Raw genomic sequence first — 72089 nt, forward strand, 5'->3', positions numbered from 1 at the left:
CAACACTTCCCATCATGCCATTTGCTGTGATGTAAAGAACTCACTAAAGCTGATCCAGGTGCAATTTTAACTGAGAGGAGGCAAGCAAAACTTCCAGAGAGATTTATAAACTGCACCTAAACAGCAGCATTTCAGCTCTGAAAACTTTAGGAGCCACAGAGAAGCAGCTGAGCTTCTCATTATGTAAATACTCCTGTTTATATCTCGCAAGATAAATAATACACACTTTCTCAAGCATGAAGCAAAATGGCAGGAGAGATATTGGCTTGATTTCCTGGGTATAAAAATATGGATAGGAAGGTGATGAACAGATGAGCTAGTACAGAGGATGAGTAATTGATTATGTTAATATCCATAATTGTGAATATGGGTGGTAGACAAATTGAACTGTGGGAAAATTTAGGGACATTTTAAGTATTGCACAGAAGCTCTTTGAATAGTAGAAGTAATGAGCAATGATAAATAGGGAAAATGATAAATGGTCATATATTAACTTTAAGAAGTTGTTAGAATGCGTGTGTATGTGTTTATCTCAGCAAAAACTATACGGAAACTAAAAACTCACTTTGGGTAAGCTATCGTCAGTCTCTTCCAGATAACCTGTTTATTCAGCATCCATCCTGTTATTGTTAGTTTTAACAAAGCTTGTGCGATTTCATAATTCCATAAAATGTATATACTTCTTGATTAATAGAAAGGACAAGGTGGGAGCCCGTTGCCTCACTACCCTTCCTGTGTGATGGAGGGTGCTGTCTTGCAAGCAGCTTCCATGAAGAGAAGCCTTTTGCAAAAGGAATAGCATCAGTGCCTCTGCTGAGCAGTTGTTCAGCAGAAGCACTGCTACAGCCTCAGTGCCCTGCTTTGCAAGTGGCTTCTCTGCAGAGAAGCTGCTTGCAAAGAAGAACTATGCACCAGGCAGGATTGGTGTTTCTGCTGAACAGTCCTGGAAGTTGCCGTCAGGTTAGCTCATACTAGAATTCATAATGATAACATTCCTCAAGCACCTGTAAGCAGAAGTGGCAATCCCATAGTTGAATATTTGGACTATCCTTTGATTACTAGACATCAAAATTCACAGAAGAGAATTTGGGGGGAGAAATTGACTCCAGAAAATGCAATGCAATTACTGTATGTTTCCAAGATTTCTGAAACAATGAGAATCAGGACTGCAATTGTTTTTACCATTATTGAGATTTTATTGCAGCTGAGATCTGCCAGTATTCCTTTTGGTCATCGGGATATGCTTTAACACAAATAGGGAGCTGTTGCAAGGCTAAAACATGATGGCAGTCTACACAGAGTCCAGCAGAGGAAATGCTATGGGAAAATGTAAAGCACAATGCCATTCCCTTTCATTGTGTAGTGCGGCTGTAAACTGTCAATTGCAACACATCTCAGGCTTTATGTAACTAGTGGCTGCAAACCTCAAGCACAGGTAAGTGCTTCATGAAAGAAGGGTTCTCATTTATTCTCGGCTGCTTCTTGAGGTCTCAAAGGTTTGCCAGAACTATAAAGAGCTCTACAGATGTCCAACACACAGTGTGCCTGCTTTGATATAATGTCTATAGCTCCTTGCCAGCTACCAGTGTGATAGTAGCCAAGTAAGCTATTTTCACATGCCAATTTCAGGTAAAATGGGAATGACTAGAATGCACAATATCGCTCCTGTCTGCCTGGTAGTAATTCTGATTGATTGCTTTCTGCACGGTGAAAGTATAGGTTCTTGCTGCTTCTCAAATGACTTATTTTATTATAACTGTTTATTTATTTATTGAACTCATATCCCACCCTTTCTCCCAACGGCACCCAAGGTGAGAAACAACAAAATGATAAAGCAATACAATTAAAACTTAACTGTCATCGATCCACCTATCTTTCTATCATCTAAAAACATGTAAAACAATAACAGAATCCTCACAGCTGATCATTTGAAGGTCGCCAGAACAGTATATTTTAGCTACCCAGTGTCTGAGTAAAGAGGGATGTTTCAAAATTCCTTCTGAAATGGAATAATGAGGGAGACAGAAGGACCTAACCAAAGAGGGAAATTCACAAATTGGGTAGTGCCATGAAGAATGCCCTGTCATAAATCAATGCCAACTGGGCAGCATCCAATCAGTGGTCTTGAATGTCTTGCAGTGTTTCAACGCTGGTCAGACATGGTCCCGACAGACGGTCCCACTTACCAACCTAGCAGTCATCTTCAAGAGCAGCACCACATAGATTACATTACAGCAGAAGAGGCAGAAGGTCACCTCTTCTGGACAGCAAATGCTAGGCTATCCTGGCTCAGGAATGACTGTGGCTGGTAAAGCAGCCTAAAGGTGGGCATTAGCACTCCTAGCTACAGAAGCCACTTGAGACCGCTAGTAGTATTCCCAAATTGCAAATCTGTTCTTTCAGGGGGAGTGCAACCCCTCCCAGACCACAGGACATATTCCTTTGGTACTGATTTTAAATGGAGCATTAAAGACATACATGAATTAATATGAACATGCGTGCACACAACAATACAATCACCAATCCACACACTTCATTTAATTTCTCTTTTGAATCATTCTGTGACTTATAAAGTGAATTCTAATAGTGACAATGACTTAGTTTAGATATACACCAGTAGTTTCAGTATATGGGAGATTTCTGTGTGTAACATAATTGGGGAGTTGTGTGTGTGTGTGTGTGTGTGTCTGAGAACTGCATCACATCGTGCAGTATTTAGTTCTTGTCTGTATGTTTCACACAATTATTTCCTTTAAGGAGCTGCAAATTTTATTGCTGTGAGTCCCACACTGGACAAAAGTTTCCTGAATCCCTACACATTGTTCTACTATAATAAATCTATGGTGAGTATCTTGAAGTCAAGATAATTTATCCTACTTTAGGTAGTCTAAAAAGAAGGAGCAAATAATAATACCAATGTGTTTCGGTTTTATTTTCATTTTGCCTGACAATTCAGTTGATGAGCAGTCGCCTAAGACGATGTAAGTGACTGGGACAAAAACTCTTGCAGAATACACACTTAAATAGTACTCAATGTTAATTGACAGAATATTACGGGAGAGAGGAGCAGTTTCACCAAAACAAAGCCTGAAGTTCTTAATTGGAGGGTAGATTCCAAAACAGTGAACCACTCAAGTGGGCTGCAGAAACTTCAAAGAGATTTCAGTCCACACAAGTAAAAGACATCGATTTACATGCTGTAAAAATGAAGGCTACACTGCATCCTCTCTAACATGAAGAAACCTATGCTATGCAAAGTCATTCAAGTCCGGTCACATATTTTGCTGGCCTTGGGGAAACATGAAGGCAGAGGAAACAAGTGAGGAGGCTCACAGAGCAAGCAAGAGAGCTGGCAGTCCAGGCAGGCAGGTGGAGTGAGTCTGTGATGGCCTGGGAATCTGATTCAGAAGCTGAATCTGAGGAGTCCCAGCCTACACAGGAGTCCTCGCCTCCAGGGCCGGCTGAGCTGGGGCAGGGGCTTGAATCTGAAGGGCCTGCACCTGTGCCGGATCCTCAGGATCAGACACCAGATGCATCCACTCTGGCTCCGGAGGTGATTGAGGACACATTGCCTGCAGGTGCTCCTCTCCCAGCCCTGTCAGGGGAAGGTGATGCTGCTCCTGGGTCCAGTAACCCTCCAGCCTCTCCTGAGCTGCAGAGGCTCAGGGCAGAGAGGCGGAGGGAACTAAGTTCTCTCAGGAGGAGCGATCGCCTTAAGGCCAGCAGAGGCGAGTCACCTGTGGGCTGGGACCGCCCCTGGCCTCAGAGGAGATAAAGGCCAGTCAGCCCAGTCCCAGGTTGCGGGAGCAACAACATTGGAAACCTGTTTCTGCCAGCACCCAGACCTGTTTTTCCAGAGTTCCCGACCACACCTGGCTTCTTGCTTTGGACCCCACTTCCCCCTTGGTGGACAGTCTCCAGACCCTCGGCCCAGGACCGGAATCTGACCATGCCTCACGGTAACCCCCCTGGGACCAGCGCAGAGTCAGAGGCATGGGTGGCAAAAGAAAAAAGTCACTTCCCAATGCCCTAGGTTGCTACAGCTTTCCAAGACTGGAGGGGCGATCCACAGGAAGGATAACACATTGTATGGCAGCAGGGGCATCAGATCGCCTCTGCCACTGTATGCCACATTTCCCCGCCTCACTGCTGCACCTCTCGGTAAGTATCAGTGACCTAAGACAGTGGAAGAGCAACAGAGCCCCACTCAATCTGCCTTACCACTCGGTACTGTGGAGTTGAAGGACTTGAGCAGGAGAGTTGAGGGAGCTGAAGAATCTGTAAGAAGCGGAGTGTGGATGAGTGTGAGAATGAGAAAGGGGACAGGGATGGAAGAGAAAACTAAGCAAGGAAGCTGCCACAGTTGGGAGAGAAACACAGGGAGTGTCCATCCAGAGTTTCAGATGGTGATGTCTCCCATCCCTACATGGAGATGTGGGAGACAGAGCCTGGGACCTTCTTCATGCAGAGAAGATTAAACAGCAGCAACTCTCCAGGGTTTTTGATAGGGATATTTTCCAGCACAACCTAGAGACGCCAGAGATTGAACCTGAGTTCTCCACCACTGAGTTATACCCCTTACCCAGTACTAAGATTCATTTCATACATACATGCATGCACACACACACAAACATGCTTTGAAGACCCAGAAGGCATGCAGGGCAGACGGACACTTTACTGAAATTGCAAGTGCAATGGGTCTTGGAAGGAGATTCCCCTTCACTGCTAGAATCTATTCACTCACCTCAAGTTCCAACCTTGGCAGGAAGTGCCAGTTGCTTTGGGTTGATTGGCATTTAGTGTGCAATCACAACTGGGTCTAATTTGGCATTTGCAGTGATACATTAAAGTCCAATTTGGGTAGATGTCCATGTGCACTTGCAACCGTTACACAAATCTTTTAATATGCTTTGCTGCTACTAAAACTTTGTCGTCCAAGTATTGTCACACGATAGTTGGAGCAAGGGAAATCACTTCCTATCATTTTACTCTCCTGCCATCTCCCTCTCATAGTTTTAACTTCTCCATTTCATAGAATCGCAGAATTGCAGAGTTAGAATGGACCCCAAGGGTCATCTAATGGAATTCCCTGCAATGCAGGAATCAACTGAAGCACCCAAGACAAATGACCATCCAACTACTGCATTTAAACCTCCAGTGAAGGAGGTTTTTCAGATGATGTAGTACAGTCTAGCTCTGTTTGACTTGCTTTCAAAACATGGGTATGAAACTTGTGGCTTTTCAGATTGCTGGATGCCAACTCCTATTATTCCTGACCACTGACCATGCTGGCTGGTCTGATGAGAGTTGGAATCCATTTACATCTGGAGGATCACAGGTTACTAAGAATGGAGGAGATTTTTTTATTTTGTTTGCATTTTAATCAGAGACTATCTAATGCACACTTCTCACACAATACATAACATGAAACACAGCTATCCTTCAAAATTTACCCTTCTCTGGGTTTTTAGATGCAATTCTCTGTGCTGAAGAATGCACGCAAGCATATAATGTATCAGGGGAAAGTGCTTGAAATAGTCAAAATGTATTTCTTGGGAGAAGTTCACATTATAATGCTGCCAGATTTTCAAGAGCATTTTTTTTATTAAAAAAAACCAAATTTCTGCAGATATGTGCAGAACTGAATTTAAGATTTGGGGGGGGGGAGAGAAACTGAAAGAAACTGATAGTGAGAGATTTGACCATCCCTACAGGTTGCCCATCCTCATCCTTAAAGGTAAAGGTAAAGGGACCCCTGACCATTAGGTCCAGTCGTGACCGACTCTGGGGTTGCGGCGCTCATCTCGCTTTATTGGCCGAGGGAGCCGCGTACAGCTTCCGGGTCATGTAGCCAGCATGACTAAGCCGCTTCTGGTGAACCAGAACAGTGCACGGAAACACCGTTTACCTTCCCGCCGGAGTGGTACCTATTTATCTACTTGCACTTTGATGTGCTTTCAAACTGCTAGGTTGGCAGGAGCAGGGACCGAACAACGGGAGCTCACCCCATTGCGGGGATTCGAACCGCCAAACTTCTGATCAGCAAGTCCTAGGCTCTGTGGTTTAACCCACAGCGCCACCCACATCCCTTTCCTCATCCTTAATCATCTCAAAACACAAATAATTGCATATCCTCAAGGTGTGGTTCCATTAGCAACAACATTTGTACAAAAATTGTAACAACACTGGGAACATAGCACCATATCCTGTCCTCTCCAAACAGAGCACAGTTTCAGGCTATAAATGTACATGTTGTGTTGATAAAATCCTTTGATGAGATTAAAGTAATAATTGATGTGTTCCTGTTTAGGTAGCTTGCCATGATCCAGCAAGAGAGCTGCACAGCTAGATATACTTTCCATTTAAAAATTCTTTTGCTCAGAAGCAGCACACAGAGGTTGGATGTGAACGAGATTGTGTATCATGATGACACGTCCTCAGGCAATGCACCTGATGCATGCTCCATTCACACTATGTGGTGTCAAAAGTTGTATATTTTCATCAGTATTGCAGTGCACTTAGACATGTACTATGCTGGGATGTCTTCTTATATAAATAAAAATATAAGGTTGTCATCACACAGCCCCTATTGGAGGATTTGCAGTACCACAACACAATACTGGACTTGTGAGGGTGAGGGTGAAATAAGGAAACAAAAGAGAAGGCAGATTGAACAACACCAGTGGACACGCATGGTATGGGAGTAGGAAGGGATATGAACCACATTCATCAACTGAACTTCAACTTCTCTTGAGAGATACTTGCTCTTAAGATTCTATTAATCTTAAGGCACAGTGGCATATATCAGCATGGAGTGTATATACAAAGGGGGTTGCAGAATAGGAGATAGGAGAAGGCATACAAATTAGGGTAGTCTTGTGCAAGGGAGAGGTGAAAGAAGAAGGAAGAGGTAAAAAAATAAGGGAGCGATGGCGGACATGTGCAAGGGGGCTGCAGAATAGGAAAGAGGAGGAGACATGGAACTGGGGGGTGATGTGTGTGGAAAGGAAAGGAGAAAAGGAAGGAGGGTGGAGGGAGAAAGGGAGTGAAGGTGGAAATGTGAGTGCCAAGGGATGAAAAAAGGAGGGAGTGGGAAGCACGAGAATGGGGTTGAAGATGAAAGAAAGAGCATGAATGGTTCTGAAGAATAAGAGGGGATGGTGTCTTCGTAGTTGAGCAGAATGTGAAAAGGAGGCTTAGTAGTTTCAATGCGTAGGAGGAGGAAGATGCATCAAGTTACTACTAGTTTGTGCGCAAGGGGAAGCTGCACAAAAGGAAGGGGAGGTACGGACAATGGGGCGAAGGTGAAAACAGTGGTGTAAAGTGGGACTGCAGAATAGAAGAGAGAAGTTGCTTCAGAAACAAGGCTGGGAAGGTGAATAGCCGTCTCAGTATTTTCAAGGGGTGGAGAAAATGTAGGGGGTTAATGTGGGAGAATAGCAAGGGGGGTTTGGTAAGTGAAGCAAACAGGGGCTGAGCCCCCAGTATTGCATGAGACCATACACATGGTTGCCACCAGTACACCTGGGTTAGTGCCATTTTGTTTGGAAAAGACCAAAGGCCCCCATTAAGATGATGTCATTGTAAAGAATATGATGAGTGCTTTGCAACCCCGTAATTCAATCAAATGTCCGCAATATTAAATCACAAGTTTTTGGTTTTTTGCAAGTTCTAACTTAAAATGTAACGATTTACGACCGACATAAGTTGCAGAGCAATATAAACAACCTGACGATCCTTTCTTTACAAACAGCTTGGTGATAAATCAATTTTCCCTAACTTTTACAGGAACACAGTGCTGCTTACACATGAAAAATATGACTGGTATCTAGGAGTAATTCATGTCTGTGCCAAATGTTTTCCTTGTGATTTGTACCAGCACGTACTAGAAAGTTTTAAACAGCTGGGGTTCAAAGACCTGTTCCTGGCACACAATTTACCTACTTTCCTAGTGCAAAGGAACAGATGTCCCTTATATTCCTTTTTCAAATTTTCTATCATTTTAGTGCAATCCTATAGGATGGGCATTGAGTTACACTGAACATGTGACAACTACTGAGTATATATATCTGTAGGAATGAAAAACACGGCAGACGAGAGGTAGGTGTCACATGAGGCGTCTGACTGGGCAAGCCCCCGGCGTCTCACTTTTATTGAGTATTAACAAGCATTGCCACAGGTGTGCTTGTGGCTGATTGGTTGATACAAACACAAAGAAACTTGTTGCTGATTGGTTAACATAAGTACAAGGCGGGAATTACATGTGAGAGGTGGGAATTACATGTGAACATTAATAATCGATAGATTAAAGGCTGGGAAACGAGGTTGGGACTAGACAACCATGAAACCTCCTAATTAATTATAACTAAAGATTGATATAGCATAAAACAATTACTAATGATTGATCATAACATGAAAGAATATAATAATCAAGTTCTGTAGATGTGGTCAGCTATGCATTGAGAACAGGTCATCATGAACTTAACAAGAACTGAGCAAGGAAAGAATGTCTTGGTATTTGGGACAGGTTGGTACAGTGTGTGCAGAAACAGAGAAAAGATTATAAGCGAGACTTCCCAGAATGCCAGAGAAAAGAAGCAAGACTTCCCATAGCAAGACTTCCCATAATGCCACAGTTATGTGCAATAAAAGAACTTATGTGCAGAAAGAGAACTTCCCTTCATATATCATGTTGTCAGACTATCCTTCCTGCAACAACTCATCTGTTGACAATTCTCTTACACAACATTAGCCATGATATTCTCCACCCGCTTTCTCCCCCAAAGTCATCTTATGTTGGTGAGGGAGCATAGGGAGGACTGCATACCATAGAAAGACTCAGGACCAAAACTTTGACGATGCTATAACCATGTGTCTCATTTTGCCTGTTGTCCATGCTTCCGGAGGCAACTGTGCCTCAGTCCTGGTGCTTACAGTAACTCTGAACCCTCTTTACCACCCATGTCATCTGAGTCAATTTGTAAAAGGGGCAAAATGGGCAATAGAGAGTACTTGAGGTTAGGCAAAACAAGCCTATCTGATGTTGGCCCTGTCTTTGGAGGCGTGTGGTTCTGATTTGAAATAGACTTTGGGGTCTGGACCTATCAGTTGTGATACCCATTTCTCACTTCCTTTTTATTGGTAACTCATCACTGTTGGTTCTAGTGGGGTTAACACGATGATAAATATTGTGCCAACCCAAATACCTCTGTTTCCGCCTCTTTCCAGTGCATCAGATGTAAAGTGCCATGATTTCAGTTTCCATTGAGCTGCATACACTCCAATAGCACATTTGGGATCTTCTATGTCAGGGAATCAGTTATGGATGCTTATCATGTCCTGGTTTAGAAATAAGGGTGGTGCAATCTGAGGATTATGCTCAGATTTCTGTGTCCTCATCAGAGCCCCTGTTGGGTTCAGATGGTCTTCACTGTGGTATGAAACATTAATCCTTCCCTCCTGAAACCACTTTAAATCACGGTATCCATTTCCCCATCTCTCCCAGCCTGAAAATATTTCTAGGAAGCAAAGCAAGTCTGGAGGGTGACTGGGTGAGAACAACATCTTGAGCAATAATAAATATTATACAAATCACTGTTCTGTCATACAGATGGCATCTTTGTGGTGCGATGTCCTATGTGGGATTAAGCATTAATCATTCTTCCTCATGTGCTGCAGAAATTCTGAGCATCATCCCGGTCAGGAAGTCAACTCAAAAGCAAATGCAAAGGAAGCATGGAGATGAATCACAACTACGTTTTTATTGCCATGTTTTTCATGACTGGTCTTAAACTGCATAGCGCATATTTATATACATTTTTTAAAGAAAAGTGACTTTAGCAGATCTCTGTTTGCTCTTTCATTTTCAACCAACAGGCCAATGTGGAAGTTCATCTGAGGGTGGGGATGAGGCACTGAGGGTGCCTCCTTGCTGTCACTATTTTGGGACAGGATTCAATCAAATGTTAGCAAATTCGGGTTGCACAAATATAGTTGATTGAGAGGCCTTACGTAACTAACCTGCTTCCCCCAAAGATTGTGTTTTTTTTGTGATTAGGAAAAGTGATGGGGAAATGCACTGAAAATAAATCAGATTGAATGCTTCTTGGTTACTTAATGTTGACTGATCTCCTCACAAGCCAATCAGGATGAATTCTAAGTAGGCAGGACTTCTGGTAGTGCCCTGAGCTGCTGGCAGAGTTTCATCTATGCAGAAAGTGAGGGTCAGGGAGTGTTTCCGCAAAAATTGCAACATTTCTCCCTGAGCTTAAGACCAGGGTGATTAGGGAGAGATGAGTGGAATAGATTTGTGACTGACAGTTCAAACTTCCAACTAGGGAATGACTTTAGCTTGGCTCGTTTTTTTATTTCCAGTCACAGTGCTTGGGGGAGGGAGCTGTTTCTGTGTTTTCACTGTCTTTTCTGACTAGCCAAAGAAATTTTAAAACACATGCAAAGATTCTGCATGAATAGGCTTGTCTGAACTGGCTCGTCTAAACAAAAATGTTTTCAGCAGGCACTGAAAATAGTCCATTGAAGGTGTCTTATCTGATGTCAATAGGCAGGTAGTTCCAAAGTATGGGAGCTGCCACATTAAATGTAAAACAAGTATTATGTGGCTCTTGAAACAGCACCAGTTCCACATATCGAAGTGTTATAGTAGATACTTATAGGCTAAGGTGATCTCCCAGGTTTCACTTGTTATATCAAACAATATTATTTGGACACACATATGTTCAGATACATTTGGTCACTATTAAACAATATGGTGTTCCTTCTGCCATGGCCAAATATATATATAAATCTGCCCAGTTATTTGAAGTTTTCTCCTTTGCCTGGGACTTGCAGTGTAAAAAAAAAGTGTGTGAGAGAGTTTTGTTATTCTAGATAGCACAGCACTTGTAAGCACAGTAGTTCAAAAGCATCACAAATACAATTAAAGGATTGCAGCAGATATGTAGCCAATCTATTGTACATGGTGAAAGAGCCATCAATACATGGTTGTCAGAACATGTTCTTTTCCATGTGTATTGATTTTAAAAAAAAAATCCCGAACAAATGTTCTTAAGAAAGTATAAGGTGAAGAAAATAATAGAATGCTGCTTAGATACTAGGAACTGCTGGGAAGATAAAAACACAACAACAGGAGACATTGGTTGCACTGAATTCAGAATTGCAATAAGCTTGTTCCTTTGGTACAACTGGAACTGAAAATTAAATTGTCTCCCATCTAATATGCTTCACAAATGAATTAGCCAATTGGATACGGTGTTTCCCTTATTCTCCGACAAATGCAAGTCAGCCCGTTCCTTTTTTACAAAAAACAAAAAGAACACATACAAATTGTGACATTTGTAGTTCTTTCCATCAAAACGGGGGTCTCCAACAAAAGACATTTCCAAATGATTAAGCTACTCCCACACTAGCTTGGAAGTTGAAAATTGAAAATAAGTACATGTTGCCAATGATAATGTGATTATTTGGAAAGTTTTAAAGGGGAACATGTTTATTTCTCACCAAGGGATACAGTATGAATTTCCAAAGGGTACTACCAGGATGAAATTTGGAATGCACATATCCCAAGACATCATGGTTCCTAAGCTGCTAATGCTCTGGAACGAACGACTAGGATGAGCAATTTAGGATGCAGTGGATCACCAGCTCAGCTGAGCTCAGCCAAGCTCAGCCAGGTACAAAGATACAACAGTTTAATTTGCTTGTCCTGGCTTGGCTGGAGCTCAACTGAGTGAGCTGAGACAAGTGTATGGCCCCACAAACTGGGTTTTCTGGGAGCAGGGTCCCATGGACCCTTGTTGGGTGAATGTGCTGCAGGAACTCAGTCAAGCAATTAAGCTCACCACAGAAATTAGCCATTAAGCAGACCCTGTATCAGGAGATTTTTAAATGTTTGATATTTTACTATGTTTTATATATGCTGTAAGCCACCCAGAGTGGCTGGCGAAATCCAGACAGATAAGAGGGGTATAAATAATAAAATTGTTGTTGTTGTTGTTGTTGTTGTTGTTGTTGTTGTTGTTGTTGTTGTTGTCTTTACTGGGCCAGCACCAACATACACTGCTATACATACACACACTATTTACAAATGTTACAAGTCTTCTCTCTGAGCCCAGAGAAGGTTATTTGCTTCAAAGTCCTTGCAGTGTCAAAGTCCACAGCCAAGTCCCGAGTTTGGTTGCCTTCAAAGTCCTACAGCTCTTCACAAAGTCTTCAGTCTTGTCCACAGTCCCAGTTCTTCTCTTCAAACAAACAAATTCTTCTACAGTCCCACACACCAAATGCTATAACTGGAGCCCCTTAGTGTTATGTGCCAATTTTGCCCGGTAAAACTGATATTCATAAGATTCCTACATCTGCATTGTGGGGAATGAGCCATTTCTGCTTACTCATGGAAAATTAATCCTCCTCCTCCTCCTCCTCCTCCTCCTCCTCTTCCTCTTCCTCCTCCTCCTCCTCCTTCTTCACTTTCCTTAGCAAACTTTGGGCTGGATTCTAAGCCTGTCCAGCAGAAAAAACTGGGATAAATCAAGTCAGCGTAAATGAAGCCAGCATAAAGTTACAGCAGATCCAAACCCTGTCCTCCAGCAGGACAGCTGCTGCTGCTTCATATAAGCCTAGCAGAGGGAAAACATGTAATTCATTCATTCATTCATTTTATTTTATTTTAACCATCCTTCATCTGAAGATCCCAGGGCAGTTCACAACAGAAAAATACAGAATAAGAATACAAAATAGTGTTCTATGCTAGGTTACCATATCACAAACTGAACAAGCTTAGGATCTGGCTAAAGGCCCCCACCCCAGGCCCACTCCTGACACTCCACTGGAACACTTTATTTGGTGAGACTTACACCATCTTCATCTCAGTCTGTTTCAGATGAGCCCTGGCTGAGTCAGGAATAAGACAGATGAGCCAGAGATCCAGTGCATGCTAAGCTGCTTCTCCTGGCAGATCTTGTCTTATCATAAGAATACCCCCATATTGTATGCATGGAATGCATTGTCCCATGAAATATGGATGGCCCCCTCTGGCTATCTTTCACAAGTTAGTGAAGATGTCTATATTCTGCCAGGCTTTTCTCTCTAAGCATCTGCTGTAAAGGTCATGTTTTATCTGAGGTTTCTGCCTTTGTTGTATGTTCAATGTATTTTTAATGTTGCAGTTTAGTGCAGTCTTCCTGCACTATTTTGATATATTATTTTGATATATTTTATGAAAATTACATAAACAAGTAATGAAGCATTATCATTTCTTAGATGTTCCTAATTCTCTCCCTAGTAATTTAAGAAAGGCAGAAATGCACACCAGCAATTAAAATTAAGATCATCCTTAATTTGACATTAATTTGCATATAACACAAGCCGAAAATGGAAAAGACCAAAAAGATTGGCCTTGCATTCTCGTAGCCTATGGGACTTCTCACGGATAAGCAGTTGTCACATGGAAGAGAGAACCATGCAAGAACACTGCTGGTGTTAGACAAAATGTTTAACGAACAAATTCTAACCTGATCTTGTCAATCACTTATTTGCACAAAGATTTCTGCACATATATGCACAGTGAAGACACACAGAGAACAATGTAGTTTATGCATATACTGCTTTTTAGTGGAAGCAATCAAAGCAGCTTAAATGAAAAAGTAAAAATACAGCAGAACAGAAAGTCAACAATAAATCAATGATCCGGAACAGAACAGCACCACCAACAAAAAAAAGACTGTTGCATGGCCTTGTAAAAAACACAATTCCTTAACTCCTAATTCTTGAAAATAGTTGCTGTCAAGACTCTGTTGTGCTGCGAACCATGAATTTAAGGAAAATATTGATTCCACATGATTCTTCCTAGAGAATTTGAAGCCAATAACATGATTTGATGAAAATTAACTACACAAAATGCCATTGTGGTTTTCCAAGTTGGTATATGCCTCTATTCTTTCCCCCTTCAAAGATATCTTTCAGATAATTCGTTCAGAAAATGTATTGCTGATAGTGAACAGATGGGAGATATAAATTTGCAGTCTTGTGGCTATCCTATACACTTTCATTGCAAAAACACCTTTATTAATATAGTGTTTCAAGACAGCAGCTAATAGAGAGCAGCAGTTACAGCTGGACCTGGGAGATCCCAGCCATATCTATTTTCGGGAGTGATGACCCTGCGGTTTTCACCTCCAGATAATTTATCCTTTGCAGTATCTCACAATACACATTTATATTATATATGGAGTACAGTATTATCTAATTATTAAACAGGTGAAATGCCAGTTAAAATATTAGTTTGATCATTCCTATGATAGTTATAAACACTCAGCTCATTTTTACGAATGAAATAAGGCCTTTCAGTCCCAGCTTGATTTCTGTATACAAAGTAGTTAATTAGGGTTGCCATACATTCGGAATTTCCTGGACATAGCCAGGATTCAGCCGTCTGAAACAGTGTCCGGGCAGAATTCACTGAAATGTGTCCCAGACATATGGCAACCCATAACTCAAAAACTTAAACTTTGGCCAAAAAAACCTCAACAACTTTCAATTTTCACTTTTTGAAATGTGGCAACCCTAAGTTAAAAGGTAAAGGGACCCCTGACCATTAGGTCCAGTCGTGACTGACTCTGGGGTTGCGGCGCTCATCTTGCTTTATTGGCCGAGGGAGCCGGGGTACAGCTTCCGGGTCATGTGGCCAGCATGACTATGCCACTTCTGGCGAACCAGAGCAGCACACGGAAATGCCGTTTACCTTCCCGCCAGAGCAGTACCTATTTATCTGCTTGCACTTTGACGTGCTTTCGAACTGCTAGGTTGGCAGGAGCTGGGACTGAACAATGGGAGCTCACCCTGTTGCGGGGATTTGAACTGCCGATCTTCTGATTGGCAAGTCCTAGGCTCTGTGGTTTAACCCACAGCGCCACCCGCGTCCCTCAACCCTAAGTTAGTTTGCCTTAAATCAAATTCAAAAGAGACAAAGGTGGTCTGAATATCAAAAGATAAATGCTGATGCATTTAACCCTACACCTAGTGAATGAGTAATTTTATAGCTTTTGAGTTACATATCTGATATAGCACCTTTCCAAACAATACAAATATAAATGGTGTTATGGCTTAGTGGGGGAACAGGGATCCCCATGGTCTTCCCCCTCTAGATTTTTGCGCATTCAGGTTTAATCAAAACTAACGGGCTTTTCTTTTCTTTTTTCTGAGCTTGGTTTTCTGACAGAAAATTGCAGCTTTTTATAGTTTTCATAAATGTGTTTGTGGGATGGGGGTGGTTATTGTTTTGTTTTGTTCTTGTTTTATTATGTATTTTGTGCTCTCATTTTGTATTTTTATATTGTGAATGGCCCTTTGATCTTTGGATGAAGGTCAGTATGTCAATGGAAAGAAAGAAAGAAAGAAAGAAAGAAAGAAAGAAAGAAAGAAAGAAAGAAAGAAAGAAAGAAAGTGTAGGTGTGCTGTCACACAGGGGGAAAAGTTGTCCTTTTACACATAGGGTATTTTTGGCAAAGTGTTCTGGTGGCAGGGAGGGGGGAATGCAGAAGTAGCAAGAATTCCATGCAGCACTGGCTTGAGAATGCTGCACTGAGAGACCAGGGAACATGATAGGGGCACTGGCGGAGGACGGGTGGGTGAGGGGGTGCGGTCAGCCCTTGGTGTGGGGTGAGGGGGGATGACATTGCTGGCCTGCCCCAATGGGATACTTGCCAGGCCGCCCCTGTGGGTGACTTGCCCTGCCGCTGGGTCCACAGCATGTGCACCACTCTGGGTGCTGGAGCAGCTAGCTCCACCTCTGATGAGGGGAGCAATAAGAGACATTCTTCAGATATAATGTTCTGTAGCCCCGTCCATTGAAGGCTTTAGGTGTGAATATGTGTGAATAAGCCATATTTCTAAGACACTGCAGACTCTGCTGTGCCTATTTTCATCAGAGAAAAGTTGGAGTGTATGGGTATGTGGCCCCCGAGGAGATAAGTAACTATACAATCATTAGAAGACATCTGAAGGCAGCCCTGTATACAGAAGGTTTTTTTAATAATGTTATTTTTATATATAAATAACAGAATGGCTGGGCGGATATCATCATCACCACCACCACCATCATCATAGTTATTGTTGTTGAATAGGATGTCCCTATTTTCACTGGATAAATGTTGGAGGGTATGGTAACAATATTATTAATGTGATGCTTCTTGTTGGTATGGTAACAATATTATTAATGTGATGCTTCTTGTTGAAAATAATATATTATTTTTATCCTGTGGTTAGTTACCTAAGCTACATAAGAGACTCATAGATTGTCATAGTACAGTGGTACCTCGGGTTACAGACACTTCAGGTTACAGATTCCGCTAACCCAGAAATAGTACCTCGGGTTAAGAACTTTGTTTCATGATGAGAACAGAAATTGTGCAGTGGCAGCGCAGAGGCAGCAGGAGGTGCTTCAGGCTAAGAACAGTTTCAGGTTAAGAACAGACCTCCAGAACGAATTAAGTACGTAACCAGAGGTACCACTGTACCTGGTGATGACTTAGAACCCAGTTGTGTTTTGATTAGTTTCTTTAGTTGTGTTTTGAGTAGTAAACAATAATTCATAGCACCCTCTTACATGAGCCTGAGCGATTTGGAAGTGTTGCAGTACTTTGCCAAAGCATTCACAAAAACCTTGTCAATAACAGACCAGAAATCCAAGCAACTATTACATAAGAAATCTCCCTATTAATTTCAAACTGAATAGATTTAAAGAAAATTGAATCCCAAAAACTGCATTAGTGCTAAGAGTGGTTTTCTCAATCAAATGAACTAGTTAGGAAACTGACTTCTCTTGTTTCAGACAGAGGGACTTCTTGGTAGTGTCGCCCGTACTGTAGAATGCCCTCCCATCAGATGTCAAGGAAATAAACAACCATCCAACTTTTAGAAGATATCTGAAAGCAACCCTGTTTAGGGAAGTTTTTAATGTTTGAAGTTTTATTCTGTTTTTAATGTTCTGTTGAAAGCCGCCCAGAGTGGCTGGGGAAACCTAGCCAGATGGGTGGGGTATAAATTATTATTATTATTATTATTATTATTATTATTATTATTATTATTATTATTATTTCATTTTGCCAATGAAATCACGGCACACTTTCTCTTGAAAGCACCATTCCCACAGTTTGCCTCCATGCAGCGGAACTGCCATTATATCAGCACAGACAATTGGTAAAAGAAGTACTAAACTGTTTTCTGTGCCTCTGAAGTTTGCAGTGGCTACCAACAGCTGCTCAAAGTAGCAACTCTGGCCTCCTGTAGAGGATTCTGAAAGCCTTTGCAACTGGGTGGCCTCAAGGGAAGCCCATTTTTGCTGCATGAGGTGGACTAGCAATTAATGCCTCATTCCCCAAATCTAGGTATAGGACCCCTGTGGCTGACCAAGTTATTTTGGCACCTAGGAGAGAAAATCCCTCAAGCATCTTTTCCTTGGAGAAAAAGAAGAAGAAGAAGAAGAGTTTGGATTTGATATCCCGCCTTTCACTCCCTTTAAGGAGTCTCAAAGCGGCTAATATTCTCCTTTCCCTTCCTCCCCAACAACAAACACTCTGTGAGGTGAGTGGGGCTGAGAGACTTCAGAGAAGTGTGACTGGCCCAAGGTCACCCAGCAGCTGCATGTGGAGGAGCGGAGACGCGATCCCGGTTCCCCAGATTGCAAGACTACCGCTCTTAACCACTACACCACACTGGCTCTGAATGGCACTGAATGATAATAATAATAATCTTTATTGTGGTCCAACGACCCATAACATGGATTCAGAATAAAAAACAGATTCATACAGACAACTCCCCCGGGAAGGGAGACTGAAGTGTTATTTGTTTAGTCATGGGTATGTTGATCTTTGATTCGTATGACTACAGAAAGAAACTTTGCCACAGCCACTGTGATATCATTGGACTTGTCATCCAGAAGATATTTGGTATAGTAGACTTCAGAATGACCCGGCTGTTTTGCCAATAGTGGTTTAATCAATAGTTCCCTAGCTTGATCATATTGTCCACAGTGCAATAAAATAAGAAATTATACACCTAACAATTTTGACACACTCCAACATCAGCTGTTGAAGTTTGTAAAACTACAATTGCAAGGAATCAAGATCCTCAAACAGCCCAAACCTGCCTACACTGAAAGAAGACCTACTGAATTCAATGGGACTTACTTTCAAGTAAGTGTTTGCAGGACTGCAGACTTAAATATTTGTGTTGATCTTTTCCAGGAGTCATCAAGATCTAGTTCTCAGGATGCCAGTCCCTTTGAAATCATTACTGCATAAAACTGAAAAGTTCTTCAATAGCAGCTATGGCATAAAAGAAGGTTAATTAGGCACAGGAGGCTTTCATCTGAAGATGCATTTAGACAATACAATCATGAAGAAAATCAGTAATTAAAAATACCCACCCCTATGTCCCAAGGAGGGCGATCATTTATCAATTAGTTATTCTTTTAGCTTCCCCTTGGTAATGATCTGGGATTTAATATTTCTTCTTGACTAGCCACTAATGAGCACCATGACTGATGACTGGACACCTTTTCATTTCCCCCCTTTTGTTTTAATTAAAGCCAAATAACATAAATACTGATTACCATTTACTTAAACAATTTCCCATAAAGAGGGCAATTTCTTGAAGTCCAATCTGTTTGATGCATCAATTCATTCATGCCTTAAAATAGTGTTTCCAGTTGGAAACTGAAGGTTCTATGAGCTTTTTCTTTGTTGTCAATAGTGACGCTGTTTCAAGAACTATATATCTATTTCAAGGACTTGGCAATTAGTCTCAGCCTTACACTAATGCAAATATGGATTAAAATGTTGTATAATTGCTGGGAATGCTTCCGATATTCTCTTGCATTTACATAGATATGGTTTCAAATTGGATGCAATGAATTATTCATGGTTTCTTGTTTTATTTCCAAAATATGGACTGATCATTTGTACACATAGCTTCTCCTGGCTTGTCCCTCAACTTTTATGGGTTAGTTGAGAAGTTCTGCGGGGGGTGGGGTGGGGACCTACATGCTTAGACCTCTACAAACAATGAACATAATAATGTCATAGCCCATATAGACGACCAGACTGATTGTGGGATAGCTCACTCAAATGAGTATGAGACTCTTAATCTCAGGGTCCTGCGTTCAAGCTCTACATTGGGCAAAAGATTCTTGCATTGTAGGGGATTGGACTAGATGACCATCATGGTCCCTTCCAGCCCTACAACTCTATGATTCTTTCTATGACTCTATGATTTTTGCAGGGAGCAAATACTTTTCATTGAGTTCACTCTGAAGTGGAGAGATTTGGGGGAAACGTCACATTTCTTGTCTTGCACAACTGATAGACTTCTTACTCTTATTACAGCACTGGAACTTAATCTCATATCACCACCACTCAAAGTAAAGAGGTGTAGAATGCTGCTTAAAAAGTCTGCTTTAGAAATCTAATTAAATGCTTGGAAATGAATGAGATAATTGTTGTGGCTAACTGGCCGTAATAAGGGCAAAATGCTGCCAGTAGTTCAAAGTATGACCGGTGGACATAAAATTAGAAAGCAGATGCTCCAGACCCTGGTGTAGGCGTTGCATATTAAAAGGAATCCTGCAAATTGACATTTTACGGAATAGAAGCAGAGTGACCCAGAATTTTTCTTGCTGTATTTGCAGTCACTGTGCAGCAGCCTCAACTGAAATATGGCAGCTTGTGATGCTTGTCTCTATGAGGCATGAATCATAACCCAAAGTATCTCGCCAAGGGAGGCAGATCTACTATGCGAGCTTCCTGGCAGATAGGTCACTGTTGCTTACTGGGAGAAGCAAGGTGGCTGGGTGGTTGGCACAGCAGCAGCAACATTCAATTTGTGCTGCACCTCCTTCCCTGCTGCCTTGCCCCTCTCCTTTTTTCCTCTGGTAAGCAATAGTGGCTCACTTTCCAAAGAGCTAGCACAGTGGCTCCATTTCATCCAGTGATCTGCTTCTGAATATGATGCTCCCTCTGAATTTGCTCCCCACTCAGATATAACTGGACCTGGAAATCTCAGCTCCTCCCTCCATCTTTGCTATCAACTACCCCCTTGTTTCCAAACTTTCAACTACTACTTGCTTCCAAACTTTCTTCCTTGCAGTTGCCCCTTCCTTCACTAATTTTGCTTCTTCTTGTCTGGTGGAAGTGGGGGGGAGCAAGGTGATCTGTGGCAGGAGCTCTGAAAAAAAAAAGCATATTCTAGTCTGGGCTGGATGAATCCATAGCCGGAATTAAGATTGCCAGAAGAAATATCAACAACCTCACATATGCAGATGACACAACCTTGATGGCAGAAAGTGAGGAGGAATTAAAGAACCTTTTATTGAGGGTGAAAGAGGAAAGTGCAAAATATGGACTGAAGCTCAACATCAAAAAAACGAAGATCATGGCCACTGGTCCCATCACCTCCTGGCAAATAGAAGGGGAAGAAATGGAGGCAGTGAGAGATTTTACTTTCTTGGGCTCCATGATCACTGCAGATGGTGACAGCAGCCACAAAATTAAAAGACACCTGCTTCTTGGGAGAAAAGCAATGACAGCATCTTAAAAAGTAGAGACATCACCTTGCCAACAAAGGTCCGTATAGTTAAAGCTATGGTTTTCCCAGTAGAGATGTATGGAAGTGAAAGCTGGACCATAAAGAAAGCTGATCACCAAAGAATTGATGCTTTTGAATTATGGTGCTGGAGGAGACTCTTGAGAGTCCCATGGACTGCAAGAAGATCAAACCTCTCCATTCTTAAGGAAATCAGCCCTGAGTACTCACTGGAAGGACAGATCGTGAAGTTGAGGCTCCAATACTTTGGCCACCTCACAAGAAGAGAAGACTTCCTGGAAAAGACCCTGATGTTGGGAAAGATTGAGGGCACAAGGAGAAGGGGATGACAGAGGACGAGATGGTTGGACAGTGTTCTCGAAGCTACCAGCATGAGTCTGACCAAACTGCAGGAGGCAGTGGAAGACAGGAGTGCCTGGCGTGCTGTGGTCCGTGGGGTCACGAAGAGTTGGACACAACTAAACGACTAAACAACAACAACATCCTGTTAGAACCTGCCTCACTGCTGCAACACCAGGTATGGGGGAGAAGGATGAAAGAGATCTCCTTCCTTCCCTCTCACTGCCACAGTTGGATACAGTTGGTTCATCTCCACCAAGCTGGTACATTGTTTAGGATCACAAGGCAGCGTACAAAAAACAGAGATCAACACTTGAAAATGAAAATAAAACCTTAATCAATGCTTAAACAATAATTTAACCAGTGCCCTAATGCAGAAATATTTGGGCTTTTTCTGAAGCAACTTGAGGTATAATGGAGACAGAATGCTAACATCATTATTGCTGTACTGTACAATCAAGTATCAAGCAATGGATCATAGTTTTCTCTGAAAAGTGACTGCAATTGAATTGCTTTGGGATAACCTGAATTCATACTGTACATTGTGACCTTGTAGAAGAACCACAGCAGCTATCATTCTGAAAGCTGGAAAACCTCGTCCCCTGAGAAGCAGTGATTGCACAGGATGTATCTGCCTACAATTTGACTGACTTAATCCACTCTGGAAGGGCTTCTATGACTGCAAATTTCATCGACATCTGTCCAAAGGTGGAAAAGGGTTATAGGGAAATATAAGCAGTATACAAATTAATAAATACCTAATAAATGTAGGGAATGGGGAGGAGGATTAGAGCATTGTTTTAAACATATGTATTTCAGTACTGAATAATGAGCTCATTTGAAAAGCTATAGAGCAGGCAGATCCAACAGGTAGATTGGGAACCACCGATAGATGTCTGTGGTAGATCACTGGTAGATCACTGGCTCCCCCCAAAGAACCCCCTCACTGCCAGTTTTTAACTCTGTGAGTAGATCACAGTCTCTTGGGAGTTGGCCACCCCTACTATAGAGTAGCTTCTGAACAGATGAGACTACTTCTCAAATCTACATATACAAATGAAATTTTGTGAGCAGAGTGCACTTTACATAAGCTATTACTTAAGGAGTGATCTATTCAAAGTCCTTGAAGGCATTATTCAGTTGTTTAATTAAGTATCAAAACATTTTGTATCATTCCAAAAGCTCTTCAAAGTTTGCTTATTTGAAATGGTTCAGGAAACCTGGATATTGAAAGAGGATTGGAGTCATTCATTGCAAATGCACTGCCACAAAATACTAAGTAGCTAATGTCTCATTTGTTTCATTTGCCATAAACCCCTATAAGGATGACTGATGCTACTGATTTCAAGATGTAATTTAAACAATGTCACTGTAGGGTAAATCTGGTTCTCTGCTTCAATTTAATTATTAACTTCACAGTATTTTAATTTTATATTGAATAGTCTCAGTGAATGAGTAGGAAAAATCCACATAACATACTCATTGAAGGGTGAATGGTATTTTTGTAGTTAATTTTTTGCAACCAAGCTTTTCCTTGTAACTCAAATGAAAAGTATTCAGTCTTGAGATTTTTCAGTATAATGCTGAATTGTTAGTAAAAAGACACAAAATCACAGGTTGTGTTCATGTTGTTCTGTAATGTACACATAAACATATTGTGATTACTTAAAGTTTGTCTTCCTTCACTGATTAGTCCATCATTGTTCCCCTTGTTTGTCTTCAGTGGAGCCAGTTCACATAATATACAGTCCGACCTTGGTTGTTGAATGCCCTGGAACTCGGACGTTTTGGTTCCCGAACGCCGTAAACCCGGAAGTGATTGTTCCGGTTTGCAAATGTTCTTTTGGAACCTGAACATCTGACAGGCTTCCACAGCTTCTGATTGGCTGCAGGAGCTTCCTGCAGTCATCAGAAGCCGTAATTTAGATTTCAAATGTTTTGGAAGTTGAAGTTGAACAGACTTAGGGAACGGATTCCGTTCAACTTCCAAGGTACGACTGTATTCAGGTTTAACTTCTGAAGAAGAAATTCTCACCACTTCAAGAACATGGGTCAGGGAGAATGGGGATGAAATAATCTGCTGGCTCCAACCCTCCATCCTCCAGAAATACCCAAGGAAGAACTGGACCCTTAAAAGATATGCATGCCTCACCCCAAATATCTAAAGAAATATCACCCAGAAGCTATTTTGGCTCCAAAAATAGCAGATGAAGATCAAGCAAGATCAACAACACCTCTAAAACCTCAGTGTCTCTCCAAAGAGGACTTCGAACCCTCCCAGGGCCTTATAAAACTTTCAAAAGTTTTAGCAAAACAATGGAACCTAGCCTTCAAAGACTTTAGAGACAAAGATCAAAATGAAAGTGAAAGATGTATCTACAAAATTTACTGAACTGTCTGCTTCAACTAGCAAAGCTCTGGAATTAGGAATATGCCATAAATCCGCCATTAAAAGGACTCACCCACTAAAAGAACATCAGATTTACAACTCCCTATGGAGTGTTGGGAGGATCAGAGTAGATGAAATAATTAATGGCAGAAAGGAGCTCCAGAAGGCATTGAGAAAACAGATATGAAAGCCTTTTTTAAAAACTGGCTAAATCAGCAATTGGGAAATTTTGGAACAGGAGGGAGATAGACTAAAACTGCAGAGCTTTGAGAAACTAAAAAACAAAGTGCGAGATTGGCTACATTATTATCAGATAATGGAGGCATATAATTTGGACAAGAAAATCGGCTTCCAGGTGGAAAAATCAAAATTAGAAACAGAACTGTTAGAACCCAAAACTAAGATTTTGTCAAAGATGTATAACTTGCTGTTGAAATGGAATACTCAGGATGAAACGGTGGAATCTGCTATGATTAAATGGGCACAAGATGTTGGACATAACATTATGTTTGCTGACTGGGAACAGTTATGGACCACAGGTATGAAGTTTACGGCATGCAATGCCTTAAGAGAGAATATTATGAAGATGATATACAGGTGGTACATGACCCCAGTCAAGCTTTGCCCGATAATAAATGTTGGAAATGTAAAGAAACTGAAGGTACATTCTTTCACCTTTGGTGGACGTGCCCAAGGATTAAGGCTTTCTGGGAAATGATCTATAATGAAATGAAAAAGGTATTTAAATATACCTTCCTGAAGAAACCAGAGGCCTTTCTTCTGGGCATTGTCGGCCAATTGGTGCCAAAGAAGGACAGACTTTTTTTTATGTACGCTACAACAGCAGCAAGAATACTTATTGCAAAGTATTGGAAGACACAAGAACTACCCACTTTGGAAGAATGGCAGATGAAGGTGATGGACTATATGGGATTGGCAGAAATGACTGGCAGAATCCAAGACCAGGGAGAAGAGTCGGTGGAAGAAGATTGGAAGAAATTTAAAGATTATCTACAGAAATATTGTAAAAATAATGAGTGTTAGAATGATGTTGGATTGAAATTAAGTGGTTTCCAGCTGTAATGCTTCAAGAGAATATGAAAAAAAGGATTATAAATAGGTAATAATATAACGGTAAGGATTTGCTGAACTAACAATTTGGGGTGGAATACAAAAAAGGGAGGTATGAGGAGGTCCGGGAAACAAGTTAAAAGAAAATAAGTAATTGAAAATGTATGTGTGTGTGTTTTTCTTTCTTAAAAAGTTTCTTTATTCTGTATTTTTGTTATTCTGTTTTTTCTTTTATTGTAATATTATAAAAAATCTTAATAAATATCTTATAAAAAAAATCAGCAATTTCCAACTTTGAATGTGAAAGCGGCACGAGAATCAACAGAATTTAAAATAGAAGGGAAGAAAGTACAAATTTATAATTATTTATGTGCAAAAACACTAAAAAAGGGGGAAAAAACTTTAAAATAAACCTACTGCGCTATGTGTTGCTGGAGTGATTAATTAAACTTCTTATATTTTCAGATAACAACATCTTGATTGTCCCCACTCCAAGACACAGAACATGAAGAAGGCAATCAGGAAAAGAACCAGGTTGTACAATGTAATCCATGCCTATGTTTCTTAACAATCTTTAGAGATACTGAACTTAATTTAATAACAACAACAACAACAACAACAACAACAATTTATTTGTACCCCTCCCTCTCCGGCTGGAGCCAGGCTCAGAGCAGCTAACATCATATAAATAATACAATATGCATAAAAACAAGCAATCAATCAATTAAAATGCATCCCAAAATCAATTCAAATAAATTAAAGTTAAAGTTAAAACTGGACAAATGACAATCCTCAGGTTAAAACTGAAAGCGGTTAATACTCGCCAGGACCAGCCGTTTCCACTGATATTATAAGGACCTGTGAGCGGGCTGGGAAACCTCCTTCGTGCTTGTTCTTATACAAGGAGAAAATGAGTCAGGCTGGACCCCGACCAAAGGCCTGGCGGAACAGCTTCATCTTGCAGGCCCTGGGGAAGGATGTCAAATCTCGCAGGGCCCTGGTCTCTTGTGAGAGAGCGTTCCACCAGGCCGAGGCCATGACCGAAAAGGCTCTGGCTCTGGTTGAGGCCAGTCTAATATCCCTGGGGCCCGTAATCTTCAAGGTGTTGTTATTTGCAGACTGTAAGGTCCTCCGTGGGACATACCAGGAGAGGCAGTCCCATAGGTATGAGGGTCCTAGGCCATATAAGGCTTTAAAGGTTCAAACCAGCACCTTCAACCTGATCCTGTACTCCACCGGGAGCCAGTGCAGCCAATATAGCACGGGTGAATGTGATCCCATGGCTAAGACCCCATAAGGAGTCTCGCCGCAGCATTCTGCACCCGCTGGAGTTTCTGGGTCAGTTTCAAAGGCAGCCCCGCGTAGAGTGAGTTACAATAATCAAGCCTTGTTACACAAGGAACAATTTTGTTGAAATTTGGCACCTGTTTATCAAATATTCAAATGGATATACCAATGGTTAGCACCCACAAACCACGCATGTAGATTTATGGGAAATTTTGACGCATTACTATTCTGTTTTATGGGTGGAGTGGGAAGGGATAAAACCAGTTGCATTGATAAGGTTTATGTTCATGTTTATATTTTTACTGAAAAATTAATTTTAAAATTATTTTAAAAAGAACATGATCCAGGCTCCCTGGTAATCTGTAGAAGGTGATGGGGACGCAATTTGAGCAAATAGGACTAGCATGCTTGCATCCTCCTCCCCTTATCGTTTGAGGGGTTTAGAATACCTGAATAACACAGAATACACTTGGACCTTCCAATAGTTTAGCATGATGTCAAAAGCATCATGACCTAAGCACCTTTTAAGATTTGTATTCAGATCAGTATGGTTTTTATAACTGCTGTCAAGTCACACACAAAAAGTAGAGATTTGGTGTTATAATAATCAACACTTCAAGCAGCCAAAGACATTTCATTATACTTTGGTTGCCTCTAATATGAAAGGTAACTTCTTACAGTGGTATGTCAAACTAAAATGATGAAATATAATTTAAAATTTGATAGATGTTGGAAATATGGAAACTTTAATGTGGATTCTTTAAAAAACAGACTAGAATGCAACATAATCTGGCTGCCAGACTGGTGACTGGGAGCAGCTTCCAGGACCATATGACACTGCTCCTGAAAGACCTATGCTGGCTCCCAGGATGTTTCTGAGCACAATTCAAAGTGCTGGTGTTGTTCTTTAAAGCCGTAAACAACCTCTGCCCTGTATACCTGAAGGAGTGCATCATCCCTGTCATTCAGCCCAGACACTGAGGTCCAGCTTTGAGGGCCTTCTGGTGGTTCCCTCACTGCAAGAAGTGAAGCGATGGGGAACCAGGCAGTGCTCCCCCCCCCGCCCCCGTGGAACACCCTCTCATCAGATATCAAGGAGATGAGGAACTATATAACCTTTAGAAGACATCTGAAAGCAGCCCTGTATTGTTGTTGTTTAGTCGTTTAGTTGTGACTGACTCTTCGTGACCCCATGGACCAGAGCACGCCAGGCACTCCTGTCTTCCACTGCCTCCCACAGTTTGGTCAAACTCATGCTAGTAGCTTCGAGAACACTATCAAACCATCTCATCGTCTGTTGTCCCCTTCTCCTTGTGCCCTCCATCTTTCCCAACATCAGGGTCTTTTCCAGGGAGTCTTCTCTTCTCATGAGGTGGCCAAAGTATTGGAGTTTCAGCTTCAGGATCTGTCCTTCCAGTGAGCACTCAGGGCTGATTTCCTTAAGAATGGATAGGTTTGATCTTCTTGCAGTCCATGGGACTCTCAAGTGTCTTCTCCAGCACCATACTTCAAAAGCATCAATTCTTCAGCGATCAGCCTTCTTTATGGTCCAGCTCTCACTTCCATACATCACTACTGGGAAAACCATAGCTTTAACTATATGGACCTTTGTTGGCATCCCTGTATAGGGAAGCCTTTTAACATGTAATGTTTTATTATGTTTTTATATATGTTGGAAGCTGCCCAGAGTGGCTGGGGCAACCCAGCCAGATGAGTGGAACAACAACAACAACAACAACAACAACAACTGTTTAGGTAAATGTGATTGATTTAATAGGATTATAAATTATGTTTTGATAACAGGAACACACACATTTAAGAACTGGAAACCAGATGCAGTATGAGACATTAAAATCACGTGCACTGCATAAAGTCATAAATCACATCTACATTTAAGGATAAGATACATATTCATTCAGTGTATTTGCATTTTTGGTTTAGTAAAAAGGGATATGCAAAGCACACCTGCATGTTACTGTTCTGAATTCATGTTGAATTATTTTCTGAAGTGTTAGGTTTAACTACAATATTTTAGAGTTCTTCAGACTTCCATGTGTCAAATGCACTTAAGAGAAAGAGTTAATTAAAAAGAATGGTATTGTGAATATATATATATATATATATATATATATATATATATATATATATTCATTCAAAGATTTTACTGGGCAGCACTATTATGAAGTGTTGGTAAAGCAGTTTCAGATTCATTTAATGGCTTTGCATTTCAACCTTCTCTCTCTGAAGTGTGATCATTGGTTTCTTGGGTTGTATGTAGAAGTTCTAATCATCTTATTGTTTGTTGGTCACATAGAACAAAGAAGCAAAGAGCAATTCAGACAAATGGCACAAATGGATCACACAGCATTCTTCCTCAGGCTCCCAGGGGTCGTGACACCTGAAAAGCAGGTATCATACCTTAGTGCAGGGTTTCCCAAACTTGGATCGCCAGCTGTTTTTGGATTACAATTCCCATGATTCCTGAGCACTGGTCCTGCTAGCTAGGGAGGATGGGAGTTGTCGTCCAAAAACAGCCGGAGACCCAAGTTTGGGGAACCCTGCCTTAGTGGTTCTATGCAGGCTTATACAATCCCAAATTCAGTCCCTGAAAATTCTATTAAAGACTAGGGATGAAAACCTTTTCATGTGTTCATTCAAGATCTGCTGGGATGAGTTTGAATTAGGCCAGTCCAAGTTACACTGGCTTCCTGTAGCTGTCAGTTGTGAGCTGCATACTAGTCCAGGAGATATGGACCATGTCAGTTTCTATTGGAATTCACAAAGATCAAATCCCTCAAGCATTCCTAGGAAAGATCTCTATGAAAGAACCGGTATAAGGCAGTTTTAAATGACTGAGCGGGGATCTGAGTGTTGGGCTTGGACCAGGAAAGCCTGGATTTAATTTATGCAAGCTCCGATATGCACAGTAGCTCGCAGCATTCTTATGAACATCAAAAGTGATAATCTCTGAAATTCCAGCTTGATCTCTTTGTCTTATGTTTAGTATATTTAATCCCAGTGCCAAAGAGAGACAACCTCCAAATAAATAAACAAAGTTAAATCTGAAGACAAAGTTTGGCAGCTTCTTGTAGCCAAGAATTTCACCCCAAGCTATCTCCCCAACCAACCAAAACATGAATGCCTGTGTGGAAACCAAAATAAGGAAGATCGAATGTAAATGCTGGTTCATTTAATTATGATGGTATCTACCAGCTACTTCAAAGCATCCATCACTATGGCAACGAGGCAGTAACTATAATACTGTATGTGTAGAAGCTTTAATTTGAATCAATAAGGAATGGTGAGATGAGCATTTACTCTCTGTACATGACTTTGCGAGCAATGCATTTTTTGTTAATACACTTGGCTTTGGTCCTTTGGAATGCATAAGTACATTAAATGTATTTCAAACAGGTATTGATTTATTTATTTCCTCTTCTAGTTTCCCCTTTCATCTTCTTTTTCTTCTTCCACCTGCAATTCATCCTTTTACTTTTCATAGCAGCTAGAAAAGAAATGGAATGAGTTATAGATAACAATGCAAAAGTGTTTCAACTTTGCTCACCTCTTTAAGAGAAGCATAAATTAGGGACACTAGCAAATATTGATGCTTGTTTGTTGGTTGGTTTATCATTAAACCCCACTTTTCCTCCATGGAGTTCAAGGTGCCATACATAAGTCTTCCCATCTCTATATTATCCTCCACAATAATTCTGTGAGCTGGGTTAGGCTGAGAGATGGTTTTGGGCCCAAGGTAACTCAGTGAGCTTCATGGTTGAGTGGGGATTTGAACCCAGGTCTCCAATGTCTTAGTCCAGCACTCTAAACCACTACACCACACTGGTTTTATATGTGTATTCAATTATATTTCAAGGTTTTAGGGGTCCCTGAGCATTTTTCAGCTAGTGCACTTCCCTTTTCTCTGACACTGGCTGGATCTACACTGATCTGTAATACACTATTCAAAAAAACTCTATAAAAATAGCTCCCAATGCAATTTCTCATTGACAACAGATCGCTGCTCTACACCACCCTCTGGTGTCACATTTTTAATAATGCTTTTTTAACGTTATAACTCACTAATGTAGATGAGTCCTCTGTCACCGCTTGTCTTCTTTCTCTGAGCCTAATACACAAGGCTGTTGAAAGTGAGGCCAACTGCTTTTACTTCTCCTTATTCCTACAATCATCAGTTCACTTACAGATGAAGTGGTGCAGGCAGCAACAGCAAGGAGGAGCCCAATGATACTGACTTCCAATAGTGACCTTGCATGCATCTTAATTGGTTGGTGACTGAACATTGGAGCATGAGATATGCGTGCCCAGGGGAATACAGGACGAGCTTTTATTTGCCCTAAGAGACCGGTGGAATTGTGCTCCACAAAGTTGGTAATAGAGTTCAGATCAGGGAATGGAGTCAGTAGGGGTGGGCTTTGTCAATGAACAGTCAATGTGCGGTCAATGAACTAGGGGGGATAGGCTAGTCCCCTAAATTGTCCCCTGGTGCCTCTTCCCCAAACACCTAGGAAACTTCTCCCCAGCTTAGGGAGAGAGGCACAATGCTCATGAACACAACATAAGGACATCAAGCTGGCATCTCTGGCCCTAATAGTTCCCCGATGAATAACTTCATCACAAGCCACTGATGACCCCAGATAATGAGGTGAACAGGGAAGGTTGAGGGTAGTCTTTTACATTACTAAGTTGCACCATGTCATTAACAAGATTAAGTCTGACTACCATTTCATTGGCTGAATGAATGCTGTGTCCAAGGAATTATTGATTCTCATAATACTGAATCCATCATCGCAACACCTTATTGAAGTACAGTGGTACCTTGGTTCTTGAACAGCCTAGTTCAAGAACAACTTAGAACCTGAACGTCGCAAACCCGGAAGTAAGTGTTGCGGTTCTCAAATTTTTTTTGGAAGATGAACATGTTCTGAGTCCTGAGCTTCTGTTTTTAGTGTTGTGCTTCCATTTTTAGAGAGATTGTGCTGATTGGGGAAGTGGGGAGAAGCGTTTTATGGGTAGTTTTTCAACAGCCTGGAATGAATTAAATCGTTTTGCATTACTTTCTATGGGAAAGGGCGCCTTGGTTTGGGAATGTTTTGGTTTTGGAACGGATTCCAGAACAGATTAAGTTCGAGAGCCAAGGTACCACTATATATAAAGAGGGGTGGGGCAGGGAATTACTTTTTAAAGGTTCCTCAAGGAGGCAAATTTCTCTTTTGAAGAGAGAAGGCAGCCCTTTTCTTGGAAGAATTGTCTGAAAAACACAGCAGTAACTTCAGTATATTACAAACAGTGACTGAGCACCTTGCCATTTGAGAAGCCATAGCTGCTGCCATATGCATGCCAGAATAAAACACCACTGAGACTGATAAGAACAGAGTCTAGTAAGTATCCTGATAGCAATAGCTAAGGGTACCACCTATGCCATGATTTTAAAAAGGTAAAGGGACCCCTGACCATTAGGTCCAGTCATGGATGACTCTGGGGTTGCAGCGCTCATCTCGCCTTATTGGCCGAGGGAGCCGGCATACAGCTTCTGGGTCATGTGTCCAGCAGTGACTAAGCCACTTCTGGCAAACCAGAGCAGTGCACGAAAACACCATTTACCTTCCCGCCAGAGTGGTACCTATTTATCTACTTGCACTTTTACGTTCTTTCGAACTGCTAGGTTGGCAGGAGCAGGAACCGAGCAACGGGAGCTCACCCCATCGTGGGGATTCGAACCACTGACCTTCTGATCGGCAAGCCCTAGGCTTTGTGATTTAACCCACAGCGCCACCAAATGAAGGATATAGATCCCCCCAAATGAAGGATATACATTTGCTTGTGTTGCCAGCCAGTCAAGTGTCCTGAATGGCTGGAAATGTATCAGCTTAATGGTGTGAGTTGTTGTGTATGCAATGAACAACAATTATAGCTGTCTGATTTGAGCTATTCTTGCTGCTCCTGATCCAGTGGGAGGGACGGTGGCTACATACCCACATTTCTGGAGACTCTTTGAAGCCATGACTTCACCATCTGCAGGGAACCTCTTGTTTCTGTAGCTGTGTGTCAGGAGCTACAGGAAACTGAAATAGGAATCTTTGGGTTTATGCACAGCAACCCAGTGTGGTGAGCCACTCAAAGTGCCTGTTCGGATGGGAAGGACTATAGGAAAGCTTCTCATTCTAGTCACACTTTCCTTAAGATGGTGCATTCCTGGAGCCTTTGACTGCTGTGCAGTCCTAACTTTTGGGATGTCTTTTGGTCCTAATTTAACCCTAAGAGTGTGCATGTACATCTAGCTCCAAATATTTGATTGGCCATTTGAAAAATGAAAACATTGTTTTTCTTTTGCATTATACCAAAAACAATAGTTTGAGAGCTTCCCAAAGCTTCTTCTCTTCTGGTAAAGCTCTATCAGATAACCACAGGAATGTATATATTTTAACCAAAATCACAGCCAGTGGCCGATGCGTGACAAATTTTGAGGCAAAGGTTGTGCACACAACATACCATTAAAGCACATTCAACCCAAATTTCCCCCCTCAAAGAATTCTGGGCACTGTAGTTTGTAAAAGATTGCTGGGAGTTATAATTCTGTGATGGGTAAACTACAGTACCCAGAATCCTTTGGGGGAAGAAATATGCTTTTAGTGTGCTTTAATGGCATAGTGTGTATGCTACCATAGTAGTTGATTTATGTAGCAAAAGTAATTTCTTTTTGGGTGAAGGCAAAAGGCAAAAAAGGAAATAAAAATCATTTTCTTGCAGGATTAACAACCTCTTAAATAAGAATAGTTTTGAATGTGGTATTGACTCATTTGGGATTAGGATTAGCTCATACAGTTAATTTATATAAACCTTGAATGATAAATAATAATTCTTATCTCGGGAGTTTGGGGGATTTTCTTATCACTGTTTAAAAACCACCAGTTCATTGTACAATGTGCATCATTTTTCTTAAAAAAAATATTATTAGTGTACATTATGCTTCAGTGCACTTAATTAAGTGGAATGATTATATGTGATGGGTAAAAGAACAAGAGGTGAATAGGGCATCTTAAGTTTATCATTTTGATGACAGGAGCTATTTTCTCATTCAGTGGGAGACAATCAGCATTAGACCCTGATGTAAATCACTTGTCAGTAGTCCTGGTGTTATGTGAATGTACAAATACTTTGGAGGGGAGATTGCAGTTCAGCTCTAAGCTGTCTCTTGAACCAAAGTATTTATCGGAGTGTCTGGTGAGTGAGAAAGCAGCAGGAAAACATGCCATATTCTGCAAAAGAAAGCAAAGGGATCGGGGTAAGAAATGAGGAGAAACCGCGATTTCTGTGCTCTAGTTCAGAGATGGCCAATATTTTCAGGTTGTGGGAGAAGGTGGGCAGATCCTCTTTGGTCAAACTATTCCAGAACTGGAAGACATCTAGGGATGAAATCATTGTCTGCTTTCTGCAGGTTGATTGGACTGTGATCAGTGAAATAAATAAACCCCGAAGCCCTGTCAAGCATGCCACCTTTCCTTAGCTGATTATGTAATTACGGAATTGTAGAGTTGGAAGAGACACAAATGGTAACCTAGTCCAACTCTCTGCAATGCAGGAATCTCAGCTAAAGCATCCATGGCAGATGACAATCCAACCTATACTTAAAAACCTCCAAGGTAGGAGAGTCCACTACCTCTCATGGGAATCCGTTCCACTGTCAAACAGCTCTTCTTGACATCAGAAAGTTCTTCCTGATGTTTAGTCATAATCTCCTTTCTTGTAACTTCAATCCATTGGTTCAGGTCCTAGCCTCCAGAGCAGGAGAAAACAAGCTTCCTCCATGTGACAGGCCTTTAGATCTTTGAAGATGGCTGCCATATCTTCTCTCAGTCTACTCTTTACCATGCTAAGCATGCCCAAATCCTTTAACCCTTCCTCATAATGTTTGGTTTACAGACCCTTTATCAAAACACCAGGAGGGTACCAGGTTGATGAACTTATTGAACTTAACTGAGACTGAACTAGTTTAAGGCAGTTTCCTTTTTACCATACCCACAATTTCTGGTCTCCTCTACAATCTAGTGGTGTATATATTTCTCATGAAAAACAAAACAAAATATCATTCTATCTGACAAAATCAAAAGGAGGGCGGGGGAGAAAAAAGTTCTTCACAACCTTGAGGTTGTGATCATGATCAGCTTTGGGGAAATTCGTCTTATACTACTATGTTAGCTGTAATTCAAAAGCATGTAGGCACCTTCCTAAAATAGACCATTTCCCTTTATTCCTTTTGACTAAAACATCTGTGATCTGGAAATTTGCTAACTTTTTTGACCTTCATAGTTCACCCCTTGGAACAAAATTCTTGATTTATGAAATCTACTTTTACTTTTAAGAAGTCGCTATCCAGAAGATAATGTTGGGAAAGGATATTGAATTTTGCTTCTTCTGTAGATAATAATGCTAACTGGAAGTATGCCAAGATGAAAGGAGAGAAAATCAAATGCTAATCATTTAAACCTAATGAGACGGCTAGCGTTAACTTATCTGTAATAATTCTTTCCCCCTTGCAGGTGAATTAGTTATACCGTATATCCTGAGTTCTACATTTTTGGTACAGAACGATATCACAAAATTTCCATTCTTCTACCATTTAGAGAGAAGGTTATTAATTAGGTAGCATGCCAAACTTTCAGCTGAACGTATCACATTCTTCATTTGATGAAAGCACATAGAACTTTAGCACTCGGATCATTCATTTTCATCCAAGCATGCACATCTGAAGCAGCCTTTTCCTGTACTGCAAAATGAACAATTCATACACCATGTGTAATTAAAGCAAACCATATGTTGCATTACTAGAATTATCTACAGCTGTAGCTTTGCTCTCAAGATTGTGTAATTCATCAGATGCAGAAAAAGATTAATCATTAACTGCCATGCTGGATTTCTGAACAAAAAGGACCAAGATCTTGGACCTATAAAATGGTCACTAATAAACTTCCTTACCCACGGAAGCAGACTTTAATGCAAAAGAGTGATACTGCAGAGAAGTATTATTCTCTTTAATAGCAAACTCAGGTGATATGTGTGTGTGTGTGTGCATTTCTCTCTGTGTGTATGTGTGTGTGTGTGTGTGTGTGTGTGTGTATATGTATATGTATATATGTATATATATATATATTATATATATATAATATACTGTGTATATATATATGGGATGCGGGTGGCGCTGTGGGACACGGGTGGCGCTGTGGGTAAAACCTCAGCTCCTAGGACTTGCTGTTCGCATGGTCGGCGGTTCGAATCCCCGCGGCGGGGTGCGCTCCCGTTGTTCGGTCCCAGCGCCTGCCAACCTAGCAGTTCGAAAGCACCCCTGGGTGCAAGTAGATAAATAGGGACCGCTTACTAGCGGGAAGGTAAACGGCGTTTCCGTGTGCAGCTCTGCCTCGCCAGGGTAGCTTCGTCACGCTGGCCACGTGACCCGGAAGTGTCTGCGGACAGCGCTGGCTCCCGGCCTATAGAGTGAGATGAGCGCACAACCCTAGAGTCTGTCAAGACTGGCCCGTACGGGCAGGGGTACCTTTACCTTTTATATATATATAGAGAGAGAGAGAAATACACACACACACACACACACACACACACACATGGCCCACCAACTACCTGTGAGGTTTCAGGATATATTAAGCTTGCCATATGTCTGGAAAATTCTGGACATGTATGGAAATCGGATGCCTAAAATGGCAACTGGGGAGAATGTTTGAATTTTAAGAGATGTCCAGAATTTCCTGCATGTATGGCAACCCAGGTTTTTTCTGCTTTCTGTTTTTTCTTTGTGTGTGTATGTGTGTGTGTGTATGCCACCAAGGCTTTCTGTCCCACTTTGGCCACCACCAGCTTCTCTTTCAGCCCCGTCCTCTACCTCCTGGAGCATCCACTTGGCCCACTGCTCTGGCCCTGCCCGCCATTGCCACCACTGCCTTTGGAGGGAAGAAAGAGCGATGGACGCACACAGGCATGGATGAGGAGAAGTGCTCTGTGGAGAGGGCCTACTCCGGCCATGGAGCACCTCCCTCCCTCAGGCACCTCTCTCTCTGGGCTCCTGGGGTGGGTGGTAAGGGGATTGTCTCCCTTCCTTGAGGGACTCTTCGGTCCTTCTCCCACAGAGGTCTCTGGGTGTCCTTTCCACCTTTGTACCCCCATCTGGCCTCTGGCATTGCTGTTCCAGTGAGGCCTTCATGCTCAGTCTCTTGAATGTGGGGTGGGGGCTGCCATCTTGGGCTGGGTGCGGGGCTCCACTGAGGCCAGGGCTGTATTCTGCTGCCCTTCTGGGCTCCCTTGCAGCAGCAGTAGGAGGAGGGAGTCACCACCATCTTCCCCCATGTCAGTTTTTGAGGCAGGATATAAGTGTCAGCCCAAGTAGCTCTCAGTGCTGCTCCCCTGTGCACAAGTATTCTGAAAATGCTGGTGTGGCTTCAGCCCCACTTCAAGCCCTTCTCTTGGGGCAGGTGGGTTAAGTGTCCCCAGTTCTCCTTCATACAACTTTGGGTAAAAAAACAACAACTTTGGGGGTGTCAAGAACTTTTGAAGTATGGCAGGCGGACTGTGAGTGGCAATTTGAGTGGCCACAGAGCCTATACAGTTAAGAAAAGGAAGAGCAACAGCAGATGTTACTGGATATGAAACTTCCAGGTTCACACTGAATGTCAAAGACAGAAACTCCATGCTGCATGGGAAAGGGATAATATAATGCTACTCAACCACAGCCACACTGAAACCATAATGTCTCCTATGGGCAGCTCTCGCTCCCACTTGGAGAAGGGAAATAAAGAGGGGGATCTAAAGGAACTAGAATTGGAGTAGACAGTGTGAGTCTAACAATTGAGCGAGGGTTGAGAGCAATTGCAAACATTGAAAGTTAGGGTGTTGATTGAAAACAAAGAAAAAGGGTAAATGGAATATGGGAAAGAAGGGATTCGCCTGCTCAAGCAACTCACGTATTAAAATAATTTAAGAAGTTTCCAGGAAGAGGGAAGAAACGTGAAGGGATTTTTACCATAAATATAAGAAGAGGGAGGGACACAGGTAGCACTGTGGGTTAAACCACAGAGCCTAGGACTTGCCGATCAGAAGGTCGGCGGTTTGAATCCCCGCGACGGGGTGAGCTCCTGTTGTTCAGTCCCAGCTCCGGCCCACCTAGCAGTTTGAAAGCATGTCAAAGTGCAAGTAGATAAATAGGTACCGCTCTAGCGGGAAGGTAAATGGTGTTTCCGTGTGCTGCTCTGGTTCGCCAGAAGCAGCTTAGTCATACTGGCCACATGCCCCAGAAGCTGTACGCTGGCTCCCTCAGCCTATAAAGCGAGATGAGCGCCGCAACCCCAGAGTCAGCCACGACTGGACCTAATGGTCAGGGATCCCTTTACCTTTACTTTAAAAGAAGGGGGAGACCCTTTCCCCTCTTTTTCCTCCATATAGCAGGAGTGGGGAACCTTCTGAGGACAACATGTCAGTGGTAGATGGGACCAGAGGAAAATGTAGCATGAACAACAATGAAACACTTTACCTTTGTATGGTAGGCTAGTTTCTATGCAACCATCCCTCTCTATTCTCCATCCAGACAAGGAAAAGGCATTAGCAGAAAAGTTCCAGGTGGGCAAAAGAACCCACTAGTGGTGTGAAGCAAGACTACCAAATTTTGCTCATTGCTTCCTTTGTCATGTGAAGGGTCCCCTTCATTTAATCATTGACACTGAGGCCACAATCCTAAGAACATATACAGAAACTTCTCTGTCCCACTGAACATAGCAGGGTATAGTGCCAAGTATACATGTGTAGGATTGTGTGGCAAGTGAAATACCTTATTTACGTGAATCTAATGTGCCACTGAGTCTAATGTGACCTCAACTTTCAAAACCTTGAAACCAAAAAAGTATTTGCTATGTCAGTGATGTTTTTCAAGTTTGCAATTGAATCTAATGCACCATCAAATCTAAAGTGCACCCTAATTTCCGCAACATAATTTGGCTCAAAATGGTGTGCTTTACATTCAAGTAAATATGGTAGTCAGACAGAGGCAGAATGGTTAAATTTAGCAGCTGATCCATTTGTTCATTTCTGTCACTGATTTACAGGAGGTAGTTTGGTGCTTGGATACTGTGTGGGATGTCTAGATGTCTAAACATCTAGACATTTTCATGTGCACAATAATGTCAAAGAGCACCTTTGGATATAAGATATAGATAGTGTTCAACGATGGTGTGCTTTTTGTTGGAATGAAGCATTGAGGGATCTAACTGGGATAACTTTAAAAGAGGACTGGGGAAATTAATGGAAGATAAGGCTATTAATGGGATGTGGGTAGCGCTGTTGAATGGTTTCTTTAAATGTAAAGGTTCATCATTGTTCCACCCGATGTGTATGTCTTTAAGGGGCCAGAGCAAGGGCCAGAGCAAAATAACGAGACCCAGCTTTACAGCTGTGAAACATAGCAGGTGCTGCTGAGTTGTATTGATTAAGCTGTGTCAGCAATTGGGTGTAAAACCTTGTTTAAGTTATTTTTGAGTCCCTTTTTAATGCATGGTCTCCCCAGCAAGCTCTCTGCAGCGCTACCATACTGCAAATAGCCAACAGGCGCTGTGGGTTAAACCACAGAGCCTAGGACTTGCCAATCAGAAGGTCAGTGGTTTGAATCCCCATGACGGGGTGAGCTCCCATTGCTCAGTCCCTGCTCCTGCCAACCTAGCAGTTCGAAAGCATGTCAAAGTGCAAGTAGATAAATAGGTACCACTCCTGCGGGAAGGTAAACAGCATTTCTGTGCGCTGTTCTGGTTCGCCAGAAGCGGCTTAGTCATGCTGGCCACGACCCGGAAGCTGTACACCGGCTTCCTTGGCCCATAAAGCAAGATGAGCGCCGCAACCCCACAGTCGGTCACGACTGGACCTAATGGTCAGGGGTCCCTTTACCTTTTAAGGCTATTAATGGCTACTAGAAATGATGGCTATGTTTTGTTTCCATGGTCAGAGGCAGCAATGCTTCTGAATATGCTGGAAGCAATGCTGGAAGCCACAGGAGGGGACATTACCCTTGTAATTGAAACCTGCTTGTGGGTTTCCAACAGGGATCTGGTTGGCCACTGTGAAAGCAGGATGTTGGACTATTGGGTCATTGACTTGATCCTGCAGGCTCTTCTTAAGTTCTGATGATCCACTTTGAAGTCCCAATGTAGAGATAGCTATATGTGAGGAACTGCTTCCATTAATTCCAATGGAACTTAAACACAACTTTCTCTTTTTAAGGCAGCTTCCTGTAGCAGAGGTAGCCAATCTGGTGCCCTTCATATGTTGCTGTCCTCCAGTATCCATAGTTGTTGAGCACTGGCCATGCTTGCTGAGGCTGGTGATATTTGGAGCCCAAAAACATCTGGAAAGCACCACATTGACTACCTTTGCCCAGAACTAATGGAGATCTGAGTTGCACACACACCAATAAATTGATAAAGTTAGAATGGATTATTTGGATAAAAAATAATCCGTGCTCTTTTTCTAAGGCAGGATATTTTGGATCCGAAGCATCATTTTATACAGTAACAAGGATTACTCTGGGATTTATTGAGTAACTGGGATTCCATGTGAATGCTCATTTAAAGCAGCTTGAAAACTGAACTACCCCCCAAAACACATTCCTCTTTTTTCCCCTTGTGATGCCCTGTGGAGCAGAATAAAAATCCATCCTGATGTAAAATCTGGATTTAAGAAATACATGAAATTTTTATCTAACCGTATCAAAAAGGTAAGTCTCTCTGCTGTTCATCCACCTGGGCTTTCAATTGAGCACTTTCATATCTTCTAAGAAAATACAACAGCTCCAAATAGAAGTTAATTTCTTCCATGACATGCAGATATTTCAAAGAGGGAAAGTGTACCTAATGAAACCAAATCATCTGTTACAAATGACTTCCTTAAGAACTTAGCAACCAAGGACACTTTAAAGCAACTTCAGAAAATGATCTGTGCCAGGAATATCATTAATGCATACAAAAATGCTTAAGTGCAGATAGATTAAGATGAAAATGTAATATCTATAAGGGCACATCCATATCCACAGCCTGGAGACTTCGTAGAAATCCAGAGGTCAAGGATAAAACTAGAGAAGCAGCATATGCATGTTACAAGATCTTAGCACTGAAGCCTCTTGGCTCTTGGGAACAGATAGATGCTTATGCAGGAGCTAATATTCAATAAAAAACAACCCACAATCATCTGACATATTATGCAATCCTTTGATAGAATGATAATGCACAATGCTGAATTGTGGGGTATTTTCTCTCTCTTCATATTGACATTTGCACTTTTGATGTGATGGTGTTGTTTTTTCTTCATCATTAGAGCTTCATCTCCTGCTAGGGTTGCCATATTCTCCAAAGTGAAAATCCAGACAAAGTTGTTGACTTTTTTGGGAGGGGGAGTTGTTGAACATTCTTGGAGGAACATCTCCCCTCCCCAAAAAAACAAATCACCCTAGTTTCCTGGACATTTTGCCGATTTGGCGAAAATCCACCTGGACGCTATTATGATTCTGATTCCCAGACGTGTCTAGGAAAACTTGAACATATGGTAGCCCGATCTCCTGCAATGCTTTACGCAAATAGGATTCAAGTAAGAGTTCATCACATTAAAAGAACCACAGCCCTGTCATCATCACCACCATCAAAAGTAGTTTTAACATGAAATAGTACTTAATTATTAGTGTTATAAACTGGTTGTGCAAAACTACAAATCAATGTGATGTGCTATGTGAAGTGATGTCCGTTGTCCAAGCTTCAGAAAATTAAATCAATGTGGGTTAACACAGAAAACCAGATTTATGTACTGATGCTGGATCATAGCTGCAGTCATCTAGGAAGTTCATTTACCATTAATGGTTGTGCAGTATATTATAGAGAAGTTCAGCAGCTGCAGCATTGCATTTCCATGACTGGGAACTGCTACCTGCCCCAATGCTCTTTTATATACAGCTTTGAAGGTCCCTGATTTCCCATTTCACAATATCACGACATGTTGCGTTTTCCAACCATTGTGTTGCAAGCAAAGCTCAGTAAGCCAAACAGAGCTAGCCAGTAATGCCAGGTAGACAGTTATGATTCTCATGCAGGAGCACATTTGACTTGGTGACTTGCAAATTCTGTAGGCCTGCTTTTAATTGCAAATCTTTGAAGAAGGGATCAGTGTGTTTTCGTTTTCTTGTTCTGTAAATAGCATAACGTATGAATTAATATTGGCCCTATCTTGAAAGCAGCAGCAGCAGCAACAACATGGATTGCTTCCCATTGAAACAAATGGTTCCAAGCACATTATAAGAATGACATTCCCCTCTGGGGAAGCCTTGGCAGTATTTCCAACTAGTCACTGGCAGCAGAACAGTAAGGCTGGCTTCAGAACTGGGAGTATCACTACTGCATCCACAAATCCTTAAAACTACCACCTCTAGTGATTTTCAGAAAGAGAACTTGGTTCTTGTGAATCCCAGTAACATGTATAATTTAAAGTGCAAAACTGTAAATGGAGAAGATCGTATACACGTTCTTGATATGGCATACCCTCCAACATCCAGGTGATCCAAATTGGCACTTTTGTTTTTTGGTTTCGAACTCTCGTGGGAGGCAGCTGACTCACACCAGGGCACCAAACTAAAAAAATGGGATAGCCCAGGATCCAATTACAAATAAATGAATTATTGCTAATTCTGAGATGTTTCGCTTAAATCAGGACAGTTGATCAGTATGATACAGCCTAGTGGATGTGCTGAACGGCTGGTTGCTATTTTCAATGTAAATTAACTGCTCAATGTACATTTCCCATAGTACCTATATCTATATCTGTAGCTGTATCTGTATCTGTAGCTGTAGCTGTAGCTGTAGCTGTATCTGTATCTGTATCTGTATCTGTATCTATATCTATATCTATATCTATATCTATATCATCTATATCTATATCTATATCTATATCTATATCTATATCTATATCTATATCTATATCTATATATCTATATCTATATCTATATCTATATCTATATCTATATCTATATCTAGCTAAATGGCTAGCTATCTCTCTGGCAAAAATGCACACACACACACACACACACACACACACACACACAAAGGTCAGTTGACAAAGAGAAGTCTTCATGCCCTTCCCAAAAGCCAGCAACAAAGAAATTTGATTTAATGAGAAAGAATTCCACAGCTGCAAGGTCACTCCAGAAAAGGACCTCTCGCTCTCTTGCGGTCACCCACCTTATGACCTGGGGAGTGGCCATATGAGAACAGCCTCCAAAGCAGATCTTAAAATGCAAGCAGTATGTTCCTGAAGCAGGAACTCCAGCAAATAGTTTGGGCCACTAACATCAACTTAGTGCTTCACATTGTGCATAACCTTGTGTTGGATATTTATGGCCCCTTCATTTAAAATATCCACTCTGCTCACTGAACATTGATACAGAACCAACAAAAGAAATGAGAGCTTCACAAAGAAAGCAAACTCAGGGCTTCACTTTGTGAAAAGTGAATGACTGGTTTAATTGCCAGGATTATGATGTGCCTGTCTCTGTATATGTTTAGTGTCTGGAAGAGACAGCCAACTGTGTCCCTGTTCTACTGTCTTCCAGGCGAATGCTTCGAGTAAGAACTTAATGGGCCATCTGCAAGGGGGGGAAACACACACCTCATGCCCTCTTTTCATCTTTGGAAAAAAATATAAAAAGGAAATCACTGAGAACATGGATAGCGAAGCATTGACAGCAAAACTGCTTTGCTTTATTGAGGACTTCAAATAGGGGAACTGCTGAGTGCTCAATTTCAGCATAAAGATTTTACCATTTTGCTATACCATATTACGAATAAATGCAAAATATAATATACAAGTTTTTGAGGGCAGAAATAGCAATAATATGAGTAAATGGCAGTAAATGAGTAAACTAAGAATAAGGAAATCTCTTATACTGGTCTATTTTCTCTCGCTCTCTCTTTGGAGACCTATCATCTCAAGCAGTCACTGTAATAATGACTAATCTTAAAATACAAAAAACGTGTGCTCTAACCAGGAACAAAGTGTCTGCTCAGTGTTGCTCACCCCTTGTATGCATGATGTTCAAGCAACATTTAGGAAGGCTTGACAATTTTTGCAGCCAAACTGGCAAACAACTTTTGCAGCAGGACGAAGTAAATCTTTGCAATGTGGCACACTTGCATATGTTGCTCATATCATCTCAATCTGAAGTCATCTCTTACATGCATAAGATATCCCCTTGATGGGTAAGTACCAAATGGTCTTAACATACAGTGGTACCTCGGGTTAAGTACTTAATTCGTTCCGGAGGTCCGTTCTTAACCTGAAACTGTTCTTAAGCTGAAGCACCACTTTAGCTAATGGGGCCTCCTGCTGCTGCCGCGCCGCTGGAGGACAATTTCTGTTCTCATCCTGAAGCAAAGTTCTTAACCTGAAGCACTATTTCTGGGTTAGCGAAGTCTGTAACCTGAAGCGTATGTAACCTGAAGCATATGTAACCCGAGGTACCACTGTATGTGTGAACCCTCCAAATGTAAGTAACAAAAATCTCGTTCTATTCCTTAAGAATCATAGTTGTTATTGGATTTGTTCTTTTACAAAACCACCAGGTTTTGTTGTAGCAGAAGTAGAGGACTCAGCTCATCAGGATGAATAGGATGGCCCTGAAAGGCACTATGAGTGAAGTAAGTGAAGTAATACATACTGCTTTCTAAAGCAGCAGCAGGAAAATTGTAGCCTTCCAAGTGTTGTCAGACTCTAGTTCCCATCAGTAGTAGATAGCATGGCCAGTGCTCAGGGATGATGGGAGCTGCAGTAGAACAATATTTGGAAGGTGAAAGGTTCCTCTTCTCTGCTCTAAAGTAGCCTCATTAAGCTACATGTTTAAAATTCTCTAACTACACCAGTGTTTTTTGAAAGAAAACGATGTACATGCTGTACATACAATTTGTGAAATATGAATAGAATAATTTTCCCCAATGAATCCGGGGACACTTTTCAACTTTAGTGGATTTTGTATGGGGACTGATTTGTAAATCCGGGGACTGTCCTAGGGAAATGGGGACGTCTGGTAACCTTAGAACAGAACAGAATAGAATAGAATAGAATAGAATAGAATAGAATAGAATAGAATAATAGATTAGACATGTTTTCTGCTTTCTGGTTTGAAAAGACCAAAAAGACCAGCATTCTGAGCACAGTCATACGTCGTGTTGTGTTAGGTTCATGTTGTGTCTTTTCGGCTTGTGAACGCAGCAAACCTAGAAGCGTATACTTCTGGGTTTTGCCGCACATGCACACACAGAAATGTTCTGTGCGCTTTACACATGCGCAGAAGTGCTCTATCATGCTCCACGCTTGTGCAGAAGCACCGCTCTAGTTGCAGACTTTTTGGGGTACAAATGGCACCCCGGAATGGATTGTGTCCGCAACTAGAGGCATCACTGTACAGAGAATGAAGTGCCATATTAATATTTTAATCAGTTCTAGAAAACAAAGTTGAACCTTATACTATACTGGCAGGGATTTTTTTTCCGGAAAAAAAGTTGTTGAGCTTTTTCTTTTTTTCTTGAAAAGAGGGTTAGAGTCTACGAAACATCACCAAGGTTCATGCCCTCTCCCTGATGCCTAAGCAACATCTCCACCACAGCCTTATGGTTAGCTGACTTTAAAACTAGAGTGGTATCTCGGGTTACTTATGCTTCAGGTTACATACGCTTCAGGTTACACACTCTGCTAACCCAGAAATAGTGCTTCAGGTTAAGAACTTTACTTCAGAATAAGAACAGAAGTTGGCCTCCAGCGGCGCGGCGGCAGCAGGAGGCCCCATTAGCTAAAGTGGTGCTTCAGCTTAAGAACAGTTTCAGGTTAAGAACGGACCTCCAGAACGAATTAAGTACTTAACCTGAGGTACCACTGTAATAGAGTTAACTCACAAATTACATACTGAATGATCCCTCCTATTGCACCTCCAACAATATGTTGGAGCAAAATTCTAGGCTGCACTTTTTTCGTCCCGCACAAATCATGCTGGGGCACATTCTATTATTACACTTCGTAAGACCCAAGAACACCTACCGATTAGCAGTATATTCCCAAGGAAAATCAACCTGCAACAACATAGCCTTTTAATATGGGAAACATTGGTATTTCTATGCTCTTCTATTGCTCTAACAATTTTCACATCGGTTGGTCGAGCTGAACTGAAGTTTTCTATTGTGCAGCGAGGCAGCAACATTGCTTCCCTTGCTCCATTTCCGTGTTAACGGTAGAAGTTTTCTTGGTCTCAAATGACTGAAGAATTCTAAGATGTATCATGGAATTACTTGCAAGACTGAACATAGGATTTGCCATACAAGATTAAACCACTGATCCATCAAGTCTGATATCTTCCCTCCAACAGTGGTCACTTCCTAATGCTTCAGAGGAAGCTTAAAATATATGAAATGCCACGGCAATTTTCCGTGCTGGTTTTTGGTTCGGAAGGGATGAAGGAAGAGACAGAGAGTGCATCACGAGATAGGAAATAAATCTTTCAACTATAAAATAAATAACTACAGATTGTGGACAAATATGCTGTAGTCATAGGTCCTGTTTGTGCCACTTTTAGGATAGTTTCTTACCTCCTGGTATTTAGATACCAGTTAAGAGTGTTATCAGCTAAGTAGGGAATATAGCACTGCATAACCTTTGGCTCTCCAGATATTGCTGAACAAAAAATCCTTTCATTCCCGATTATTGGCCAACATTGCTAGGACTCATGGGAGTTGTTGTTCAACAAAATCTGGACGTCCAAAGGTCCTGCAATATATGATCACTCAAGGATTTGTATCTGGAAGGCTTTACATGGACAGTAAAATATTTCAGGAACAAGACTTGAGAAAAGGCATTTCTAAAAAAACAAATGTGCTTTGCAATATCCAACAATATATACATAATAACAAGATACTGTATGAGAACATAGAACACACACACAGGCAGAGAAAACCACAATAGTGCCCCACCCACCCACACACACTGATTTTTATTGGTATTTCTAATAAGTACAATGAGTGGCAGGATGCGGGTAGTGCTGTGGTCTAAACCACAGAGCCTAGGGCTTGCCGATCGGAAGGTTGGCGGTTCGAATCCCCACAATGGGGTGAGCTCTCGTTGCTCGGTCCCAGCTCCTGCCAACCTAGCAGTTCAAAAGCACATCAAGTGCAAGTAGAGAAATAGGTACTGCTGCAGCGGGAAGGTAAATGGCATTTCCGTACGCTGCTCTGGTTTTGCCAGCAGCGGCTTTGTCATGCTGGCCCCATGACCCGGAAGCTGTCCGCGGACAAACGCCGGCTCCCTCAGCCTATAGAGTGAGATGAGCACACAACCCCAGAGTCATCTGCGACTGGACCTAAAGGTCAGGGGTACCTTTACCTTTTTACAATGAGTGGCACTGGTGTAATAAGCAAAAGCATACTTTAAAAGGTTTCTACGGAACAATGCTATTCAGTGGTATGGCGTACTAGCACATTCCCATCTCTTTATAGGAGAACTTAACTGAGCTTACAGTTGGATTGTAAACAGCGTTTCTGTGTGCTCTGGGACTCATCACAGTGTCCCATTGCATCAGAAGTGGTTTAATCATGCTGGCCACATGATCTGGAAAGCTGTCTGTAGACAAGTGCCAGCTCCCTTGGCCTGAAGTGAGATGAGCACTGGACCCCATAGTTGCCTTTGACTGGACTTAACCGTCCAGTGGTCCTTTACCTTTTACTGTTAATGTATATAGGTGCAACTGGAATGTCAGTATGAGTTACAAATAAGACGTGCTCCTTACCTGGGCTGCAGAACTGCCTAAGTCAGTCCTCTCCACTTCAATGTATGTCAGGTTGCACAATTAGTACACTATGAAGTATACTGTCCTACAGTAATCATAAAATTAGCTTTTCTCATATTGACCACGTGCAATAAAATAGCCAAGTTATCACTAATCTAGTCCAGCAACAGATGGGTTGAGGGAACAAGATGCTTTGTGTAACTCAGCTGCATATTAGAATAAAATATCAGCCATCCTTTGACTCAAATTTCTCTTCTATCAAATATAAAGGGTACTTTTCTAAATTGAGCAATTATTCTTCCACTTGTCTTTATAGTAATCACTTCCACTCTTTGATGTGTTAACCACCCAACTGCCAATAAAGTTCTATTATTCTTCCTGTTAGACTAGTGATCCTTTTGTATGTGTGGCATTGCTGTATGAAACTGACTTATTAGCCTGGCACTGTTCATATTTATGTGGAAGTTCTACTGAGTTAAGTTCAACTGAGTTATGTCCAGAAGCTGTGCACAGAACTGAAGAACATATCTTGCATCTTCAAAAAAAGTACACATTTCCCACCTGATATATGGGAATTGGCTAGAGGTTATGTCTTTCCTATTCAGAATCTGTGTTCCTGCCAGAGTTTTGGTCCTGCCAGAGATACCATCCCTCTGACCATTGCTTCTAGACACACAATTTGTATTTCAGCAAAAGAAGAGGGATTAAGCACTGTTTTGTATCTTTCTTGAAAGGGCAACAAGGTGAAAATATACATTTTCAACAGTGTAGATTCTGAGAGTGTTAGTTTGATTACATTTTCAGAAAAGGAAGTTAAAGCATTGCATTGGGGCAACATTGTGTCCCTTGTGAGCTTCTCTGACAGAGGTTGTTTGTCATTGGATCATGTGTTCTTTCGCTCTTTGGAGCTAAATCTTTATGTGCCTTGGAGTTATTTTATAGAGATAGCTAGGGAATATGCCTCACAGAACTAGACCATGAGTCAACACTGTTTCTTCAGGATAACTGCTGTTTGTTTGCTTTAGGAGACAGGACAGCCTCAGGACACCTTTGCGGAAACCTGGAGTCTGAAGTGCAGTTTTATACACAAAGCACCAAAGAAGAACAAAAGCTACAGCCATCTGAGGCATAAGAGACGGACTTCTGCCAAAACACTTTTTGAAACTAAAAAACCTCTTTCCGTCATGTGCATGATTCTCCACACTTGCTATGGGAAACACCAGATTAGTATTAAAGACTTCAGTGTGCGCATTTATTCACCCAGATGGCTTTTTGTGTGATTGATGCGCACTACTGACAATGACCCAGTCTACTGTTTGCTTAAGGCTGCAATCCTATACAAACTATCTGAGAGTAAGCCTTATTAAACTCAATGCGGCTTAACTCCTAGTATGCATGCTAACGCTTGCACTGTTGTTTTCATGCATACTCTCTGGGCTTGTGGGAAATCATGGAGCAGCCTTCCCTAGCTTGTCATGTTGACTGATGGAAATTGTAGTCTGTGTTATGTTGTGGGTGAGCATATCAGACAACACAGCGATTCTTCAAACAGCTCTTGTTTATTCAGAGGCCAGAACAGAACTGAATTGAAGGGTTCAGTCAGCCTGCTTATATAGAGCTCCAGTACAACGTTACTGTAACAACTTTCTAAAACTATCCAATCACTGAACGTCACTTTCGATCCCTTATTTGCATAACTATCTACAGTACCCCCCTGCTGGCCCAGGGTGAGAACTTCAGTACATAACAGTCTGAAACATCTGGAGGGCACCATGCTGGGGAAAGTTGTCCTAAAGCATTTCACACTAGTGTGCAGTGTGTGTATTTTTTCATGGCAGTGCCCCATTTCTCCTAATAGATCAGACACCACTCTAAAAAGGGCTCTACCTGAGCAGCTGAGAGGTCCTTCAAACCACACATATGAGCTTTGCCTCAACCTGCCTTCTTTTTGACATGGGGTAGAGCAAACTTGCCCCCTGGTTAAAGTCAAGGAAGTGTTCATCTGAATAAACACACACACACACACACACACACACACACAGTCGTACCTCTGAAGTCAAACGGAATCCGTTCCGGAAATCCGTTTGACTTCCAAAACATTCAGAAACCAAGGTGTGGCTTCCGATTGGCTGCAGGAAGCTCTTGCAGCCAATCAGGAGCCACAGAAGCCATGTCAGACGTTCGGGTTCCAAAGAACATTCGCAAACCGGAACACTCACTTCCGGGTTTTTGGCGTTTGAGAGGCAAAACCTTCAACTCGCAAGGTGTTCAGGATCCAAGGTAGAGAGAGAGAGAGAGAGAGAGAGAGAGAGAGAGAGAGGTGCTAAAAATAAATTCATTAATAAAGAGAAGAATTAGCTGTTGATTTTTTTTTAAGGCAGAACAGGTTGTGTTATCTGAAGGTAAATGCAGCTATAAGTGAGGGTTTTTTCTTCCCTCAGAAATTTCAGAGTTATTGTTCCCATGGTAACTATAACTCTCCCACATTGTTAAGCAATGCAAGTCACTGCTGAATGGTAGTGGCATTGCCATAATTAAGGCAGAAGTTAGGGTTTAGTTTGAAAAGAGAGCTTTTTAAAAATAATATGAAACAAAATAATTCTACAAGAAGTCACTTTCTGTAAATAACATTTGAGGTGATTCCTTATCTCAAATAACAAATTAGTCCTAGATAAAGTTTGAAAAAAATCATGATTTTCTTCTTCTTCCAAAAATGAATATTGGCCAATCAAAGGTTTAAAATGATGTATTTACAAATACATCTGCCAAACAAAGTTGAGGGAAAATAAGCTCTTTTAGGTTCTCCTGCTATTTCACCCTCATATTCCAAAAATTACCAGTGGCTGCAGAATCAAACCGGTCATCAGTTCATGATGAATGAAAGCACCATCATTATACTGGTCTGAAAGGAACAAGCGATTGAACACTATCTATTTGCAAAACCCCAAGGTGACAATTGTAATGAAAGTGGTAAGGCTTCCATGCATTCATGTTCATCACATACATAGCAGTCCAGCTGCCCCATCCTTCACCCCTGGGGCTTTACAGAATGATAGAGTCACCACCACATCCACAGCATGGCCACTCATGATGGCACCAGCAGCTGAGGGAAATCAGATCGAGCCTGATACTGGCGGCACTGCCTGTGAAGTAAATATAGGGTGGGAGCTTAAAAAGCAGATTCTTTAAAATGAGATATACCAATGCAATAATTGTACACTTAACAACAATAAATGGCCAGGTTTAAGGGTGTTTGCATTTCAAATTCTTGTAGCCTACAGTTTTATTTATGGGACGCAGATGGTGCTGTGGGTTAAACCACTGAGCCTAGGGCTTGCTGATCAGAAGGTTGGCAGTTCAAATCCCCACGACGGGGTGAACTCCTGTTGCTCGGTCCCTGCTCCTGCCAACCTAGCAGTTCGAAAGCACGTCAAAGTGCAAGTAGATAAATAGTTACAGCTCCGGCGGGAAGGTAATCGGCGTTTCCATGCGCTGCTCTGGTTCGCCAGAAGCGGCTTAGTCATGCTGGCCACATGACCCGGAAGCTGTACGCCGGCTCCCTTGGCCAATAAAGCGAGATGAGCGCCGCAACCCCAGAGTTGGCCACGACTGGACCTAATGGTTCCTTTACCTTACAGTTTTATTTATTTATTTATTCAGTTTTGTTGGATATTTTTTTGATGTTATAACTATTTTTGTTATGTTGCAATTATATATTTTATATATTGTGATCTTTTCTGTGAACCGCCTGAGACCTCCAGGTATAGGGTGGTATATAAATTCAATAAATAAATAAATTAAATGAAATATTTTTTCATGTGAGCCACCTTGGGCATGGTTTGAATTGTGGAAAGGTGGCACGCAAATGAAGCAATGTACGTATGCATGTATTAATTCAGTTTAGTTCAAAAAGCAGATAGTATAGTACAGGATCCCCTTCATGGATCACTGCCTTGCCGTGGCGAAGGGGCTTGAAGAACTGCAGGTGGTGATAGCAGCCACGAAATTAAAAGACACCTGCTTCTGGGGAGAAAAGCAATGACAAACCTAGACAGCATCCTAAAAAGTAGAGACATCACCTTGCAACAAAGGTCCGTATAGTAAAAGCTATGGGTTTTCCCAGTAGTGATATATGGAAGTGGGAGCTGGACCATAAAGAAGGCTGATCGCCGAAGAATTGATGCTTTTGAGTTATGGTGCTGGAGGAGACTCTTGAGAGTCCCATGGACTGCAAGAAGATCAAACCAATCCATTCTTAAGGAAATCAGCCCTGAGTGCTCACTGGAAGGACAGATCCTGAAGCTGAGACTCCAATACTTTGGCCACCTCATGAGAAGAGAAGATTCCCTGGAAAAGACCCTGATGTTGGGAAAGATTGGGGGTACAAGGAGAAGGGGACGACAGAAGACAAGATGGTTGGATAGTGTTCTCGAAGCTACCAGTATGAGTTTGACCAAACTGTGGGAGACAGTGGAAGACAGAAGTGCCTGGTGTGCTCTGGTCCATGGGGTCACGAAGAGTCGGACACGACTAAACGAGTAAACAACAAAGTGTAGAGGCTACCGGATATATTGTGCAAGCAAAGGGTCCAATTCTGACCTGCATGCTCAGACTTGTGGTATAAGGCAGCTTCCTACTTTCATATGAAAAGAAGTCCAGAGTCCTTTGCTTCTGGTGCTGCAGGATATGTCCATTTATTAGGTTCCATGGAGCTATTGAAATGACAATTTCAGTGAGTATAGGGTTCAAAAACCGTATGATAAGAAATGTTGTTATGAACATAACTCTCAAATATCCCAATATCTGCTATGCTTTTCAAAAATAAAATTCATCTTTGTGAGGATGCAAAACATAGACCATCCAAGTGACCCTATTTTCCAGGGATGTCCCTGATTTAGAGCAGCTGTCCCAGTTTCTGATTTGATCCCAGAATGTCTTGGTTTTCCTTAGGATGTCCCTATTTTTGTTGGAGAACTGTTGGAGGGTATGGAGTTATCCAACCCCCAAGCCATCTGAAGGCAATCCTTTATAGGGAAGTTTTTTTAAAAAAAGTTTATGGTTTTATTATGTTTTTATATATGTTGGAAATGGGTAACCGAGTAAGATGTGTGGGGTATAAATAGTAAAAATATTGTTATGGAATGGGGCATCCCTATTTTCATAGGAGAAATGCTACAGGGTATGAAAATAAAGCAACAATAAACTAGGAACATAGTCCTATATAGAGGGCAATTCTGAAGACAAATGTGCTTCGTTTGAATATTTGCGATAAGCAGTGCCTGCTAATTACTTTCTGAGTCATGCTTTAGTAAAACACAGTAATATTGTTACTCTGTGTGCTCAGCAAACTATTTCTATACTGTTGAAATTTGCTAACTCATAGCAGTGTCTGAGAAGACTTGGAAAACTATGAGATTTGCAAATGACTGGAGAGGTAAGTGGACATTATTGGGCATCAGCATTGAACTACAAAATGTATTTATGGTAAAATTATGTTGTCCTTTCAGTTTTAATAATTCACGGTGTTACCACAAATTATGCTACAGTTGAATACAAGCCTATGACATCTGTCTCTTTGTTGCTTTGGGCTCATATCCAACCTTTGTTTTGATTATCCCTAAGTTCAGGATCCCTGCTTGCCATTTATTTGGTGGCTCTGTGAAGCAGTCCTGCATGTACACCACTATAGATATGTAAGGTTCCTATACAAAACAGACAATCTAAGATTCTTGATATCCAATGTACTTGATATCCAATGCATGGATACTTATTATGAGTTCCTGAAAACATCTTTCTTTCTTTCTTTCTTTCTTTCTTTCTTTCTTTCTTTCTTTCTTCCTTCCTTCCTTCCTTCCTTCCTTCCTTCCTGCCTGCCTGCCTGCCTGCCTGCCTGCCTGCTTTTCATACACACACCCTTCCATTCTCATTCCTCAATTTGCCTTTCCTATCCCATCTTTCACCTTTTGCCCAATATCTCATCTTGATCTGTCTCTCTCTTAAAACTTCATCCTAGTCATCTAATGGTACTATAAAACCACAATAATGGATATTGTAACAGAAATGGAATTTTATTTATATAAACCCTCAGTACAGCTTTATATGGCTATTAAACTTTTACTGGGGAATGAGCAGAGCTTACTTTCAGAGGACATTACTGTTAGATAGTTAAATGAAAATTAGGAAAGTGCTACTAACAATGAAAGTCGTCCGCTAAACTGGCTATTTTGGAGCAACCAAAATATAGAACCCAGCAGAACAGTCCTATACCTGAGGTGCACATACCACTGAATTCAATGGGACTTACTCCAAAGTAAGTGGGTTTAAGAGTGCATACTAAGAGTGTGCATTGGCTCTGTGTGAGAGAGCAAAATAACAAGGCAACTCTGGTTGATTCAAAGATTTCACCCCCTCCTGAAAGTGGGATGTCAATACTACCTCCCAGCTGGATGAGAGCCTTCACAAATTTTCATGTTACTCAGTTGTTTCTGTACTCTTCTGTATTATAGTTCTTTTTTCTATCTCTATATTTCTCTAGGACGCAGGTGGAGCTGTGAGTTGAACCACAGAGCCTAGGACTTGCCGATCAGAAGGTTGGCGGTTCGAATCCTGCGATGGGGTGAGCTCCCATTGCTTGGTCCCTGCTCCTGCCAACCTAGCAGTTCGAAAGCACGTCAAAGTGCAAGTAGATAAATAGGTACCGCTCTGGCGGAAAGGTAAACGATGTTTCCGTGCGCTGCTCTGGTTAGCCAGAAGTGGCTTGGTCATGCTGGCCACATGACCCGGAAGCTGTATGCCAGCTCCCTCGGCCAATAAAGCGAGATGAGCGCCGCAACCCCAGAGTCGGCCACGACTGGACCTAATGGTCAGGGGTCCCCTTTACTCTTTACCTATATTTCTCTAGGTCCAAAAAGTTGCCCTCAGAGCACTGAAGAGGTCTGGATTTTCTTGTTGTTAAAAGTAGAGTAACAGAGAACATTAAAAAAGAAAAAGAAAACTACACACACACACACACACTCAATGTTGTTCTGCTCTAACAACAATAAAGAACAGCTCTTCAGAACTCTACAGCCAACATTTCAGACTGTCTTCTGCCATAAGGCCTATTAGGCTTGTTGGGGACCTTAACTGTGATGCAGAAGGGAGTTTTATGTGTGTATCTGGTGTTGATGTGCATCACAATAAGCACCCACCCAGTTTATGCAATTGACATTCTTCAAAAAAGAAGAAAGGGTCATGAAAATTGGATATCCAGGTCACACGTGATATTTTCTGCATGTTTGATTGTCTGACGTGGCCCACAATAATAATGTCTGATGCAACTAAATGTCTGATCCCCAAGATCAATGGTTACTGATTAGTACTGATTAAATCAATTCCCAGCGTTCTAGTGTTGTTTTACTGTCAGCATGCTATGAACCTCAGACCATTTGTTGACCCTTGAGCTAAAGCTTGGTGGACCACTTCCGGAAACTGAGTAGTTCCTTACTAATTGGTACTACAAAAATTTGGTCTCTTCCGTTAACGCTTGCACAAATATTGTGTAAATGTAGCTATGGGAGTGGGTGCCAGGAGAAGGTCAGCAATCACTCATATAGCTTTTGTGAAGTTAGCTCATTATTCAAAGAAACAAGGCAGCTCAGAAGGCCAAAGCTGGAAAGCACAGCAACTGGGTTGCTCTCTGCCACAAACTCTTTCTGCACACTAAACTCTGTTACCTCTTCAGCTTCCAATACCTCCTCCCAGTGTGCTGTCTCTCCTCCCTATGACCAGTCGTCATTGTCCCACCACCAGGGGTGCCAACTTGATTAAAATATTGGGGGGGGGGCAGGTAAGCCCCGCCCCACATAATCAATCAAAGACATGGCATACACAAACCATTTGAATTTCAATGTCCATCAGCTTGAGGGGCGGCATCCTCAGATATTTTATTGGCAGGGGCAAAGGGACCTAAGCCATTATGCCCACCACCCTGAGCTTTCTTCCCTCAGGGTTCCTCAGCTGGTGCCTCCAACGTCTCCTCTTCAACCAGCCAGTCCATAACACCACCTCCCTTCCCTCTATGATATTCTCTCCTCTATGCTTAAGATTTACATACAGTAATATCAGTTATTAGATTATTTCTTCTCTTGCCAATATATTTCTTGAAATGAAAGAGTGCCCTTTGATGTATCTTTTATTGAAAGCCTTGTGTTAAACAGCCGTCTATTTTTTATCCATTTGAAGACAGTTTCAGTGCCACTTCTTCCCTTTGACAGGGGTCAAAGGAAAAGCATCTTCATCAAAGAAATTTTATTAGCCATAAAGAGAACTTCTATAAAGCTGGGGATGTGCCGAGGTAATACAAGTTGGAATATTTTCACTATCCATTGGCTTTAATTGTTCAAATAAGACAACTAAGCCCTCTTGCCCAGATGTGTTTGCCGAGATAAGCCACCAGAATCAGAAGCAGGATTGATGTAGCTTCACCGTGATGAAAAATAATGATTCTTTTCTACCTCTGTCAATCCAGCTTGCATACCTTAGTCATAGGGAATGTATAAAAATATAAATGCATGCAGTGATATTGTAACTTGCTAATAAGAACTTGTTTAATATTATGATAAATGGTTCAGTACTGCACATGCAGAGGGCAAGGTGAAAAGTACCGTATTTTTTGCTCTATAAGACTCATTTTTCCCTCCTAAAAAGTAAGGGGAAATGTGTGTGCATCTTATGGAGCGAATACAGGCTGCGCAGCTATCCCAGAAGCCAGAACAGCAAGAGGGATCGCTGCTTTCACTGCGCAGCGATCCCTCTTGTTGTTCTGGCTTCTGAGATTCAGAATATATTTTTTCTTGTTTTCCTCCTCCAAAAACTAAGTGTGTCTTATGGTCTGGTGCGTCGAGCAAAAAATACGGTAACTTCTAATTTGGCTCCACTATAACCCTTCCTACCCACCAGATGTCTTCACATTTCTACACTACAACTCAATGGTCCATTCACTTCAAGCAGATGTTCTTGCACCACACTTAGAGCAAGGTCAACCACTGGGTCATCTTCAGAACCCCAAGCTCTTATATCTGGCACCTGGTGGCCCTACCAAGTTTTGAATGAAGATATCCCTCACAATCCTACTCATAAGAAAAACTGAGAGGTATACAAGCTTTAGAAACAGAGGAAGTCCATGCATTAATGTTACAGCTTTGTGACAGATTTTGTTTGTAATGCCCCAGCTATGAATACATGCATACCAGAGCTACAACTATTGTGAAACCCATCCTCCAAGATGGCACCAATTTTATTTTGGAACTATGAGGGCAGTAGTTTGAGAAGATCCATTTTTCTCTTCCCTCCAGATGCTGTTGGACATCAGTTCCCAACATCCCTGACCATTGGCTAGGGGGACTGTCCCTAAGGGGAAATGGAGCCCATCAACACACAAATTCCCCATCTCTGCATTTGAGCAACAAACTTGGACAAGTTATGATCAGAGCTTGTCAAGAAACTATACTTCTGAGGAGAAATTTAAATGTAAACAACAACAAAAAAAATGTTCTTTTGAAATGCTGTTTAGATTGTAAATGGTTAACTGTCTAAAGGAGAAAAGGAAACACTGGTCTTGTGTTTTTTTAAAAGATATTTATTGAGGTTTTACAAAAACATAGGTTTGCAAAATAAAAAAGATCATATCAAAGAAAAAAATACAAAAAAGAGAACATAGAAAAATGCATAAAAAGAAAAAAGAAGAATAAAAATACAGAATACAAAAGACAAATAGCTAAAAAAGAATTAAAAACAAATCAGTTCTTTGTAACTTTAAGGAAACGCTGGTCTTGAAGCCACAGAGATGTATTTTATTGGGGTTCAGTGGGCAGGCTGCCCAAAATCAGTTGAATTGATACTGTTGCTGAAGAAAGGATATGTAACTTACAAAGTTTCCAGTATGTCAGTTGACTGAAGAATTTGATGTTTATATGATTCAATGGAATATGAGAGGGTCAGAATGTGATGCATCCTTTTGTAGCAATTTAATTCAAACCTATTGGTCCATTGTTATAGGCCTATGAAATTTAGGTTTGCCAGTGAGAACCAGTTGATTGTCTGGGCACTCTAGCTGGAGAGAATAAAAGGCTCGACACTGCTTGGGGGGGGGGTGTCAGTCAGTAGGACAGAAGAGTCAGGCAGTCTTTGTCAAACTGTGAAGAGATTTAGTAAGGGATTTAAGGACTCCAAAGAGGCTGGAGACAAGCATGAGAGAGTCTGAGGCTGGAAGCAGCAGTGGCCATAGAAAGTTAGCAAGAGAGACTAGGAGCTAAGGAATTCAGGTGGAGCCAATGCATTAAAGCTGAAAATCATCAAAGGAAGGAACTAGGGGGTCTGTAAAGAGAAGTGGAAGAAGCTCACCTTTGGAGTTGAGCTAAGACCAGTGTGTCAGAACTTAGCAAGTAACACAAAGAAAAACTGAGTCCCTAACCAGAGAGACGACTTCTAACTAAAGCTTACAAAGCAATTGTGGGGAAAGAGAACCTGTCCAGAAAGGAGAAGACTTCAAGTGAAGCCCTTTAATCAGTCTGTGATTTAATTGGAGGGGAGCACTAAGAGAGGGCAATTGGCTAGTGGCATTAGTATAGGGGTAGGAACCGAAACAAGTGTATAGACATCTGGATAGCTCAGTTGGTTAAAGAGTGGTGCTTATAATGCCAAGGCTGCAAGTTTGATCCCTATATAGGACAGCTGCATATTCCTACATTGCTGGGGGTGGGGGCGGGATGAGAATTAGATGTCCCTCAAGGTCCCTTCTACAATTCTATGATTCTAAGCCTGTCCAGATGTTTAGAAAGTTGATGTATTAATCTATGATTCTGTGATCTCTTTGAGGTAAAAGGAACATCATTAAAGAAAACAGAGCATCACTAAAGCAACATTAATATATATAAAAGCCTTCTTCAAGTCAAGTATAGTTATAGAATCAACACTTAAATAATCATATTTTATATTATTTTAAGTTTTTGTACATTATAAGGCATTTGTTTTGATTTCCAAACCCTAGTCTTCATTCCATGCTGGTGGTTAGCAACCATTTGCAAGAGAAGACTACAAAGGTATAAGTTATTTGAATCTAAATGGTGGTACTGGGATTATAAAGAGGATTATGAAATAAGGTATTTACAATTCATGGTGTATGTGGCAGGGATCCTGCATACAGTAACATTGTGGGCATAGTAAACCACAGCAGTTCCAATAACTTTCAACTTATTTCATGGCAGTTGGCGTGATACAGAAACATTTAAGTCCAACCGTCTACCAAGACTTCAGCTGAATGGACCTGAGCTGAGCCTGCTGGAGAATTGATCTACTGGACATTTGAAGACAAGGGTGTGAAACCTTTTCCTCCTAAGGACACCACATTTTCTTATGGGAAACCTTCCAGAGTCCCCAAGCCAGTGTCAGCTGTGGCAAAAGTGGCCCTAGTCAGATACACACCAGCAAATTATATTATCACAGTTTCAGCTAGGGAAAACTAGAACATGGAACAGGTCTAGTGAGGAGCTTCGCCTGGGTATGAGTGGCCTTGACAGAATCTTGAGGGCCAGATAGACCTGGGCACAGGCAGTATTTGGCCTCCAGGCCAAGGGTTTCCCATCCCTGCTCCAACAGAGAGGTGTGAGGGCTCAGTTTGAAGTAATTGGTGTGTCACAGCCCAGCCCAGCCATGTCAATGGCAGTGCACTAAGCATCAGGTGTGCAGGGCTCAAAGGGACAATTCTACTGGAGCTCTATGAAAATCTGCTTCTCTTCCAGTTCTCTGAGCATACAGGAATTCGTACAATTTGTCTTACATGCAAGTTTGTAGCTAATGAATGTAGCATCTGATTTATATATGATGTAATTACAGTATAAAATAAATATGGCTTCAATTATTGTTGTTGTTGTTGTTGTTGTTGTTGTTGTTGTTGTTGTTGTTGTTTTGGAGTGGCAGTTTTGTCAACAAATGTTCTAAGGCTCGGGCAGGTAAGCAATGCTTTTTCTGAACATACATATCTTAACATATCCATAAACTTAATTCATCTGTAAAATGAGATCATCCGTCTTTCTGTATAAACAAGCCACTCTGTGTTTGGCTCCTCTGGCTTGCTTACTCTTTGACAATAAAGAGCCCATGATTGAATGTTAAAACACTGCTTAATGCTCAGGGCCCCACATTCCAATAAGAGAAATGAAAGTAATAAATATCATTTTTATGCTATTAATTTTTACTGCTCTTTAACTTCAGCAGAACGAAGCCTGGAGCACAGACAATCATATAAGCAGGTAAAATAAACAGGATTTGCATAAAAGATGATGTCCTTTCCACTACAGGCTTACAGTCTACAAAAAAGAACACAGGGGATAAAATTCGGTAAGACGTTGTTATGTAACTGGAGCAGTGATTCTCATAGTGCAAGAATGGGTAGGTAAACTGTGGCTCTTCACATGCTGTTAGACATCCTTCATTGGCCATTCTGGCAGGGAGCTGGAATTCAGCAACATTTGAAGGACCACAATTCACTATTCCTTGCCATAGTGTATGCTTAAGATAATATGTCTTAAGTAAGGCCCCTTTGATGGGACGTGGGTGGCGCTGTGGGTTAAACCACAGAGCCTAGGGATTGCCGATCAGAAGGTCGGTGGTTCGAATCCCCACAACATGATGTGCTCAGTCCCTGCTCCTGCCCACCTAGCAGCTCAAAAGCACGTCAAAGTGCAAGTAGATGAATAGATACTGCTCCGGCAGGAAGGTAAATGGTGTTTCCATGTGCTGCTCTGGTTCGCCAGAAGCGGCTTAGTCATGCTGGCCACATGACCTGGTAGCTGTCTGCAGACAAACGCCAGTTCCCTCAGCCAGTAAAGCAGGATGAGCGTGCAACCCCAGAGTCGTCCACAACTGGACCTAACCATCAGGGGTACCTTTACCTTTACCTTTAAGGCCCCTTTGAACCCTGACTGGATGCTTCACTGTTCTGGGCTTACCTCCTTCCATTTATACAGTATTATTGGAGGATAATTATGTTACATATCTATATCAGGGGTGGTGGCGTCTCCCAGTGCAGAGATATTGTAGAATTAATTGGCTTCACTAGCTGGACTAGTGGGCTGTGGGCTGTGGTCCAAGATAAGCCAGGCACTAACATCAGGATCCATGGGTCAAGCCACAAGTTGTGACTGAATAGCAAGTCAGACCCAAAGCACAACAAATAAGGAGTTAGGTTTGAGGAGCAAGCCAGATATCATCAATGGAGATTATAGGAACACACCAGAGCCCAGAGAAACATTGTTGCTTGAGGAAAACTTCTTGAAGTTGTTTTATACACCTTCCAGCACAGAAGGATCCAACAGCCCATCTGAGTAAGTAGAATTGGTTTAGGGACTGAGTTTATATCAATGAGAAGGCTGCCAACTGCAATTTGGTGGCTCATGACAAAGGGCAGCTGTCCGTAGAACCCCATTGTTTCCTGACAGTAGACTATAACATCTCCAAAAATAAATCAATTGACATACAACACTTCTACTTAAATTCTTGTGCAATGTTATGTAGTTTTTATACTGACTAATAGAATAGCTACTGCAGGTGCAAGCAGATCAGAAGAATCTTTATTTGCATCAGCCACTAGCCATAGCAATAAAATAGATAAAATAAAATAGATAAAATAAAATAAAATAAAATAAAATAAAATAGGGAAAAATATAGAGGTCAAAACTTAACTATACAAAATACATTTTGGAGATTTACATCAATAATAAAATAGTCAACTCCTAGGGGCCAAGGCCTCTTCGCTCCCCCTAATAAAAATTTGAGGGGGTTGCTCCCCCCCAAGTTGATGGGCATTGCCATTCAAATGTGTGTGTAAGGCATCTTGTGATCAATTATGCAGGGTGGGGCTTACCTGCACCCCAAATATTTTATTCAAGCTGGCACTCCTGGCGGAAGACAGGTCTGAGAAAGGAAAACCAAAAGGGCTATGGTTCCAGCTGAACTAAGAGATAATTAGCTGAACTAATTTATTAACTCTCCTTCTGAGGCAGCCAGGTGAAATTTGAATGTGTGAATTTCAATCCTAACCTGGCTTCTGTTTCAGTGTATCTGAAGAAGTGTGCATGCACATGAAAGCTCATACCAATAACAAACTTAGTTGGACTCTAAGGTGCTACTGGAAGGAGTTTTTTATTTTGTTTCGACTACAGTAGACCAACACGGCTACCTACCTGTAACTAGAACTATGGAAGGCACCACATTGAGCTGCATGAAATGGAAGTCCATCAGCCTCACCAAGAAACTTGCACAGGTACAGATGACATCTTTCTGACTAAATGCAAGAACCTGGACATTATATAGAAGGGTCTGGTGACTTCTGTTTCGGTGTATCTGAAGAATGCACACGAAAACTCATACCAATAACAAATTTAGTTGGTCTCTAAGGTGCCACTGGAAGGAATTTTTTAAGTTTGTTTAAACCTAACCAAGTTTTACTGGGATAAGCCCCATTGATTTCACCAAGACAAGAATAGAAGGAAACAGACCATTGGAGTATCTAGTTCAGTATTGTCAAAACCAGGTAGTCTTTAAGAAGAGATATTGGGCCCCACCCTACAACTGTAGTAAACTATTGTCCAGGGGATACTTCAATCCCATTCTATTAAAACAAACAAACAAACAAACAAACACATGGGGTATCATTCAGAAGTAGGATCTCCTCAACATAACACAGTGTCCCTTCTTCTGTGACCATCATATGGTACAAGGTGTTGAAACCCAGCTACTTACAGCACTGCAAAAGTAAGCCTATCCTTTGGTTTCTTATCATGACACCGTTACTCCTTCTGGAGTGTTGAACAATTTTGGCATGGTTTGGAGGCCTATCATGGGTTCTTCCCATGTTGCACACGACCTCTGAAATTATTAAGGAGTTGGGGCCAGGGGGCTGCAGTGCATCCATTCAACACGGACACCATGAAGGTAAGTTTAGAAGGGACCTTTGTGGAATGAATGAGAGTCCCTTTGCAGGACTGAAAAGAACCCCCCAAAAATGATACTTTCAATTTACTCAATTTGAGCACCATATCAAATGAAGCAAATTTTAAAGCATTGGGAAATTACCATCCATAGCCCACATTTTATTGAAAGAAAGAGCAGTTGTCCGTTCCTCGCAACCTGGGTTGGTGTTAGCTTAATATGCCTACCTGTAGTTTTCCAAAGTAAGATGCATTTCAATAATAATAATAATAATAAAACTGATGTAATTGCTCATGTGAGACTCTATATTTCTTTCTTTCTTTCTCCACTGGAAATGTTTTTGCCAAAGTGAAACTCGAATGCCTACTTCCATGGGACATCACAGCTAGAAAAAGTTCTTGTATGATTAAAAGAGTTATTTCTGACATTTCCCCCTCCCTCCTGAGCTTGTCAGAGATGGAGATGCCGACCTTTTTTGTTCCAGGAGAAATGAAAAGCAAAGGCACCACTTTAACAAGACGTAACGGTTTTGACAAACCATAGTACAAGAAATGCAAAAATCCAGCAAAGGCATTTAGTCATTCATCTCCCAGTCAAGATAATTACAGCTGTCAGGCATGGTTGTGCTGTGGGATTCTTTGTCCAGAGGGTTCCTTATTTTCCTCTTCCATCTCTTGCTGTCAATGGGTAGCAGCCATCAATGTCAACGTCAAATTCTATGCATCAGTATTTGTGGCAGTGCAAGAACCTTTCCTTTCAAATGTCTATGTTTCAGCTTGCCAGTCTCCTTGCAGTCACGCAAGCAGTGGATGGTGCATGACTTTTGTAGCACTGAAAACACAGTTCAGATGTGTTTCAGATACGGAGAGTATTTGCAGGGGAAACAACTTGCCCTACAACTGCGTACAGAGGCAGGGGGTGGTAGGGGCAGTTCCAGTTTTCTATAATATGCTGTGGCTCTTCGCCACCTACTGCCTTTTCCTACTAGGGCAAAAGGAGGAAACGGCTTAGATTTTTGGCACTGAAAGAGAAGGGGCATGTCTTTAATGCATCATTGTTAAAATCAGGCAAACAGTCAATTTTAGGATTATACCTACAAATAGAGAAGTTGGATGAAGCTCAGGAGATGGGATCATAGTTAACCAACAGACCTGTTGATGAGCACATCCAAACCCCATTCAGCAGTAGGACAGCTGTTTCTGCTGCTCTGCCTAAGCCTGGCAGTCTTCCAAATAGGGTCATCAGGTCATGTGACCAATCAGGTCATGTGACCAAGTCTCCCCTTTTGGAGACACCTGTCTCAGCTCAGCCAGCTGAACCCTGATTCAGTTGGGATGGCCCAGTTACACCAGCATATCTTTGGCTGACCTGAGATTTGGGGCTACATGACTGCTGAACCTGGCTGGGCTAGGAATCAGCCAGTGGAACTGGAAACCCAGTACATCATATGCTGCTCATCAAAACATAGCTTGCCATAGGATTGCCCCCAGATACAATTTAAATCAGCCTTCACCAACCTTCTCCCTTCCAGATATTTCTGGCTACAATTCCCTTCAGCTCCACACAGCACAGCTGATGGGTGATTTAACACGCCATGTATATTTAAGCCAAGTAGTGGACACCACACAGAGAAATAAAAACCTTACTGGGAATTTTAGGTCCCAGTGATCTCCCAGGCTTTGGAAGAAACAAGCTTTGCTGCCCCAATGCTTTTCTAACCCAGTCCCCCCCCCAAAAAATAATAATAATAATAATAATATGAAATTATTTATACAGCTCCCATATATTTTCAAAATCCAATATTTTCAAAAGAAATAAAATATCATTACAAACCATTGAAAATTACCATAAAATTGACTGGTTTGCCTTAAAAGTTTTAACCACTAAATACGCCTGGTGACACAAAAGGTTCTCAAGAGATGTATGAAGGTTAGACGTGAGGAAACTTGCATAATCTCTACTAGAAGATGATTCCACAGCATGGGACTAGTGGCATTAAATACCCAACTGCAAATCAAAGCAATTTCTTGGGAAGCTGCTTAAGCCAATACAGACAAAAACAAAGATAATTATAGGTTATGCTCACTGTACTCCTTCACTTACCTACTGAATTTTAATATGGAGTCTCCATTTAGGTATCATGGCTAAGAGCCCCTGAAAGACAAGAGAGTTTCTCTAAAGCATTTAAAAAGCTTTTTTAGGTCAGTGAGCATACCACATATTGTGATGGTGAGTTAAATATGCTAAGGGAGCTAAATATGTTAAATAGAATCATAGATTTGTAAAGTTGGAAGGGACCCCAAAGGTGATCTAGTCCAATCCCTTGCAATGTAGGAATCTCAGCAAAAGCATCCATGACAGATGGCCACCCAACTCCTACTTCAAGGAAAGAGAGTCCACAACCTCCTGAGGGAAACCATTCTACTGTTGCACAGCTCTTACTGTTAGAAAGTTTTACCTGATGTTTAGTCAGAATCTCCTTTCTTGTAACTTGAAGGGATTGGTTTGAGTCCTACCCTCCAGAGAAGGAGAAAACAAGCTTGCTCCATCTTCCATGTGACAGCCCTTGAGATATTTGAAGATGGCTATCATATCTCCTCTAAACATACCCAGCTCCTTCAACCATTCCTCATAAGGCTTGGTTTCCAGACCCTTGATCATCTTGGTTGCCCTCCTCTGCACACGTTCCAGCTTGTCAACATCCTTCTTAAATTGCGATGCCCAGAACAGGATGCAGGATTCCAGGTGTGGTCTGACCAAGGCAGAAGAGAGCGCTACTATTACTTCCCTTGATCTAGACAGTATACTTCTGCTGATGCAGCCTAGAATAGTGTTAGCTTCTTTTGTTGCTGCATCACACTGTTGACTCGCTGTTGAAATATGAGTCAAATATGTCAAGGGAACAATCCTGTTGCACATAAAACCAGCATAAAGCAAGTCAGTGTGAGTTAGTTAGGTATACAGTTATAGCAGATCCAAACGCCAGCCAGCAGCTGGGTTGCCTCTTTAAAAATAGTGTTCATTCTGATATAAATTCTGAACAATTGCTCCATAGTTATTTCTTAATATTAAATATGATGTAAACACCTCTTTACTTTCCTCAGTCACAGTTATGGCTACCATTATGATTTTTTTTTTTAAAATCCTTTAGATTAATTTGCACGTCTTACTGAATTTTTACAGCTTTATTCTCAAAAATCAATAAACACATATTAACTTTTTTGTTTTGTTTTTTTAAAAAGTGTTCTGTGCTGGGTTGTCAGATCACAAGACTGAGCTGAAAGGGCTTAGAATTCAACTTTAGTCTCACTTCTCTGGTCCTAACCCGCCGCACCCCCAGAACACCTCATTTTGGGAACTTACACCAATGTAGGCTCAGTCAGCTTTGGGATAAGCAATGTTACACCAGTATATATTCAGCCGAGCAAGTATGGGAGACTTAACACTGGCTGAGCTTGGTTGAGCCAGGAATCAACCAGCTGAGCTGGAGATATGCTCAGTGTGGGTGGCAACTGTGATCTAAATCACTGAGCCTCTTGGGCTTGCCTATCAGAAGGTTGGTGGTTCGAATCCCCATGATAGAGTGAGCTCCTGTTGCTCTGTTCTAGCTCCTGCCAACCTAGCAGTTTGAAAGCACGCCAGTGTAAGTAGATAAATAGGTACCACTGTGGTGGGAAGGTAAACGGCGTTTCAGTGCCCTCTGGCTTCCCTCACGGTGTCCCATTGCATCAGAAAAGCTGTATACATGACCTGGAAAGCTGTGAACAAACGCCAGCTCCCTTGGCCTGAAAGCGAGATGAGCGCCACAACCCCATAGTTGCCTTTGACAGAACTTAACCGTCCAGGGGTCCTTTACCTTTTTACTTTTCATGCTGCTTGCTGAACTGCTCGTATCAGCAGATCTTGCCATAGGATTGCCCCCCTATTTCTGTCAAGAAATGCTATCAACTTGTTCCCCCCCTTCCATTGGAATGAGTAGAAATTCTTCAGTTTGTTATGGATATTAAAGAAAAACAAATTAATTTTAGCTTCAAAAGCTTTTGCAGTTTTCTTCAGGAAGTTTAATTGTGACATCCTACAACATCCAGAATGTTGTAGGACCTTTGATAAATAGCTTGTCTTATTATTGTTTGTCTAGCTCTCATAATACTATATTTTTTTTTACAAAAAATATGAGATAGATATAACCATTTCACAATGGTTCCACTATATTCCACTACAGTTCTGGAAATGGTGTTTACATCAATTGAAAGCTCAAATATAATGTGGAAATCAACAGTTGGGGAAATGTGAAAATGGAATAAAGTGCCATATGAATGCAGCCTTTGTTACTACATATCTGAATCCACAATAAGCTCAGGCATGTATACTTCCTTCATGAGAGACCTTTTATTTCCTAGCTAGCTGATATCTCAATTCCTGAGGTATGATACTTGCCTGAGGGGAATGAAAATGTGACAAGCTTTGACTGAATTATCCCCATTGCATTACGTCTGTTTGAAATCCTGAAAAAGAACATAACAATCAAAGCAGGTACAAGTGTACAAAGCTACAGAGGGGAAACAAATTCTGATCAATCAGGCTGAAGCCCTTGCATTATAGTTTCATAATGCTGGAAACAAGGAATGCAGACAGTGCCTGTCAAGGTTACCTTTGCTATTTATTTTTTATTGCTTGTGTAAGCTTTTATATGATCTTAAAACAAAACAAAAAACCCAAAACCTGGAAATTTAACATTTTGTTTTACAACATAATGCTATTCTTAAACCTCACAACAACCAAGGTGAGAAATACAGAAAGGGATATGTTTCCTTTTCGAACAAGTTCCTACATCACTGTCAAATCTGCCATGCCAAATCATCAATCATTTTCAGTGTTATATTAGAGCAAACCTCTTTCTTCCTCCCCCACCCCCTGTCCTGAACTACAGGATATATTTGTTATGCTTCTCAGAAAACTGATTTGACTGATGTTCACAAGGTTCACATTGAAACACCAACAGCTCTCTGAAAAGATATCACAACCTAAAATGTTCCATCATTTTTCACTAGACAGGGTTTAATAATAATAATAATAATAATAATAATAATAATAATACTCGTTTGACTCTAAAATTAGCCACTTAATATTCACATTTAATTTTTACCCCTTGAAATAGACACAGACTTAAACATAACCCCCTCTGAAATCTTCTCACCACATTGAATATATTTGGGGTGGCAAGCAACTTTCAGAGCAATACTTTTTATTCAGTATGAACAGTGCTTCTTTTCCAGAAAAGGTGCCAGAACTGTCCCTTGCTACTCCCTTCCCCCATGCACCTCCTTCCCTTCCTCCCTTGCCCCTGCCCCTTGCAATTTTTCAAAATTTGGACTTTCCACAAACACATGTGTGTGTGTGTGTGTGAGAGAGAGAGAGAGAGAGAGAGAGAGAGGGGGAGAGAGATACCCTCCCCCCCACAAATGTGTGAGCCAGCCCTGAGCCTGTGTAGCAGTGGATGTGGTTTCTGGGACTCTAAGGCAGAGCAGTAAGCAAGAACGAAGTGGAAGACATCTCAAACGGGTTCCTGTGGGATGCCATGAAAGTGGTAGTTTGCGCTTCTTCTATCTAAGAAATAGCATTAAGTAAGTGGATGGTTGGGGAAGCAGGCAGAGTGCAAAAAGAGCTCCCAGCACTGCATGCAAGAGTGTGCTATTGATGTGCTTAGGCAGCACTAAGCATTTCCAGAAGTAAGGGGCAATTGTTAGGGAAGGGAACGCAAAAGACACCCTTAGCAGCCACACAAATCTAAATGACTGTGGGGTGCTGGAGGAGGTGGAATGGAGTAAGCTGAACAGGAGCATTCCACAGCATCATATTTTGTAGCAGGCGCTACAAGTTTATAACCATATACTGTAGATTCCATATAGATTCTGCCTTCCATAGCTCTGAGGCTTCGTGAATTTATGGTCACTGAAACATTGCTTCATACATATGAATGAAACAAGCTATGTTGAAGCATACCTATTAACTAATTCATTATGGAAGTAGCCTTCCATCTTTCATGAAGTGCACACATGCCAAGAACCAAGAACAGATAGCTGTTTTTCACAATATAGCTATGTTTCACACCAGTTGCAAACCAGGCCTGGGGCAATTTAAATTACTCCCGGTCCTGCAGGTGAGCATTCAAATTCTTATTACAAATCTTTGGCATATCTATCTGCGCTACCACCCACACAATTTAAAAAGCCTGACTAGCTGACCCCTGTCTGTAATTTATATCATTCATATGCATATGTAATAAAAACTGAAGCCTCTCTTCTCTTTGTCCTTTGACTGATCAGAGTTCACACAGTGTGTATTAAAGAGGTAAATTTTAGAACAGGATCAGCAGGTCACAGTCTTTGAAGATGGTGCCTTTCAGAAGGTACGCTTGTCTTTTATTTTTCCTTATGAAATGCTACTTCTCAGGCCTCGTTCTTCTTGACCCTGGTAGAGGTTAACAGTTTTAACAGATGGAAGAACTAACTTTAATTCAGTTAAAGTTAAGTCCTGGGAGTATTCTTGAGGAGAATCTGGAGGACCATGTCAACTTGGGACAGTCCTATAACTAGGATGGCATTTACTAGTTCCATTGAAATTAGTGGGATCTGAATTTCGTAAAGATATTTAGGATTACTGTGCCACATATAATTTCAGTCCCTGTACACAGCTATTTTTACTTAAATCCCACAAAGACATTTGAGCTGCCTAATTGTGCACGTGAATGTGGTCCAGATACAAAACGTTTTCCCAAGAAGATCTAATTTCTTCAGGAAACATGTTTTAGGGTTCATGTGAGTGGTGGATTCTGATGTACGCATAAAAACGTCAGTCAAACTAGGGATGAGGTAGATTATCCCAATGGCAACTGGTCACCAAATGTTTTGCATAGAGAACAAACAAAAAGCTTGAGCAGTAAAGGCTGCTTGAGCCACTTTAGGGGCTATAGAAAGAAAAAAGACTGAGAATTTCTCTATTTAGAAGTAAGCCACACCAAGTTTAATGGGACTTGTCCCTAGTAAGTGTTTTTTTGGACTATGCTGTGAAATACTGACCTACTGGAACAGAAGAAATCAGTAGGTCAATTTCAATGACATGAAAGGTATAACCGATTGCCTCCCCGTCTCTATCATCTACCAGTATTTCACGGATATTTCTCTCTCTACTAAACTAGAGGATGTAATTCAGTTGAGTGCTTTTAACTTCCAGTGCGAGCATCTAAGTCATAGTGGGGAAGATTGTGAGTAAGTGACCTATGTGCCTGGTTGGTTTGGCGTTCATGTGCTGAACTTTTAGCAAATACAGAGAGAGCGTTTAACCCATAGTGGGGAAGATAGTGACCAAGTGACCTGAGTGCTTAGTTCAGTGTCCACATGCTAGCTCTTCATGGGCAACTTCAAGGTCTCTTTTTTGTGTTTCTTTATCTTTAAACTGGAGTTGAACTGGACAGCCTTTCAAATAGACGACACATGACCCTCCCATAGGACAGAGCAAAAGCATGCTGTGGTTTCCATTGTCAATCTGACTAGCTGCTTTCATTGTCCAAAACTGAAAACCAGTTGTTCTGTCAGAACTATTCCTTATATCCATTCTGCTAACTCCATTGTGGCAGGTATGGTTTTGACCAATGTCTTTTCTGATGATATATTAATATTTGTCCATATAGCAATATTTATGCCAATGAATGTTTGACAAAAGCCTCAAAATGATTGCAACTATTAGATTGTATTATTGCAAGATAGTGCACCATGGCATAACCTCCAACATTTCTGAGATGAAAATAGGGACATCCTACTCCATAATAATAGTTTTATTATTTATACCCCATCCATCTGATTGGGTTGCCCCAGCCACTATGGGTGGCTTCCAACACATATAAAAACATAATAAAACTTTAAACAACTTCCCTATACAGGGCTGCCTTCTTATGTCTTCTACTTACCGTATTTTTCGCTCTATAACATGCACCCGACCATAACACGCACATAGTTTTTAGAGGAGGAAAATCCGTAGGCATGCCACCCATAGTCATTCCCTCCATAACACGCACAGACATTTCCCATTACTTTCTAGGCGGAAAAAAGTGAGTGTTATGGTGCAAAAAATACGGTATCTCCTTGGCTTGGGGGTCACATAACTCCATACCCTCCAACATTTCTCCACTGAAAATAGGGAGAAAAAAGGACATTTGGTGATCAAATCAGAAACTGAGATGGCTTCTGTAAATCTGGACTGCCATGGCCTGAAATTTGATGTGCAGCTCTGTTATTGTTATAAGTTTGTGGTGTGCCTGAATTCCCCTTCTAATTCTAGGGTGCCAGACATTGAATTTAGCATTTTAGAACACAAGCCAGGAGCCAGCCTGGTGATGACCCACTAAGATGAGTCACTGGCTGGGACAAAAGTTGGTGGTTCGAATCCCCATGATAGAGTGAGCTCCCGTTGCTCTGTCCCAGCTCCTGCCAACCCAGCTGTTCAAAGGCAAAGCAGTGCAAGTAGATAAATAGGTACCACTGTGGCGGGAAGGTAAATGGTGTTTCCATGAACTCTGGCACTCGTCATGGTATCCTGTGTGCCAGAAGTGGTTTTGTCATGCTGACCACATGACCTGGAAAAGCGTTCTGTGGTCTGTTCGCCTGGTGCCTTCAATATACACCTTTAGGCACCAGGCAAAAACGTTCCTTTTTAACAAGGCCTTTGGTTGATTTGATTGACATCCTATGCCCTTTTAAAATGTGGTTCTTTTGGGAGGCAGTGTATTTGGCTGTCATTTTTATTTTGAGTATACACTTTGTTTTTCCCCCTGTGAACCACCCTGGGACCTCTGGGTATTCAATAAATAAATAAAAATAAATAAACACCAGCTCCCTAGGCCTGAAAGCAGAGATGAGTGCTGCACTCCATAGCCAAATTTGACTGGACTTAACCACCACAGCAGTACTTATTTATCTACTTGCACTGGTATGCTTTTGAACTGCAAGGTTGGCAGAAGCTGGGACAGAACAATGGGAGCTCACCTTTTTGCATGGATTCAAACTGCCAACCTTCTAATTGTCAAGCCCAAGAGGCTCAGTGGTTTAGACCACAGTCACCCATGTCCCCATGATGTATGAATAACCAGATGTGGAATTGATAAGGACCAGAAATAAAGTAGTCTGTAATTGCCCCGCCCCATCCCCAACAAAGGACGGAATTTTATTTGGAATAGAAAGGCATGTTTTGCTCAATCAGAATCATATACTTTCATATGCCCTTACCAAGTTCCCAGGGTTCCTGGAAATTGATAATTGCTATTAAAAGAAATCATTTTAAGTCAACATATCCAATGAATCACATGTTTGTAGACCTGAATGTCACATGTATAGCTAACCTTATTTACATACAGTGAGGTTCAAAACTATTTTGCTTTTGCATTTTGCTTGAGACAGGAGGATTCTCTGTGACTACCATTTCAAAAGTGCAGCAAATATGAAATAAGGGCACAGACATCAAGCATTACATTCTTAATATTTTATTACTAATAGCTGTATTAATGTTGTAGCCTGTATGAAGAATCTTCTGTGGGTCCTGTTCTGTCTCCTGATTAATTAAATGCAAGGAGTAAAATTCTGGATTATTGCTGTGTATTAAATCTATTAGTCATGCTCATTCATCACAAGTAAAAGACGTTGAGGAGGGGAAATAGTTTTGGGAAAACATGGAGAGAAATGTTAAACAGTCCTTTATGTAAACATTGCAGTGGGCTGCTTTTTTAAAGGCAAGACAGAACAGTTAAATTCAGTCATCTCCTCTTAAACTAAAATCTAAAAATTAGGAATCGTGCTACGGTAATTTTACGCTGCTTTTTAATATCCTTTTGTAATATGAATGATGATCAGGTAAGAATGTTTGTCTTCAAAGAAGGGTTTATTTTATTGCCCATGAAAATATACCTAGATTATACTTATGAAATAATAGGGTGTCCCTTTGATTGCTATTTCCACTTTTTCTCCTGTAGTCTCACCTGCACCTCAAAATCTTCTCCCAGGGGTCGGAGAAAGGAAGAGAGAGTCCTGTTAGGGGAGTCTTGTTAGCAAAATTCACACAGTGTTGAATACAACCAGGGACTCAGCTGCATTAGTAAAGAAAAAGCATTTTGAATGCACTATAAACTTGCAACACCAGCTGGCGCCAGAGAGCAGGAAATTTTAAAACAAGATTTTCCATAGAGTTTTCTCCCCTTTTGTTAAAAGGATCTGATTTCTGACTTATTTATAGCATTTTTTCCTGTGTTTAGATCCACCCCAGGTGTTACATGGTGTGTGTCTCAAAAAACAAAACAAAACAAATATTGTTACCATAGTAGGGTGGCATGGACCTACATATGCTTTTAAAAAACACACTCAACTTACCGGTAATTCATTGAGTAGTTTCTACTGATAATTCCAGTCACATCACAAAAATCTGTCACCCCTCCCCCTAATATAAGGGGACTGTCTGTGGATTTTTATTGGTGATCACAACATGCTTTACTGAGGTTGGCATTTGTAG

The sequence above is a fragment of the Podarcis raffonei genome, chromosome 4 (assembly GCF_027172205.1).
Source record: "Podarcis raffonei isolate rPodRaf1 chromosome 4, rPodRaf1.pri, whole genome shotgun sequence".
In the NCBI taxonomy this organism is placed as follows: domain Eukaryota; kingdom Metazoa; phylum Chordata; class Lepidosauria; order Squamata; family Lacertidae; genus Podarcis; species Podarcis raffonei.